The sequence below is a fragment of the Citrus clementina genome, unplaced genomic scaffold, assembly GCF_000493195.1.
Source record: "Citrus clementina cultivar Clemenules unplaced genomic scaffold, Citrus_clementina_v1.0 scaffold_9, whole genome shotgun sequence".
Classification (NCBI taxonomy): Eukaryota; Viridiplantae; Streptophyta; class Magnoliopsida; order Sapindales; family Rutaceae; genus Citrus; species Citrus x clementina.
The window spans coordinates 19361110-19432920 of record NW_006261964.1 but is presented as its reverse complement, the minus strand read 5'-3'; the positions used below and the strand labels follow the sequence as shown (position 1 = coordinate 19432920).

Below are 71811 nucleotides of genomic sequence, written 5' to 3'. Positions count from 1 at the left end.
CATTAGGAATGTCACCCTATCGGTTAGTTTATGGTAAACCTTGTCATTTACCTGTTGAACTTGAACATAAATCACTTTGGGCTATTAAAGCTTTTAATTCAATTTTAGATGATGCTGGTAATTTCGAAAATTGCAATTAAATGAACTTGAGGAATTAAGGAATGATACATATGAAAATTTAAGAATTATTAAGGCAAGAACAAAAACATTTCATGATAAAAGAATTTTTCGAAAAACATTTGAGATTGGTCAAAAAGTGTTGTTTTATAATTCTCGTCTTCATTTATTTATAGGGAAGTTAAAGTCAAAATGGAGTGGCCCATTTGTTGTAAAAAATGTATATTCATATGGGGCCATAGAAATTGAGAATCCAAATAATGGTGTCACATTTAAAATTAATGGTCAAAGATTAAAACCATATCTGGAACATCACCCACGTGACAAGAACACAGAAATTAATTTGGGTGACCCACCAGTTCTTGACACAATCTTTAATGATTGATTTTTTTGTGTTTTATTATTATTTTGCTGTTTCATTGTTTGATTTTTTTTTCTAGATAGATGCACTGTACATATTTTTTTTAACATTATTTTTCTTGTGCAAGCGTGTTTATTTGACAGTTGTACATTCTCTCATCAATTTTCATTTTACATCATGAGCACCTCAATGAGAAAATTCCTGTTCACACATCTTAAAAGATTTATGCATGTGAAATTTCACTTAAGAGGCCTGATACAAAGTTGTAAATCACATCCACTTTGGGATCTGCAACCACCAAAATTTTTGTCCTATGTTAAGGATCTAGAAATACAACTCAAAGAAATAGAGCGTGGTATATATGAATTTAAATTGGAGCTTGAGGTTAACTCAATGAGAGGACGAATGTAAGTTCATTTTCCTTTTATATTGTGTGTTTCTTTTTGCTCGCCTTCAAGTTTGATTTGATTTTGCAGATTTGATTTTGGTGTGTTTTGATTTATTTTCCCGTATAAATAGCGGATAATGGTACTCCGTGACTTCTTAAGTCGGTATCTTCAGTTTTCCACAATAACTGAAACCCCAAAATCAAACATGAAAGAAATACAACATAAACTGCATAAGCATTTTCCCTCTCTCTCTCAAAATGCCCTCAGGAAAATTTACAAAGCTCGTTGTAAACGACTGCGTTTGTTAATGATCAATGGCATTCCTTCTTACATTCGTTGGTTAATTAAAGCAAAGGTCCGATTAGCAAGTGAGTTTTCTGATCCATTTGTTTCTTACATGCCTGCTTTTGGTAAAAGTACGTTTGCTAAGAAAAGGAGAGCTAAAGTGTAAAACTTGGTTGCAAACGACCGGATTATAAATCTTTAGGAATGGTTTCTGATACTCGTGAAGATAAAATTAAATTCGTTAAAGATGGCATGAGTAAAGAATTGTTGGATAATATCTTACGATCTCTTGAGACGCATCGAAGCGGATTTGTGCAACGTGAGATTTATAATTTGTGGATACTATTCCAAAAAGAAAGTGCACAGTTTAGTCTTGGGAATCTGACTCAAAAAGACCTTGTTTGCCAGTTTATAAGAAAACTGGATGGGAAGCCAATCCTCGACCCATAGAGGGCGTTCAAGCCATTACTGGACGTAAAACCAGAGGAAGATGTGAACCACAATCACAACTACCAGTAAATATCTTTTTACTTCAATGTTATTTTACTTTACTGTTATTTTATCATTTGCATTATTGCATTTAGCGGTGTGATTTTGTATTTAATAAATATTTATTTTCTTTTACTGTTTGCTTTTTCTAATCATTATTTTCTTTTTACTGTTTGGTATTAAATTATTGAGCCACGAGCGTTACTCGTCATTTGACAAATATGCCAACCCATTTACAGCTATTTCTCATTATTTATGTCACCAAGATCTTTAAATATGGGCTTGTTTTTCAAACACTCACAACTTGTTTTTGAAAAATTAGTCCAATGGCAGCATCTTCGAGTAAACAATTCAAAAACATTTGTGTCCTTTCTTGGTTTCACTATAGAAAGTACAAAGAGTTTGTTCAGGCAGCAGTAGATCTTGGTCGTGTCATAGCAGAGAGGAAACTGAATCTTGTATATGGAGGAGGTGAACGAGGGTTATCAAGACTTGTCTCAGAAGCTATTTTTACTAGAGGAAGCCAAGTACTAGGCATTATCCCAAAAGCCATGAAACCACTGGTGTGCATGTCTGGCCCACCAATTGGAGAAGAATTAGTGGTATCAAGTATGCAAGAGCGAATATCTGAAATGATGAATCATGCTGATGCTTTTATTTTCTTGCCAGGAGATCTTACAATTTTTGAGGCACAGATTACATTTGTATCTTGGGCCCACTTGAACATTCATAAAAAACTCATTGGTTTGTTAAATGTTAATAATTTTTATGGTGGCTTTCTAACTTTTATTAACCATGCAATAAAGAATTATTTTGTTTCATATTCTATAAAAAAAAACTTTTTATCTTTGCTTCTACTGCTAATGAGTTACTTAATCTTTTACAAGCTTATACACTAGAGCCAGATCCAAAAATGTTTGCATTGAATTGGTCGACTGATGATGGTAGCAGTCACAGTAGTAGTAATAAGAAGTGCGAAGACTAATAATTATGGAATGTCTTAGTCCTAGTGATGTTTTTACAAAAAAAAAAAATTCTGTAAAGACTAACTTTGGACTAAAATTAAGTCGAAGATAGCTGGAAATGGAGAGTGCAGTACCTCTAGAAACGCATCTTTTTAAATTAGGGTTGACTAAATTAGGAGAAATTTGAGTCAAAGATGGCAGGATATAGAGAATGTAGTACCTCTAGAAATACATCTTCTTAATCTTAAGAGTGTTGTTTAAAAAAAAAATATGCGTTTTAAAATTGACTTTTTCTTGTTCTTTGTTATCTGTTTTTAAGCTTCTGCATCAAGTTCAGGTGAGATCTCCTCATCTTCTTCTTTTATTATTATTATTTTTTTTTTTTTTTGCATATTTGTAAAATTATAATATGTTAAGATAATGTTTAGATTAGGTTGGGGGGTGGGGATAATTGTCATATGTTTTTAAATATGTGTGTTTATTTGTCCCTTCTCTCTTTTCTTTTCTTTGTTAAAAAAAAAAACATTTTTGCTTTTGTCTAGGATGGCCGTGTAAAGAGTCACGACTTTTGAGACGCATCCTACTAGTCTTGTTGTATTATATTTTGATTTTGAGATTCATAGTAAATTGTTTTTGTTCCATTTTCTTTGAATTACTCAAATTTGTGAACTCTCTACTTGGTTATTAAGTTATTTAATTGTTTACTCATTTAACAGGTATTATTAAATCATTCTTCACACACACACTATGACACATACTAGTGGGTTGTAAGTTAAAATTTTACAGCATTTAGTTCTTTTGATTTATTAGGAATACTATCTAAGGTAGTAGAAAGTGTATATTTCCCAAAAAAAATGTTTTTAATTTTGCTATATCTAGAACTCAAGTAATTAAGTCCGTAGGGGTGTTTCAACACCTAGTGCCCTAAGGTCAAATGGTCTGAGAGTCACTGACCTAAAACTTACTACATGAGTAATAGATATAGTGTTTGTTTATTAGAAACCCGAGTAATTAAGTCCATAGGGGTGTTTCAACACCTAGTGCCCTAAGGTCAAATGGTCTGGGAGTCACTGGCCTAAAACTCACTACATGGGTAATAGATATATTGTTTGTTTATTAGAAACCCGAGTAATTAAGTCCGTAGGGGTGCTTCAACACCTAGTGCCCTAAGGCCAACTGGTCTGGGAGTCACTAACCTAAACTTCGCTATACGGGTTAGAAATGTAATATTTTAAAAATATGTGCGAATAATCTACTGCCTAAAGATATAATTTCTAATGAATTTTGGAACGAAAATGATATTTTTCTTTTAATGAAGCCCCATAAGTATTGTGTTAATTGTGGCAATCAAACATGAAGTTCATTTTCTTCTCCCATTTAAGGTACATTTTTGGGTTAGATTTTTCTTGAAAAGAGGGGATCTTCATCTTTATACCAATCAAACCATTATCCCTATTCCTAGCTCTCCTACCCCGTTCATTTCTCCTATAACTACCTACTGAATCCTCTCCTTTATCATTCTCATTCCTGTAATAGTTATCAATCTCTCCTCTAGCCAGAGCTCTCTCCCTCCTATATGCTTGAGGAACAGGTTTAGGCTGCCCGAACATGTTTCTCTACTTGATCTAAATGCTCATGTATGTGTTCTAATTTAGCCCTCATCATCCTTTTCATCTCTCCCATCAATGTTTGAATTAGCAAATTCTGAACAATTGAGGATTTATCATTTTCATTTATGTTTCGTTCTTGGTTGTAAGACATGACTGACATCTGCAAAAAAAAAAAGTTGGAAATAATGTGGAAAGGACCTTACCACACTCCCTTATGTGTTTCACTCAAATTTATTGGCTTTTCCTCTAATACGCTCACACTCTCTTGCCTTTTTCCACTCACGATAATTCTCACTCGATTCTTATCAAACTAATCAAACCAATATCAAAATTCCAGTAGCAATTCACAAATATTACACCAAGGAGTCTCAAATTTCAAAAGCAAAAATACAATGCGTACGTACGATCAAGTTGCAAAAGCTCAAATTACCAAAATTTTGGGTAAAATTTTTCACCTATGGGGTAAAATCAATTTGGACTATCCAAAATACTAATAATAGAAAATGAACAAAAAAATTTTAAGTAGAGGTTGGGGACTCTTTTTTTTTCACTATCCTCTTCCTTCTCTTATTTCTTTGTTTCCCCTTTTTTTGTCCTTTTTTTTTAATACAAATCAATATAGAAGACTAATGAAACTTAGAAATTAAAGCAAGACTCACAACTCAATGAATTAAAACAAAAAGAAGCAACAAATCGAAAAGAGTGCAAAATTCGGCCAAAAAGGTTTTAGGGATTTTAGGAACGAAATTGAGAGAATGGGAATTAAAACTTACGATTAACAAGGATCGAAAACTAAAGAAAAGGATAAGCAAAAACCAGTCAGAACCTCACTTTGATACCAAATGATACGAACCCCACCAAGAACTGATGCAACCTTAATCAATTTAGTCTCTAAGATCACTTCTAAACTTGGAATTGAATGGAACTGTGACCTGATACTCAATGACAACACCAACCTTGGTATGTGAGAACGCCAAAATCAGTTATTGATGATCTGATTGATAAGTCAAGAGTTTGAACACCACGGAAATCTAATAAGTTCAAAGAGTTTGTTTAAGAACAAAAGAGAATTAACTCTCTCACCAATTGCATCAAAATTGATCTCTCCCTATTTATTGGATACAAGTACATTATATAAAGTTGGTTACAAGAATTTTTGAAAATAAATCCTAAATCAATATCAAATTGGAATCCTAATCTAAAGTAAATAAGAAAATAATCTAAATCAAATCAGAATCTTAATCTAAAGTAAAGGGGAAAGAATCTAAATCAAATTAGAATCCTAATTGGCTTAAATACCTTACATCGATTAAAATGGAAACTAGGTAATTAAAAGAGAAATAACTAATTTGTTTGCCACTACCCTCCTCAAGAAATGGGAAAGTATCCGAAAAGGAAAGTAGTGTATTCTCCAAACGGGAAAGTATCTAAAAAGAAAAGTAATATATTTTCCATCATAATGTGCAAGCCAACTTCCTAATTTCATAGAAGTGATTATTTGGAAACTTAAAGAGCCTGAATGATGCATTTAGTGGTCTGAATATCATGTACGATTCCTTCAACGGGCCTCCACAACTTTGAATGAGCCTAAATTACTTGAATTAACCCATTAAGCACTTCTTTGAATTTCTTTGCATGAGCTCTTGTGACGGGTTCGACATGAACTTCAATAGGATCTGAATATACATCATCCTACGTATAGTTTTTTCCTTAATTTCACATTAACTAACCTCAAAAACTCACACAAAGTTTTGAGAATTGAAAATATTATTAACCTCAAATCTACAATTTATTCTAAGGAATAATAAATAACAAATAATCAAGGCCTACCTGTAAAAGCTACAAAAGACACTTATTTTACTAACTACGACTTATCTTAAATTGACTAGAAAACTTATTTTAGTAAGATATATATCTAAACTAAGAATACAACTTAAATAAGCTGGGAGTAAGCATTGAAACTCTCAGTGGGAAACCAAATTAAATTAAAATACAAATTAATTAAAATATTTCTAAATATTATAAATTTAAATCTAGTTAGGATTTATTCAATTTCTTACTCTGCATCATTCCCGCCAGGATGGAGAAAATTCATCCTCGAATTTTGTTTGTTGCAGTCTCTAAGAACATCTTCACATGTATACGAATTAACTTTTACAATAGAGATTTGATGTAGATAATGAATTTTAAATTTTTCAACTTTTGCAATAATGCCCATCCAATTTCTCCAATAACGGAAAATAAATTCTTCTATCAACAATTTCTTAGCATTACCGTTTTGCATTCATATGGAATTTCCTCAACATAGTTGAGGAAAAATGATTTCTTTGCATAATCCACTAACAATTGAAGACTATCACTACCTTTTTTGTCTTTTTTTTGGCAAATAAAAAGAACGATAAGAGATTGTATCAACAACTACCTCTCTTTGCTCTACAAGATCAAAATATGTATTAACAACTACTCTCATTCCATAATATCAAGGTAGTCATCAAGTTTCGATAGTTGATCCAAATCAATGTCTATGTGTGGAGAATTTGTTTTAGAAGTGAATGGCCAATTAATATTCTCTTTAGAAGGAATAATATTCTCAAGTGAGGCAAAGTCACTATTTTCCTCATTATCCTAATAACATGCATCAACATGAACAACTTCATCAAATCTATATCTCTGCTTTATGTGTAAAGATTTGCTACTTCGAAGCTTTTGTAAATCTGGAGCAATCGAATACAAAATCCTCAACATTTTAACTAGAACATCTTCTATTAAGATGAAATCGTCACTACGATGTTGTGGCCTCGTGACTATCTTTTTCCCTTACTTTTTTAAATCACTTTTTTTTCATTTTATATTTTCACTCTCCCTCTTTTTTTTTTTTTTTGTGTGTTGTTTGGGCTTTTTGCTAAGATTGAAAAACTGAAAGGCAATATTGGAATAAATAAAAGAACTGGGTCAAAACTATAAATAAGCAAAAGATGGGGTTATTGGCGATGGTGATCGAAAAATTAGACAAGGACGAGTGGATCTAAAACTTCGGTGAGTGTGATGATGGCAGTGCTTTAACTCAAATCATTGTGGATTGGTCAGAAACTTAAATTGAAGTGGTGTTGGGAGTCTAGGTTTCGATTTTTGGTGATTGCCACGTCTATTGATGGTGGGAGGTAAGACAAGTCGTGCTAGTAGAAAAGAGTTGAGTGATAGTGGTGGTGCTAGCCAACATGCAATGAAATCCGATAGATGGACAGCAGTAATATCGCATGAGTTTTGGCTAATTCTGGCAACTTCAGTGGTAGATTGGTAGTGGTCTCGACTAGTTTTGTCTGCCTGCTCCTTTTGATCCTAGTGGAGTTTGATTTATGAAGAAAGCCTTGGCAAAGGTGGAGACACCGTTGCTAGTAGTGGTAGGTGCGATGGTTCGAGTTCTGGTTTAGTGTTTTTTTTTCAACCGAAGTAAATCAAACACAATATGGAAAAGATTGATAATGCATGCAGCAACTACAAACAATATGATCCAAGCTATTATCTCTGATACCAAATTGATGTAACAGAAGTTTAATGTTATCATATTCGTTGATTCTAGAGAATACCGAAATAAGGAACAAACTAAATTCATGTGGATTCCAAAGAATACCGCGAACCTATGAGTTAAGACTCGTTAATTCCACAAAATGCCAAGAATTAACTAAACTCAAAAACTCACACAGAGTTTTGAGAACTGAAAATATTATTAAACTCAAATCTACAGTTTATTCCAAGAAATAATGAATAACAAATAATCAAGGGATGCCTATAAAAGTTATAAAAAACATTTATTTATACTAACTATGACTTATTCTAAATTTGTTAGAAAACCTATTTTAATAAGACTTATATCTAAACTAAGAATGCAACTTAAATAAGCTATGCCTAAGTAATGAAACTCTAAATAGGAAACTAAATTAAACTAAAATACAAATTAATTAAAATATTCCTAGATATTATAAATTTTAATTTAATTAGAATTTCTTTAATTTCTTGCTCTGCATCACTAATTATGATTAGTTCTTGGTTGAATTTGGTTGAGAAGTTCTAGATCTTCTTTTTTGGGCCTTGTTTCAAAGAGAATAGGTCTGAAGTGGACTTTTGCTCCCTCTAGTTCTGGTAATATTGTGCAATGAATTTTGCACAAAGTTCCTTAAGTTGTGGTTGGAGTTCGACTGTAGACTACAAACCTAAGACAACGCTATTTTGGTTAGGCTTGTAAAAAGGCTTTGAACATCAATGCTTCATCATATGTTTCAAAGGACATCTTCCACTTGTAGTGATACAAATGATATTCTGGGTTCGTTTTTCAATCAAATTACTTCATCATCGGAATTGAGAACTTTGTGGGTTTTATAATAATGTCTTGAGAGAAAGGGCTAGTATTGATCTTTTGGGCAATCAAAATTGCACCTTCTATAGCTAACTTTGCCCGAAGGGATTTTCTATATTCCTTAAACACTTTCTTAATTCCCTCCTACAACTTTTCTTAAAATTTCCTTTCTTCTTCCTCTGCTGCCCATGTGTCAATTTCTACTGGTTGTGCTATTCGTAGGCTTGGCGCCGCATCTGGAGCAACATATTCTGGCTTTTGAGACTTTGGCACCTCTAATCAAGATTTCAATTCTCGATTATCTCTTTGGGTCTCCTCGACCTGTCTGCAGATTTGATGTAGTATTTCCATTTTACTTAGCATACTGTGTCTAAGAAGCCATTTATGTTATCTCGATCAAATAACAATTCATCTATAGCTTCCTCCATTTTAGATTGTGGAAGTCTAGCTTTTCGTGGTTTGGCTATTGTCCTTATTATTTGTCACAAGTGTCATCAATTCCAAATAACTCTATTTATGCATTTTCAACAAGTTTTTCGTAATTCGTGCTATTGACTTATAAATGAGTAGAGATCGATAATCCAGAAATCATTTGTCTTAGTGTATATCCGTACATCTTTTAGATTCTTTGATCGTCATATCTTTTGTTATGAGATTTGGTTCATTAATAGATGAATATAAACTTTGATGTTAGTAAATTGATTCCAGAATTCATCCATATGAGCTACCATGTTCGTTGGATTTCTTTCATCACTGCACCATCGTCAAAATCCGGATTCATACATCTGTTCATCTAACTTTTGAAAAGAATTCATATGATAAGCAAATTATAATCTATCACCACAATCAAATTGTATATCCGAGTTATAAAACTGCTTTGTGCGATGAGTATCTTACAGTTAATCTATGCAATTATACTGTGCAATCATGTTGTGCTAGGCATTATCTAAATCATAACTCCTTTTTTTAAAAATAAATTATTATCATATATCAAGGATTTATTCTTTTTTCACCAATTTATTTCACGATCCAATCAAATCAACAAGTGAAATTCCATCTATCATAATTCAATTTTGGTCTTTATTATATGTCACAATTCATAAAATCATCCCCATAGACGACGATTCTAAATAATTCAATGTTGAGTGAACAAATAATTTTACCTAATTACTTTGAAAACTTTTCAAAACGATATGTGATCCTCGTAGATTTCTTTTTTTTATTGAACTCGAGCATGTATCTGCAAAGGTATTCTAACACTCAAGTTATTGTTTGTTGATCAAGAATTGTTTAGATATGAAATTCTTTAAACTCTGTTATAAAAAATTGTCAAAAGATCCTTTTTAGCCCCTATTTATAAATTATGAAATATGGGATTGACGAGAAACTTTATTTTAGATCTAAATACCCACTATCCATTTCCTTTGTTTAACTTACACTATTAAATTTTATAACCATCTTTGTCTGTATCTAAGAACCTTGCGCATGATTTTATTAGTAATCTTGCGCTGCTAATCATCAATATTTCTGAGTTCAATTGTCATTAGTTTTATCTGGATCATTAATTTAATTAACTGATGAATATTGATATTCAATCCGAGTCAACGTAAGCCATATCCAATTAGAGATGGCCAATGGGCCGGGTGGCACGAGACACAGCACGAAGGGCACGTGTCCGTATAGCACGGCACGACACGAGCACGTTTCAGTAGGACATGCGGCACGGAACAACACACATGTGGGCTGTACCGGGCCTAAAATTTTAGGCACATGGGCCTTAAAAGCACGGCACGATTAGAGGTGGACCAAAGCACGGCAAGCGAAAAGGCACGTAATTAGCACGTTTCATTGGTGGGCTAAGCACGCGGCCTGTGGGCCATCAATAGCATGTGGACCAAAGTATATCAAAGTAAAATTTTTTAATGAAAAATAAATATAAAATATCATGAATTTACAAATATCTTGCAATTAAATTTTTTAATATATTTTTTTAGCATAGGCTTTTAAAATTTAATTTAAGTCCTAGTTTAAATAAATATTCTAATTTTTATGTTTATAATTTATTAAATGGATAAATAAATGTCATAATTTTATAAATGATAAATAAAAACTTTTACGACATTAATATTTCATTTATGAAATCATAACTTAGTTAATAGTTAATGGAGATATGTTTCATTTGTGATTGAAATATTTTTCATATTTATGCACAAAAAAATAAAATTATGACCAAAATATTGTTATGATAAATTAAAAATTACATTTTCATTCAAAGGAGTTCAAGGGCAATTATAATATTAGTAGTTCAAATAAAATTAGGTGTAATTGTTATTCTAAGATTGTAATTTTATTTTTCATTAATCAATACTATGATCTATAAAATTATTATTATTATTATTAGGCTGGTGGGTTTAAAAAAGCACGTCAGACACACAGGCTTGAAAAAGGCACTCCAAGTACGTAGGCTTTTTTATACACGTCGGACATGTGAGCTTAAAGGAAAAAAAAAAAGATTGGTGGACTTTTTTTGACACGACCCACGGCACGGCACGAGTGAGCTTAAAGGAAAAAAAAGATTGATGGACTTTTTTGGACACGGCCCACGACACGGCACGAGCGGGCTCGTGCCGTGGGCCGTGCCGAACTCTTATAAAAAAAAAATGAGCATAGCACAGCACAGCCCACCCATTTGGTGGGTCGATATTTGGTGGCCGTGCCATGCCCATTGGCCATCATTATATCCAATACCAATTTCTTAATCAAGAGCACATATAAACCGTATTTGCATTAATCTTTTATATGTTGTCAATGCAAAATATACCTCTTTATTTGAATTATATAGTTTTAAAGGACACGTGTGTATAAGTGATTTATAGGTTTTAGCACTTATAGTAAAAAAATAAAAGTTCATCTTAAATTATTATAGGAATTAAAAAATCTCGGTTTCTTTGAGTATTAAAATTAAGTTCCGGACATTTCGTGCGACACATTAAAAATTGCGAGTCCTTACCTAACCCTGAAGAAGTTGACTTCACTGTAGTCAAGATTTATGTTTATTTCATGCATTTAAATTTTCTAAATCTCCCTCTTAAAAAAATAGCTTAATCACATCACACAAACTATAAATACATTCTGTATTAAAATAAGTAACAAACTTGATGAGGAAATAAAAATCCAAATTAATGATAAAATAAGAATTACTAGTGAAAAAATTGAAATAAATAAATAGAGCATTTTAAAAAAAATCAAAGCGGTAAAAGGAAAGGCAAAAAGTGGTGGCTTTGAAAAATGAAGAAAAAGGTTCGAGCAGAAAAAGACTTGGGGAGGAGAGGTTAGAATTATCTGACCGTCACGCTTCTTCTCACCCTTTAAAGAAAGTGCTCAAAATTGAAGGTACCCTTCTGTTCATTCTTTTATCTTTCTTTTTGCATTTTGTTTTTTAATTTACGTATGAGTAAACACACAAACTCATTAAAAAAAAAAAGAAAAAGAAAAACACACATACACCGAATACAAATTCATTTTTTTAAAATAAAAATACAATATTATATAATTTGATTACAAAAACCAACCAACTCATAATAAATTAATAATAATACAAACTATACTAGTCTTTTAGTCGGCCTACAATCAGAAAAAGTCAAAAGAGAATTTTGAGTATTTATCGTGAAACAAAAGCCTCTAATATTCAGCTTAGGTTTTTCCTTCTTAGTTTGAGCTCGATTCATTCAGTGTTATTTTCCTTCATAATGATTTTACTGTCAGCTTAAGAGGTTGGTCTTGAGGTTTATTTGTTACTTTCTTGCTACCAAAACGGCTTCGTTTTTTCTGTTCAGATTATATATAGTGATATTTGATTCCTGTTATGTTTTCGTAATTCCTCTTCAATTCTACAGAAGTGGGTTATAAGATATAAGAAGATATATATATATATATATATATTTTCCCGTTTTGTTAGTTTCTAGAGTTTCAAGTCTCAGGGAATTAGGTTTTAGTTAAGTTTGACTGCAGGATTTTTTAAGGGTTTTGATTTAATATAACTCTGTGTGTGTGTGTGTGTGTGTGTGTAGATATATCTATATGTTTTAGTTTCCTTAGTGTGAGGATGATGGTCAGGTGCCTTTCAATTCGAAGCTTATGTAAATTCTCACTTTGCTGAAGTTTTTAATGACCTTACTAGTTGGTATATAGTTAAGGTAGTTTTAGTTAATCAAGTATGCAGTTGAAATCAAATTCTGCCTTCTGTTTTTTTTTTTTTTTTTTTTTTTAGAGAGAATTTATCAAAAATGGAATTTAGATATTAAAGTTTTATATTCATTTGAAGGGAGCTTAATGAAATTACTTGATTTCTAATTTGTCTACAATTGAATGAGCTAACTGCGTGGATCAGATGGTAACAGCCAAGAAATGATTGTGTAATGAATTTACTAGGCTTTCATAGTCATAGTTAGGAAAGAGAAGACTACAGCTCTATTTTGTCATTCATAAGGTCCATGTAGTAACATATATGATTAAGCCGTAAGGGCCTTTCAGATCAATGCCCACATCTGAATGTTTCTTCAAATTTGCCTATCTAGGTGCTTAAATGAAGCAAAATACTTGAAATGATTGTGTTTGGTTTTACAATGATGACTCTATATCTTGCCATCTTATTATTTACCATTTTTTCTGCTTGTTTTTTCTATTGATGTTGGTGGTTGTCAGCAATTAAACATTGGCTTTACATTGTTTTGTTCTTCCTATAAATTGTTGATAAAACTTGACCATAATGCAGTCATTGATAGGCTAGATTGGCCATTGTTTATTTAAAATGACTGTGCTCTGTAGGAGTTTAGTAACAGCTCAAATCTTGAAGTGGAATGGTATTGACACATTGTTAACGTAAACTGATATGGTTGGGATGACTCCATCTCCAATCAAGAAGTTAAAGCCGCCTTAGTACCTAATTTTTGTAAATGAGCTGTTGTACCAGGGAATTTCTGTTTTGCTTTCTGAATTGAATTTTGTTTTGGTGCTTGTGGATCTTATAACTTTTGGTATTCAGTGACCCAGAAGGAAACACTATTTACTCTTCTCGAATTCTGGAACTCAGAGCACAAGATCAATCTTTTGGAATTCACATGGAGAATGCTGTTGACCTTAGCAGAAGTATGCTGTAATTATTTTTGTTTCTGTTTGCCATATGCTAGAATTTTACTCTTGTTGATTTTTCAAGAACTACCTCATCAATGTTTTTTCAGTTACCCAGTTAGAAAGAAAATCGCATTGCTCAATTATCAGTAGCTACAGACCCATAATTAGAAGAAACAATTGATTTGTTTTATGGATTTAATGTGATCTTTTATCTCCATTTACCAGCCAATCTCTTCAATTTTCCTAAATGTTATTTCCTTGGTTATTTTTTTCCTGATTCATTGTTCATAAATATCTAGTTCCAACTGACTACCAGAGGCTCTAGAGAAAATACTACTAATAACTCAATTGTAGGGCATATCTCTCCCTAGCACACTAGCAGGAAGGGCAAAAAACATTAATGTTTAGTTTATGAATATGTTTTTTTAACTTCTTGTTCACGTTTTAGCTTGTTCTGAGGGCACTTATATGTGGTAGCTAAGTTCTTCTCTGGTTTATTGGCTCTAGATGCTGACCTATATTCTTTTCATGTTTTTGGTGTGTCCTAGATAGTGTATTTTATCAAATGAAGACAGGTAACCAGGCAGTAGGAACTGATGTCCAATTTGGCACCTTGAGTAAGGTGAATCTTTGGCCTTCACTTCATTTTATTATCCTGAGATTAATGAAATTTGAAGTTACTAAGTTCTCTTTCTCTCTGTGTCACTTTGGGATTAGACACTTGCCTCCTCAGATATAAACCTTTCGTCACATATTGTGGGGTCCCAGTCAATGCCACTACAAAAAGAACCTCAATCGAATTTGATTTCTGTATCTAGTGGTCATCGAGAGAACTGGGGGGAGTCCAACATGGCAGAAGCCAGTCCAATAACTGATACGTCAACAGATGATACAGAAGATAAAAATCAAAGGGTAATGACTCTTACTTTCAGCTTTGAGCATGTGCTGCTTCTTGGAAACAATTGAGTAGCGTGTTTCTTCCATCCCTGCAGCTTGCTCTTTTTTTTTTTTAATTCTTTGTGATCCTACTTGAAAACAAAAGTTCCTGCTTTTGCTATTGATAACTGTATTTATTATACTTATTTCAAATAAAAGGTCATCTTCCGTAGTGAATTTAACTACTACGAAATGGTGGATTCTAATTGTCTGATTCTCTTGTGCAGTTTGAAAGAGGTCAATTGACAGCTGTTGCAGCTTCTGATTCTAGTGACAAATCAAAAGAAAAATCAGGGGATCAGAAGGTTACATAGTTAAGCTAATTTTATTTATATAGCCACTTATCAGCGTAATTTTATACTTATAAATTAATTATTGTTCCCCTAATATTTATTTGCAGACGTTACGCCGGCTTGCTCAGAATCGTGAGGCTGCCAGGAAAAGCCGGTTACGGAAAAAGGTATTTCCTCCTGGGATAGAGTTTGGTCCTTGTTGTGCAAGCTGTTAATGTAAAATGGAAGTGTGGCTGTATGGTGCTCTTATTATTAGTTCTATTTTCTGTACAAAGACAGTGGTTGTATTGCATCTGCATATTCTACCAAGCTTCTAATAATCCTTCCCTTCCTCCCAACTTTTACTCCAGGCATATGTCCAACAACTGGAGAGCAGTCGGCTTAAACTTACTCAACTAGAGCAAGAGCTCCAGCGTGCTCGCCAGCAGGTTTGGATAATGTTGTTCCATTTATATAGTATGGCCTAAATATAGGCAGACTCCTGTAGTTTGCGAAACATCAATAACCTCCTCTGATAGGAGGTTTGTTACAGATTAAAGGTTACATTCTTGAAACAAATTTAAGATCATGTGGAAGTTCTCAGACAAACTATAGCTTTTCATGAGGAAGCTTCTGATGAATTTTAGAACTTTCAGGGCACACTTATATTTAGACCATACTATAGGAGATGTCCACAATATTTGCCTTTTTGTTTGCATCGGATACTATTATGTCTAATTAAGTTTCTTAATTGCAGGGTATATTCATTTCCAGTTCAGGAGATCAATCCCATTCAATGAGCGGCAATGGTATTTAAACTTCACTTACCTTTACTATTGTTTATAATTTGTTTAACAGTCTGGAAACTGATCAAGGCGATGATCTGTGACTTTTTAATGGTCTGCCGATATGTTCTGTGAGATCTGTGAGATCCAAGGAAAGCATTTAAAGTCTTGCTGCAACATCAAAGTTGCTTGTTCATAATTATATTGGATCAAAATCTCTGCTGCATGAGCTTAATATACTGTATGTCTTCTGAGATGTAATCTTTTGTCCATACTGATACGTTTTTAGTACTGCACAATGGTTTCTTAAAGATGTTGTTAGTTCTCTTTTTTGATGAAAATGAATTAGGGGAAATTGAGAAATACAAAAACATCAGAAACTATCAAAACTTACCATTTTGAAAAAGAGCCCCTCTCCCCTGCAACAGAAACCCTCCTCTAAACCTTCAAATTATCTCAGGACCGCCTCCCAACTTAAATTAACAACGTTTTTGTCACTTTATTATCTGTTTTGGATTGTTTCATGCGTAAACAATATTAGGAGGAATGGTGTCATAGATTGTAGTTGTAATTTAGTTAATAACAACATATCTCTTGTTTGGTGGATGACTTTGTCCCCTATTTTTATAAACTTTCTTTGATCTAGGAAATAAATTTAAATTTCAGTGCTATCAAACTGAGATGGTTTTAGAATTTTTTCTATGCTAGGAGTGCTATGAGTGTATCAATAGATCTACCCCTGTACGTCAGTTGAAGTATTCATTTATAGGCTAGGATATGTTCTCTAGATTTTTTTAGCAAAAATAGTGAAATTTGATCTTATATGTTGGTTGATGGCGGATGTACACCTGTCCAGTATCTTTATATTTATCAGTGATTATTGTTGTGGTGAGTAGAATAAATTTAGCGTTAATGGTTTTTTCTGAGTTTGTGATCTTGGTCAGCTTGATAATTATAAGCCAAGATCACTACTGCACTAACACATCTCCAAAGCGGTATTGTGATTATATTGCTGACACCTGGATGATCTGCAGGTGCAGCAGCATTTGATGTAGAATATTCTCGCTGGCTTGAAGAGCACAACAGGCATATAGTTGAGCTAAGGGCTGCAGTCAATTCACATGCAGGGGACACTGAACTCCGTACTATCGTTGACAACGTTACATCACACTTTGATGAAATTTTCAGGCTTAAAGGCATTGCTTCAAAGGCTGATGTCTTCCACATCTTGTCAGGAATGTGGAAGACACCAGCAGAAAGGTGTTTTATGTGGATTGGTGGGTTTCGGTCATCTGAGCTCCTTAAGGTGAGTAGACTGCTCATCGCTATTGTTCCTACGGGCATCTGGCTTCTCTTTTTCTTTTATTTTTTATTTTTTTGGGTAGTTGTGGATTTGGTTGCTAAGTTGGGCAGAGGTGGTGTGAGGGGTTCATCTATATCTTCACTAGTGGAATTAAGACACAAGTACTTTTCAAATTTGGATATGTAACAAAGGCAAATAAATTATTGTTGTGAAATTTTATTTTTGATTGACATGAAGTTTATGCAAGAGAGAATTGTAGGAGAAAGCACTGGTTTTGAAAGATTGATATTTAACCGTTAAGTGTGTTGTGTTTCTTTAATTTTATAGGCTTTTTCTGTATTTTCTTTAGAACCATCATCGTTGGTTTTTTGCTTAAAGCCTCGTCCCTAACTTTTTTCTGTTGAATCACTGCAGCAAAGGCAATTTCAATTGGCCATTCTGTTTTCAGCTGAATTTATGTTATTTCAAGTTTTATTATGCGTCACATTTGCATTTCTACCAATCAATTTTTGTGCTCTGCTTTTGAGCTGAATCAATGCTCTTGCAGCTTCTTGTGAATCAGTTGGAGCCTTTAACCGAGCAGCAGTTGGTAGGCATCTATAATTTGCAGCAGTCATCCCAACAGGCAGAAGATGCTCTGTCACAAGGGATGGATGCATTGCAGCAATCTCTGGCTGAGACATTGGCCAATGGGTCACCCAGCCCATCGGGAACATCTGGGAATGTTGCAAACTACATGGGTCAAATGGCCATGGCAATGGGAAAGCTAGGAACTCTTGAAGGGTTTCTTCGTCAGGTAATTTCTTTTAAATTAATTAAGCTTGCTTGTTTTATGATGCCAGTACCAGTTTGAAGAATAATTAACATTTCCAAAGAAAATAAATAAAAGTAAAGATGTGAAATGAAAGGTCGGTGCCTCAAGGTGGGTTTTCAAGTAGCTTTTGTCAGAATCTTCTTTTCATTTTCTTTTTGACTTATTGGCAAAAGCTTGGTACTCTGAAGGTGAGATAGTTGTGGTATTTTAACCTTGTATAGACTTTCTCTTGTCAAACAAAAGCAATAAATGTAAAAGTCATATACAAAGTAAACAGATCATACATATGTGGGCTTACCACAAATAGTCACACTTCGCTTTTGACATAGGCTAACCACCAGACTGCTCTGGAATTTGGTAACCGCTGGAGACAAGAACGATTAAGTACCATAAGGCATAGAGTTGGTTGGTGTGTGCACATTTACATTATTGGATTCCCCCCCCCCCAAAAAAAGAAAAAAAACAAAAAAGAGTTATTGCTGATCCTAAATAATGTATTTGAACAGCTAGTATTCTTTTTTGTTCTTAATTATAATTGTATGACACAATTCATCAATCTGATTTTGGTGATATAGACAAATATATATTCTTTGGTCCCAATCATTCGCAATATTTTTGGATTCACCTTTTCTTTTTCCTGACTTTTCAAATTGATTTCTTTTGGAGGAAAAGTTCAATTTGGTTGTTACATGGCAAATTGTTTTACACTTTAGTCTGTTCCTTTTCCTTACATGATTTGCTGTGATGAAATTGTTTAATTCTCATGTTTTGCAAGTTCATGGGGTTATAGTGTGGCATGTTTTATACGAGTTATTATTAGATGCCAGAGTTATTTATTTCTTTCTGTCATTTAGGGTTAATAATAAATGGTCTTGAGCTGCATGCTCAATCCCTTCTGCCTGTCTTCCTTCCCATATGACAACTGTCATTTCTAATTATTGTTTATCTCTTGCAATCACCAGGCTGATAATCTACGTCAGCAAACTCTACAACAGATGCATCGTATATTGACCACCCGACAATCAGCTCGTGCGTTGCTCGCAATAAATGATTACTTCTCTAGGCTTAGAGCCCTCAGTTCTCTCTGGCTGGCCCGGCCACGGGAGTGAGAGACAGTTCCCCTTCAAAAAGTTATTCTGAAGGGTATATGACTTGGTAGATGATTAAATTATAACCACAAGTTTCTGCAGTGACAATACAAATTAATACTGGTTAGAGCTCCTCTGTTCTATATCGTTAAGGAGCAATGGAATGGCTCACATTTGCTGTATTTATAGGTTCCATCTATATCTGTAGCTTTAGATATGTTCATTTAGGTTTTGTATGCTTATTGTGTTGTAAAATAGTGCTAATAATCTGGTAATGCTTGATGTTTGTTAGAATTGAGAAATGAATATAGGTTTGTATGTAACATAGGGTATAGTTTTCAACTTCTTTATCGGAATTCAGATGATAAAATCAGGTTGAAAGAGTATTCATTTGGAAGTGTTCATTTTCTTCTGGCATTTGGTCATTTCATACTCTGAATGTAAATTGCCCAGACCCTTGCACATTTTTCAGTTAACTGCAGTGTAGAAAACTCTTTCCTCTATTTGTGTGTCTTATTATTTTCAAATGTATGGAAAACATTTAAGTGATTCTGTATCTGATCTTTTTCTTCTCTTTAGTTCAGTATATTGTTAAGATTGTTTTATGATTGCTACTCTTTTAAACGAAATGAAAACGTTGTACTAGCATATTATGAATCAGTTTCTTATTTTATCTCATTTAATTTCTTCTTGGTTTTGTTTCGTTGGTTTGGATTATTTGCACCCTAAAATTTATTATAATCATTTTTCTTCTACGTTCATCTGTTATATTTGAAAAGTTAATTTTTAGTTTGTACATTCTTTGAAATGTTAGAAAAGAAAATCCTTAGTAATTAAACTCTTTACATTAATAATTTTTATTTACTCTGCACTTTTATGAGAATTCTTAAAGAAAGATTTGAAGAATTTTTTTCTTCTTTTACAACAATGAAATTGTAAAACAAATTTATTTAGAACATTTTATTTTATTTTATTTTTGGCACCTCGAAATGGGAATGGAGCTTGTGGGATTTGTTTATTCGTGGGATTGGAAATGGGAGTAAAGAATGAGAATTATTGATATTATTTATCTTTTTTTTTTGGCACCTCGAAATGGGAATGGAGCTTGTAGGATTTGCTAAATTTGGGAATGAGAAATAAGAATTTCATTCCCACGAGATCATTGCCCATTCCTTGGTTTGACATTTTTGCCTTCATATAATTTTTAAAATTTCAATTTTATTCCCTTTACAAAATGAAAAATGATAATAATTTTATCAAATTATTATTATTATTATTATTATTATTATTATTATTATTATTAAAATAAAAATATTAATATAGTTAGAATACAATTGTTAATGCAATTGTAAGCTAAGCAATAATGAATTAGAAGTTTCTTGATCCAAAAATGTCTATTTTATGGCATGATCGCCCCGTGGCCCAAGATCTATGATGATCTATAAAACTATTAAGAAATGGACACTCATTATACAACCAGAAGATTCTATTGTCCAACGAGATTAGTTGTACAACTTGCTCATAGTATATTTGTTGTTAGACCATCCCCTTTTAAGATTGAATTTCTCCAAATTTTCTTTAAAGAATTCATGAGGATATATGTGGCCAATCCATCATCAACTTGACTGCTTTGTTTTTTTATGGTTTTGATTAATGCATCTACAGGTGGTCACATGTTTGTTTGTTGTCCTATGTAATATTGCATTTACTAGATTGCTCGCTCAAATTATAATATTAAGGGCATAGTTTCTAGATTATCTAATCAAAGCCATATGTTTTGATAATACAGGTGAGTTCATTTTTAAAACATTTGATGACTGTTATACATCTGTTGGAATTGATGTAGAATATCTAATTTTACATGTAGATACACAAAATGGATTGGTAGAATCATTGATTAAATGATTTCAAGTAGTTATACGAACTTTACTGTTACGTACATTATTATCAATATCCATATAAGGTCATGTTATTTTACATACTGCAACATTAATTCGTCTTAGACCCTATTCTTATCATTAATATTCTCAATTACAACTTGTGTTCGGTTATCTCTATATTTCCTATCGATGCACATTTGGTTATGTTGTGTAATTCCTACCTCACCCCTACAATGCACAAATATGGGACCTCTAAGTAATCTAGGGATCTATATTAGGTAGGGATCTATATTAAGGTTAATTCTCCTTCGATTATCAGATATTTGGATTCTATGACAGGTGATCCTTTTACCATACAACTTTGTGGATTATCACTTCGATGACACATTTTTCTTGCCATTAGGGGAATAAAATGTGCCTTCTAAAGTAAGAAATGAATTTTTTTTAGAAAATTTTCACCATGTCTCATTTAAATTTTTACGCCAGCCAATGTCAAACTAAAGTGCGAAGGATAATTCATTTGTAGCAAATGTAAAACAATTGCAACATGCATTTATAGATCCATCAAAAGTAATTAAGTCAACATATTTTAGTTGTTAATACATTAGTCTGGATGATTGTTCCTATTGAACAATCACGTGTAAAGGCAGCTAATGAATTATATGTTGCACGTCCTAAAGCGTGGTAAACAATTTGGTTCTAAAGATACTATTCCTCAAAAAAGGAGAATAAAAATCTGGATTCAAAAGAAAATAATACTTAAGTAATAAATGTTCCCACATTACTTGAATCACTAGATTTAGATAAACGGATTTTCCTAAAAGAGATATTGAATCAAAGGAGACTTATATCCTAGAACAGACATAAATCTCTAGAGTGATAAAAGTCCTTAGAGAGACATGAGCCTTGAAAGAGACACAAAATTCCAAAAATAAAGAAAAAGCCGTCAAATTATACTTTTACAAAAGAAATGTGGGTCGTAATAAAATTATCATCGATAGTGTATTTTCATTTAGAGTAGTTACTAAAATTACAAATGATTTTGAGCCTAACTATTGATGAATGTAGACAAATGCATAATTAAAGCATAATTGACTTCTCCAGCCAAATTTGAAGTATTTAAATTTATAGTCAAGATATTCGAAGATGTTAAACTTGTTGGATACAAATAGATATTTGTGAGAAAGTATAATAAATATAATAAAATCACAAAATGAAAGTGCGACTAGTAGTACAAAATTTCTCCCAGAGACTTAGCATTAATTATGAAGATACACATTTTCCAGTAATATATAGCATTATGATTATGGATTCACGTGGATGTGGTTAGAAATTAATCTTTTCATTTAGTTGCCTCCACCATTTGTCCTTTTTATTCCATTAATTTCAATCCATTTGATTTCAAATAACATATGAACGAGCATGTTTGGTTTTGTCTTGTCATTTTGACAAGTTACGTTTGTTTGTTTTGGCAGTTCTTTTCTTTTGCTTTTGTGGCCTCCACCTTGTGTAGTGGCCACTTGATTCAACATAATGGCTAATACTACTACTGTTGCAGAGACTAAAGTGATGGATGCGTGTGCTCAGTTGTTGATTGATGAGGAAGAGGAGGTTGGTCTGGTTTTCAAGGAGGATGAGATTCAGGCTGAGAGTGAGGGAAGACTTGATCTTCGATTCTGTTTGGTGGGGCGTTTTCTTACCGATAAGGCTATCAAATTTCCAGCGATGAAGAATACAATGACAGCTTTATGGAGGCCTGGAAAGGGTATTTGCATCAAAGATCTATCACCTACTTTGTTTATATTCCAATTTTTCCATGAGGTGGATATCCAAAGAGTGATGGATTCTGGTCCTTGGACATTTGACCAACATTTGTTTATTACGAAACGTTTGGGAATGGATGAACAGCCACAGAGTGTGCCTCTATTTCACACTTCTTTTTGGGTCCAAGTTTATAACCTTCCAATTGGTTTCCTCACGGAAAAAGTATTACAAATTTATTTTTGGCTTAGAAATTGATCAATTTTAAAAATCATTTAACTTTTCAATAAGCCAATTAGTGCATGAAACATATATGCATACAAGACCAAACATATGAAATCGTATCAAACAATGATGTCAATTTTATAAATGAACGATGATATAACACAATTAATAGCACAAGAATTCACACATATAATTCATTCATCATGTGTATATTTTACACAATCATGAAACATATAAGCATTCAAAGATTAATAATTCAAGCATATCACTCATTTATCAAGCATAGGCATTACATAATCATCAAAATCAAACAAAGCTATCATGATGAGTTGACAAGCTATCATCTTATATATATAACCATGCATCATGATAAAGCACTCAATGTTAAACACAATTCAATCATGTAAACATACAAGTAAACTTTCACAAATTCAAGTTATTATCCATTTATCATGATCTATTCAACAAAATTAATATGGCAAGAATTATTACCAAAACAATTAAATCATCTTGCCTCATCTTTTTCTCCTAGATCATGCTCAAGTGATTATCCTCATAAGCTTCATCAAGGAACTCTCCACCATTCCTTAATTGTGGTACCTACAAAGAAAACATTCACGTTGTGCCATTTGGTACCCAAATACTCTTGGGTCCTTGAGTGTTAGCAATGATTCCTTTTGGAACCCAAATACATTTTGCTCCATAATACACATTTCTTTTAATTGGACATCTATTCTTCATATGACCATTTTGATTGCAATAATGACATACAATTTGATCATTAATGGAGGTAGTTTTAACAAAATAACTCTTATAATATTTTTGTTTCAAATTTGGCTTATAACCAATACCTCCTTTATCAAACACACATTTTTGTGAATTAAGCAAATTATCCAACATCTTTTGCTCATTTGTGAATTTTAACACAATTTGATTTAGTTCATTGCTTTTCTTCTTAAGCACTTCATTTTCTTTCATTAATTTATCAACATGTGGTTTTTCATGCTCATACAAAATACTTTGTTTACTTTTAAATGATGCAATCCTATCATGTAACAATTCATTATCTAATTTGAATTCTTTGATCTTTTCATTTAATGAATCATTGCATTTTTGTAAAGCATCATTTTCATTTTTCAAGTCATCTACATATGATTCTAGATGCTTGTGTGAAGTGCTAAATTTCTCATTTGATAATGCAACTTCATCATGTAATGTTTTATTCTCTAATTCTAATTCCTTTATCTTCTCATTCAATGAATCAATGCATTTTTGCATGGTATCCTTTTCATTTGTAAGTTCTAGCATTTTCTTCTTAAGGCATGCATTCTTTTTATCAAGTTTCATCCACTCATCATGCAATTCTTTAAAAGCATCATGTAATTCATCATAAGTAGAAAGATCATTTACCTCATCAAGTTCATCATCTGATTCATCTTTAATTGCCATAAGTGCCAAATTCGACACTTCATGAAATTCCTCCTCGCTTGTAGTCTCCTCGTACACAATTTCAAGTTTTCTCCAAATTTCATAAGCATTAGAACAATTTGAAACTCTATGAAATTCCTTTTTATCTAAGGCACAAAATAAAGCATTCATAGCCTTGGAATTTAAAGACATATTTTTCTTATCCAACTCATTTAAAACATTCTCCCTAGGAATGAATGAACCATCACAAACTATTTTTCATATTTCACAATCTAAGGCTTGTAAAAACACTCTCATCCTAGTTTTCCAATAAGGATAGTCATTACCATCAAAGAATGGAGGTCTAGTGGTGGATTGGCCTTCCATGAAAGTTGAACTAATTTGGGTTGCTATTGATCTTTAACTCTAGACGATTAAGTCTACGCAAGAGCACCTCGCTCTGATACCAAATGAAATACTAACTCGGCAACCCAAGAGGGGGGTGAATTGGGATTTTAAAAATTATCCTAGGCAAACCACACAACAATTTAATCTAATGCCTTAATAAATTCGAAAACAATAAATTCAATAAAAGCACAATAATAAATGAATAAGGGAAGAGAAAGCAAACTCAAGGATTTTTACGTGGTTCGGCAATCCCCGCCTACGTCCACGCCTCCAAGCACACCGGGCTTGAGGATTTCACTATCCAGCCTTTCCAAGGCTTCAAACGTTTACAATTGACTTCAAGGTGTCAATGAACCTTTACAACAAGAGATTATATCTCCAATCTCTTCACCCCAAGTTTTTCTCACACTTGTACTCTCACAATTTGATGAGAAATGAAAAATACAACAATGAATCTCTCTTTAAGAGTGGATATACAAATTGAAGAACAAAGATGATTTAAGGAATGATGATTCACGAAGTTGAAGCTCAATATATATTGTGTGTACTTGTTCTTGCTTGCTTGGATTTTCCAAAAATGAATTGGTTTTGAGTTTATATAGTTTGAGCTCACAAACTAGCCGTTACTCAAATTCTAGGCGTATCCGGTTTGCCGGTTATGGAATCCGGTAAGCCGGATTTATGTTAACGTTAAGGCAAAATTCAAAATTCTGTCTATCCGGCTTGCCGGTTTCGGAATCCGGTAAGCCGTTTGCGTTCTGGATGCATTTTGCCCCGAATCCGGTTTTCCAATTTTTATAACCAGTAAGCCGCTTGCTACAGTAACCTGCACAGTGCACTATTTTTTGAAATTATACTTTGACCCTAAAACTTTACAAAACTGTACTACGGCCCAAAACGTTGTGAAACTTTACAAATAAGTCCAATTTCAGAATTTCTAAATAATGCTTTGTTAATCACAAAACTTTTTGAAATTATAATATAGCCAAAAAATACTATGACACTTTTCAAATAAGTCATTTACCAAAATTTCAAGCAATACTTGTTTATTTCAAAGTTTTCAAAATTCTTTCAATTAAACCATAAACTTTGAAAAACAACCAATTTCATAAAATCATTTTTCCATTAAATATGAAACATTTATAATGTGAAAATAATGATTTATTTAAAAAGAATAAAAACAATCAATTTCATAAAATAATTTTTCCATTAAATATAAAACTTTTATAATGTAAAAATAATGATTTATTTAAAAAGAATATTAAATAATTTGGGCTTTAAAGATTAATCATTCTTAATCTTGTTTGTTATCATCAAAATCAATATTATGGAAACATATATGTTAACAATCTCCCCTTTTTTTATGATGACAAACATTTCATGTATTTAAACAATTATTTTTCATAAAATCATTTTTCCATTAAATATAAAACATTTATAATGTGAAAATAATGGTTTATTTAAAATATATAAAAAATAATTTGAGCTTAAAAGATTAATCATTCTTAATCTTGTTTGTCATCATCAAAATCAATATTATAAAAACATATATGTTAACAATGCCAACCACAACTGCCATTTGAGTCTCCTTATTCCCATTGACTTCCACTCCATAATCACCTCTATGTTTGGAACTATCCGATATTATGGGATATCGGATAGTAATGAAATACTAACTAGGCACCTCGCTCTGATACCAAATGAAATACTAACTAGGCAACCCAAGAGGGGGTGGATTGGGATTTTAAAAATTATCCTAGGCAAACCACACAACAATTTAATCTAATGCCTTAATAAATTCGAAAACAATAAATTCAATAAAAGCACAATAATAAATGAGTAAGGGAAGAGAAAACAAACTCAAGGATTTTTACGTGGTTCGGCAATCCCCGCCTACGTCTACGCCTCCAAGCACACCGGGCTTGAGGATTTCACTATCCAGCCTTTCCAAGGCTTCAAACGTTTACAATTGACTTCAAGGTGTCAATGAACCTTTACAACAAGAGATTATATCTCCAATCTCTTCACCCCAAGTGTTTCTCACACTTGTACTCTCACAATTTGATGAGAAATGAAAAATACAACAATGAATCTCTCTTTAAGAGTGGATATACAAATTGAAGAACAAAGATAATTTAATGAATGATGATTCACGAAGTTGCAGCTCAATATATGTTGTGTGCACTTGTTATTGCTTACTTGGATTTTCCAAAAATGAATTGATTTTGAATTTATATAGTTTGAGCTCACAAACTAGCCGTTACTCACATTCTAGGCGTATCTGGTTTGCCTGTTATGGAATCCGGTAAGCTGGATTTATGTTACCGTTAAGGCAAAATTCAAAATTCTGTCTATCCGGCTTGCCGGTTTCGGAATCTGGTAAGCCGTTTGCGTTCTGGATGTATTTTGCCCCGAATTCGGTTTTCCAGTTTTTATAACCGGTAAGCCTCTTGCTACAGTAACCTGCACAATGCACTATTTTTTGAAATTACAGTTTGACCCTAAAACTTTATAAAACTGTACTACGGCCCAAAACGTTATGAAACTTTGCAAATAAGTCCAATTTCAGAATTTCTAAATAATGCTTTGTTAATCACAAAACTTTTTGAAATTATGATATAGCCAAAAATGCTATGACACTTTTCAAATAAGTCCTTTACCAAAATTTCAAGCAATACTTGTTTATTTCAAAGTTTTCAAAATTCTTTCAATTAAACCATAAACTTTGAAAAACAACCAATTTCATAAAATCATTTTTCCATTAAATATGAAACATTTATAATGTGAAAATAATGATTTATTTAAAAAGAATAAAAACAATCAATTTCATAAAATAATTTTTCCATTAAATATAAAACCTTTATAATGTAAAAATAATAATTTATTTAAAAAGAATATTAAATAATTTGGGCTTTAAAGATTAATCATTCTTAATCTTGTTTGTTATCATCAAAATCAATATTATGGAAACATATATGTTAACAGGCACGCCAACTCATAGTCAACTGAACAAGAAAGGTAAGAATGTAGCCCATGCTCATCATGCTAGGAGCTTACCTAAAAGAGGTGTTGTTGAAGTGGAACAAGGTATGATTGTTAAGGACACTAAAAAGAGGAGGGCTCAAATTGGGCTGGAATTTACAGAGGGGCCAGACATGAATGATTCTTCTAGTTTAATGAACATAGATGTGGATCCAAAAAACGGGCTAGCAGTGGGACATGTATTTCAGACCCACCGACAACAATGAGTACCCTTAGTTGGAACTATCGTGGGCTGGGCCACCTACTCACAGTTCAAGTACTGACTGAGATGGTCCAGTATAAAAAGCCTTCTTTTATTTTTCTTATGGAAACGTTAAGTTGTAAAGCTTCTCTAAAAGGGTTAAAGCATAAGTTGGGGTATGATGGTTTATTTGTAGTGGATCGAGTGGGTCGTAGTGGGGGGCCTGCTTTGTTCTGGCAATCTAAGTTCAAGGTGAGGCTTCTGAAGTTTGGGCGTACGTTTATTGATGTTGAAGTTTCTAATTTTGATATGGTGGTTTGGAGGGTCATGGGTTATTACGGGTACCCGAAGGCAAGAGTCATGGAATCTGTTGCAGCATCTTGCTTCTTTCTCTACATTGCCATGGGTTTATTTAGGAGACTTCAATGACTTGCTTGATTCTAGTGAAAAAAAGGGTTCTCGTCCTCATGCTTCTTAGAAAATTCAAGGGTTCAGAAGTGCAGTTGTTGATGCTAGGCTTTCGGATTTGGGAATGGTTGGGTATCAATTTACTTGGGAATGGGGTAGAGGCACTAGCAAATGGGTTGAGGAACGTCTTGATCGTGTTCTCACTTCTTCCTCTTGGTGTGATAAATTTCCCAATACACGAGTTCAGAGTTTGGAGGCTGATAGCTCTGACCACTTACCAATATTCTTGGATTTAGCTCACAACCTCTCTCATGCTTCTAGGAATAATCGTTTTCGCTTTGAGAACCTGTGGCTTCGTGAAGCCGATTGTGAACAGATTGTCCGAGGTAGTTGGGAAGACACAACCGATTTCTCAATTCAACAAAAACTCTCAGCTTGTAGTGTGCAGTTAATGAATTGGGGTGGTCATATGATTCACGATTTTCGTAATCGTCTAAATGATTATAAGACTCGTATGAGACTCTTAAGAGGCAGACGCGATATTGAGGGGCTTGTGGAATTCACTGAAATTCGTAAGCGCTATAATGAGCTTCTTCACAGTCATAGATATTTGGAAGCAGCACGCAAAGACCCTTTAGTTGAAGGAAGGGGATATGAACTCCCGTTATTTTCATTCAATGGCATCTGCGAGGAAGAAGAAGAACACCATTATTAGATTACGCAATGCTTAGGGGCTATGGTGTGTTGATTCGGATGAGATTGATACCCTCATCAAGTCCTACTTTATTGATCTTTTTTCTTCTAGTGGCAGTAACAATGAAGCTGTAAATTCTGCTGTGGTTCCTTCTATTTCGTCTTAGCAAAACCAGATTCTGTTGGCTCCATTTATGGCTGTTGATGTCAAGGATGCTCTGTTCAGTATGCACCCCGATAAAGCGCCAGGACCTGACGGTATGAATCCAGCTTTCTACCAGAAATTTTGGCATATTGTGGGGAGGGATATTTCATATGCTTGTCTTCAATTTATAGCAAACAAAGAATTACCTATGGCTTTAAATAAAACATTGATTGTGTTGATCCCTAAGAAAGCTCATCCTGAGGTTTTACTAGACATGCGGCCAATTGCTTTGTCCAATGTTCTTTATAAAATTATTGCCAAGATGTTAGCTAATCGGTTGAAGCTTGTCCTCGACACTGTCATCTCTAATCCTCAAAGCGCTTTTGATCCCGGTAGAGCCATAACGGACAATATTTTAATCTCAGCCGAAATTATGCATTTTTTAAAAAGGAAACGGCAAGGAAATGAGGGGGTAGCAGCACTGAAAATTGACATGGCTAAGGCCTACGATCGTGTTGAATGGGATTTTCTCCGAGCTATAATGTTGAAGATAGGGTTTGCTGCTGAATGGGTCCAGCTGATTATGCTCTGTATTACCACAATAAGCTATAATGTGCTGAGGGATGGTAATAAAGTGGGTCCTATCAATCCGAGCAGGGGACTTCGATAAGGTGACCCTTTATCACCTTATCTTTTTCTACTTTGTGCTGAGGGGCTTGGTTCTTTAATTACTAAGTATGAGAAAGTGGGTTTGATTCATGGTGTTCGAGTTGCAAGGAAGGCTCCTGTCATATCCCACCTTCTATTTGCAGATGATTGTTTCTTATTTTTTCGTTCAAATCAAGTGAGGCTAATTTAATGAAACATGTGTTGTCTGTTTGGGCAGTGTGTTAACTATGCCAAATCTTCTATCTCGTTTAGTATGAATGTAAAAGAAGATATTGTTCAACAAATCTGCAGTATTCTTGGGGTTACGGCAACTAGCAATCATGGGCCATATTTGGGGCTACCCTCACATATTGGTAGAAAGCGCAGTGATGTTTTTCACTTTGTTAAGGAGACAGTCTGGAAGAAGCTTCAAGGGTGGAGTATGAAGTATTTATCTAGAGCGGGAAAGGAGATTCTATTGAAGACTGTTGCTCAAGCCGTGCCAAATTTTTTGATAAACATCTACTTGCTACCTCTTGAGCTTTGTAAGGAGCTAGAAATCATGATGAACTCCTTTTGGTGGGGTAATTGACGCAATACTGGGGGGGGGGGGTATCACCTGGATGCGATGCTATATGTCAACCAAAATTAGCTGGGGGAATTGGTTTTAAAAAGCTCCGTGCATTTAATCTTGCTATGTTGGGGAAGCAGGGCTGGAGATTGCTGACTAAACCAAATTCTTTAGTTGCCCAAATCTTCAAAGCAAGATATTACTCTCGCACTACTTTTGCCGAAGCTACTTTGGGGCATAATCCTAGTTATGCATGGAGGTTAATTATGGCAGCAAAGCAGGTTGTTATTAATGGTAGCCGTATTCAAATAGGGGATGGTAAGCAAACATTTATCGGAACGGATCCTTGGCTTCCTGACAGTGAGTGTGGATTTACTAGTACAGTGTTGAGTGAGCATGTTCAATCTGCTCCAGTTAGTTCATTAATAGTCCCTAGCACTAGAACTTGGGATCATGATATCCTTAACGACATCTTTGATGACCGGGATAAGAATTTGATACTAAAGATTCCCCTGAGTGAGAGAAGAACTGCGGACCTATGGTATTGGATGCGTGAGCCTAAAGGAGCTTACACTGTACGCAGTAGTTATAAGGTACTGCGTCCCTGTCTCGATATCCCTTCTAATAGCATTTGAAATCGACTATGGAGTCTGAGTGTGCCGAGTAAAGTGAAGCATTTCATGTGGAGAGCATTGACAAATGTCCTTCCTACAACTGAAAATCTTCTTCAGCGACATGTCGAGGTACCCACTACTTGTCCTATTTGTCATGCTAGCTCTGAAAATGTTTACCATATCTTGCTGGTTTTCCCCTTTGCGAGAACTTGCTGGATGACTTCTTCTATTGGCTTCTTTGGGGATGAGTCTAGTCTCCTACATTGGTTGGAATGAGTGTTCAATCGTTGCAGCATTGACAACACTTAACTCGCTGTCATGATCTGTTGGGGCCTTTGGCAGAATCGGAATGCTATGGTTTGGAGAGGAAAATCTATTGGTGTGCAACAACTTCTCAACTCTGCTGGACATTTCCTTTATCAATGGCATACTACTAGGAAGCATCAGTTTATGGTTTCGTAGCCATCTAATGCAGGTCATGATGCAGTTTGTTGGGAAACTCCTCTAGGTGGCAGATTAAAGTGCAATGTTGATGCAGCCGTGTTTGATTCTAGAGGGCAGATTGGGCTGGGCAGCGTTATTCGAGATTCAACGGGTGCTTTTGTGGCAGCTAGGTGTCGTTGTATTTGTGGATGATTTAGTTCGCGTGATGCTGAAGCCCTTGGTGTTCGAGAGGCCCTTAGTTGGATTAAGCAATTACAACTGTCCAATATTATCATTGAGATGGATTGTCTAAGTGTGTACAATGCATTAGTTGATAACCTCTCAGGTCCTAGTAGTTTTAGTCTTATTATTGAAGACTGTTGTGCTTTGTCTAATTCTATTCTAGATGTTTCTTTCTCATTTGTTAGATGATCTGCGAATTCCGCTACCCACTCTGTAGCTCAAGCGGGGAATTCTTTGTCAGGTCATGAAGAGTGGAGATCTGTTCCACCTTCATTCTTATTTGCTGATTTGTTTGGTTCTTCTTCTTAATGAATACCAGTTTCATCTATAAAAAAAAATAACATATGAACGAATGATACCAGCCGACCATAAAGTAACCGAAAACTGTAACTTAGCTAGTTAGCTGTGGCCTTTCAAGAGAACTGGAAAAAAAAGAAATAAATACAGGGGTAATTTTTAAAAACCTCCCCTGAGGTTTGAGCTTGTTGCAAGTAGATAGCGAGAATCTGTTTATTTGTAAAAAAACCCCCTACCGTCAGTTTATTTTAACATTGACCGTTAGTTGACTGTGCAAAGACAATATTGCCCTTAACAATAGTTTGTAGACTGACATAACTAAAAAAAAACTAAAATTGTTGGTGCGAAAAGCACAAACCCTATTTTTTGACAATTTTATCCTTATCAATTCCAAAGATTTACAATATCATAGGTAAAGATTATGACTATTTTATTTTCAAGTTTTTAATTTTATCTTTCTTGTAGGAACTTTAAGGAAATATTAATAATTTAAAAAGGATTTTTTACGTTTTAAATTTTATCTTTTTTGTAGGAACTTTAAGAAAATATCAATAATTTAAAGAGGGTAAAATAACCAACAATTTTGGTTTTTTTTTTAGTTATTTCCGTCTACAAACTATTGTTAAGGGTAATATTATCTTTGCACAGTCAACTAATGGTCAATGTTAAAATTAATTGACGGTAGGAGATTTTTTACAAATAAATAAATTCTCGCTATCTACTTGCAACAAGCCCAAACCTCAGGGGAGGTTTTTAAAAATTACCCAATAAATACATGTAACTAAAGTAGATATTGAAGGCTAATTCTGAAACTATATTGGTATTGATAGGTAATTGCAAATATTGGGGAAATTTTCAATATTAGAGCAAAATTTTAGGGGTACCATAAAATTATCCCTTGACGTTAATTAATTAATTATTTTAGGATTGTGAGTTTAGCTTTTATGTAAGAGTGACATTATTGGCACCTTTCTAAATATTTTTTAAAAATTTTTTAATTATTTTATAATTTTAATTTTTATTAAAATTACATATTAAGATAATTTTTAATTAAACTTCCATTAAAGTCAAATAATTTTTTATTTTAGAAATTAAAAAAGTTATTTTTTCCTCTAATTTTTTGTTGATAAATTTACTATCGATAGTTATAATGGAGAAAATAAGAATTTATTATTATTTTTAAATGAAAAAGACCCAATTGTTGAAATGAGATTTAATAATAAAAATTAGATAATAAAGTTTACACAATAAATTTTTTAAAGTATATTTTTATTATTGTTGAAAAGATTTTATAATATTTTAAAATATTTTAATGAAATTAATTAAAAAAGGGTGTTAAAAGATATTAAGAGGGATGTCAATAGTCCCACTCTTTGTGTACGAGTGTACGAGTGGAGGGAAACCGAAGGCGTATATTGTCAAACGGGAAAACCAAAACCCTTTGCTTCTCAGTTTATAATAAAAGTTTCTGATGGCGCGTCTTCTTCTGAAAGCTCCTTATCTTCATATTCGCGTGCTCATGGCCTCTCGTTGTTTCTGCTCTTTTAGCTCCTCTCTCTTTTTTAAACCTAGGTTTGTTTTTCCTTTTTCACTTCCACTTCATTCTATTTATTTGTTTATTTTAAAATGAAATGATTTTTACTATTATTTTTCTCTAAATTTTGAAATACTTGAAGAAAGCAATGATAAAATAACAACAAATAATCTCTTACAAATTCTTTTTTTTTGGGGTCATTTTTAGGACAAATTTTGCGATAAGAGGAGTTTCGAGTCAAGTTTTAACTCGGAGCAATGTGGTTTTACCGAGGGCATTCTTGTCGTCTAGCATTGCGACAGAAGCTTTTAAAGAAAATCCCGTCTCTAAGACCTATGGCTCCGAACAAATTCAGGTTAGTTTTAAAAATTACACAAAAGCCTATTATGCTTCAATTATCCATGCTTTTTTATTTTTATTTTTTGGTTTATGTATTTAGGTGCTTGAAGGTTTAGAAGCTGTTAGAAAACGGCCAGCAATGTACATTGGAAGCACAGGCCCTCGTGGTTTGCATCATTTGGTATCTTTTGTTGTCTTTTTATTTACAGTATTAATACTATGATTTGTATAGGCCATAGGAAACGTTTTAAATTGCTTTTTTTTTTTTTGGGTCAATCTCTTTATCTTAGGTGTATGAAATATTGGATAATGCTGTCGATGAGGCCCAAGCAGGATATGCTTCAAACATAGAAGTTGCTTTGCTTGCAGATAATTCTGTGAGTGTTGCTGACAATGGTCGTGGGGTATGCTACATCTTGCTTTTATTTCTTAAGTTGAGAAATCATTGCTGTCTTTCATAAGCCTTGGAAAGAGTGATATAATTCGTTCACATCCGTGCTTGATGATTTCAATCTAGGTCTTTTGTCGTGGTAGTTTGGGTTTTTAATCTACTGTTGATTTATTTATTTGTTTATTTGTCATATGTTCCGTATCTAGAAATTGCTTATTGCATTTTTACACAGTGTACAAAGTTATGGATATTTGTTAGACTACAAGTGAATGGAAAATTATGTTTGGTGAACATTGTTATAATCTGCTTTGGTATGCAGTAACATGTCGCATTCCGCTTGCAATAGGATTACCATCCATCATAGTTGTACGCTTAGGTTCTCTGTACTTTTGGTTTCACAAGCTAGGTAAATCAAATAACTGCTATTTCATTTTTGCTTTCTTGTTCATTAAATTTTTTAACATTGTTTGCCAAGATCTGTGGTGAAGCTTGCAACAGTTTTTTGGGTGGACTGAATTTCTTTTACTCTAATTGAATGCTTTTATATTGTATGAGAGAGCTTTATTTTATAAAAAAATTAAAGATACACCTAACAAGGACAGACATAATGAGCCTTGCCCCTCAAAATATTTGTTTAATACATCATATGAGATTATTTAGATAACATATTTACCTCTCACATGATGAATTTGAACAAGAATTAGATGATAGTTGAAGAGGTGACATATAAAAATTCTTATATGGGTTTCAATAAGGGTAATTTTGTAATTAAATAAAAAAACTTTTGAGAGAGCTAGCCCGGCCTAGCCCTTTTTGAGCTTTGCCACCAGCCAAGAAGTTACTCTTATCAGTGTCCTGGCTTTTATGCCAATTTGTTTTTCCACATTTATAGAAAATGTTCCATCTGTCTAACATATAGTTGTAGTCCTAATTATTTTATATTTATGTGCGTTTCTCATCGCGTTTTGCTTCTGTTTCACTTGCTTCCTTGTTTGTTAACTTGTAATATTGCAGATTCCTATTGACTTGCATCCAGCCACAAACAAATCTGCCTTGGAGACTGTATTAACGGTATTGTTTCTAAATGATCTTTTTAATACTTAGTTCTGTATCCGAGGCTAGAATGTCATCCCATGAATAGTTTCACTCTTTTAGAATCATTTATTCTTTTACAATTGTATATATGCTTGGTTTATTATTTACCTGTTCGTTCCAGAACCGAGCTTCTCATCTGTAAAGAACTTTCTGCTGTTATTTTGGTTCATAGTGTATCCCAAAACAAGCTTTCCCTGAGCTCTTTTTAAGGAATCTATTTCTGCCTCTTACTATAAGTTATCGGAGACCTTTGCATTACGTTGAATGGGAAAAAAGAGAACACCTCTTTCATAAGTAATAAGGAAAGCATCTGGTAGATGAAGTGTCCTAGATTGCTGTAGGTGCTTTTTTCACTTGGAAAATTGTGAAAATTGTACACTATCATGTTTAATGGCTCTGAAGGAGTTTATAAATTATCTGCATACAGTAAAAGTTGCAGGAATGGTAGTTCTATGATAGTTACGGTACTGATAAATTTCAAATTTAAGACACTTGAAAGTTTGGGATGAAACTTAAAACTTAGATTAAACTAATCTATTTTGTCCATTCTAACATAATATAGTACTTACTCTTTTTCCCATAATTGTTCAATTATGTTGAAATGGCCTATGCTATCATTTGTGCAGGTCTTACATGCAGGTGGCAAATTTGGTGGTTCTAGTAGTGGTTACAGTGTATCTGGCGGATTACATGGTGTGGGTTTATCCGTCGTTAATGCCTTGTCTGAGGTGTCCACCATACACTTAGCTTTTAATTTTCTACTTTTGTAGTGATTATGAAATAGAGTAACTATATTTTTGCTTTTGTTTAGTACTTTATCAGTGTTCTGGACTTCCTATGTGTATGCTAACTTTACAATGTTTCCAACAGTTTTCCAGTCTGTTTGGTGTTACTTTACTGGTAGGGTATCAATGCTGGACCCTTTGTCTCCCAAATGTGGTTTTTAAGATATGGATGAAAAATAATACTCAAGTGTATGAATTTTTGTGGGTTTTTCAGTCATTGATGAATAATCATAAATCTCCATGTTTGTGTATGCACATGCATAACAATGTTTTTCAGTTGTTGAAATCTCCCTCTGTTTGTGGGTGACAATGTTTTTGACCAAGGGGGATGTCCTCGGGCAGTCACACTGTTGCAAGTCGATTTTCAGTAGTAGTAATGATGATGTGTAGTTTTTACCAATTAAGCTCACTTCCTATGTCTTGCTTTGTCTCTGTTTTCTGACTATTGGTTATTAGCATGTGTAATGTAAATTTTGATAGTTTATAATGTCATTCATACAGTCATTAGAAGTTACAGTTTGGCGCGATGGAATGGAATACCACCAGAAATATTCTCGCGGGAAGCCTGTGACAACTCTGACATGTCATGTCCTTCCAGTTGATTCAAAGGATCGCCAAGGGACACGCATAAGATTTTGGCCTGATAAACAAGGTCTCCTTGACTCTTAAAGCCCTTATCTTTATTTTAAAACACTGGATGATACTTTTCCACCAGTGATTAACATTTTGTTTTTCCCCTTCTAACTTCTCCCCTAGTATTCACTACTGCTATTCAGTTTGACCATAATACAATAGCTGGAAGAATTAGGGAGCTTGCTTTCCTAAACCCTAAGGTAGTGCTATTATTTTAGTTATGACAACTATGTTCTTTTCACTTTCTGCAAATAAATTTGTTAGAAATTAGATTGTTCTTACCTTTCACTTCTTTGTTTGAAGAATTAATTGTGGCTATAAATTTTCCATTATTGTGATGGACTGGTGGCATTAAGAAGTTATACTATTTCATTGATTTTGAATTTTCTATGTTTCCTTCTCCTTTGACCTCTACAGCTTACTATCGCTCTTAGGAAAGAGGACAGTGATCCAGAGAAAAACCAGTATAATGAATATTTCTTTGCCGGAGGTTTGGAGGAATATGTACAATGGCTCAATACCGATAAGGTATAATTGGTTTATTTATTTATTTTTTGTCCTTTCCTTTTTATCTTTGCTGTTTTTGTTTTGCCAGCTTAGATTTTCTTTATTCTAAGGGTCCTTTAAGTGAGTTTACCCCTTTCTGGCATAAATATGGGGGTTGTTGCCACTTAAGGCTGTGTGAATGGTTTTTATGAGACAGATGAATGTTTGGAGAGAAAAGAGCGAAATTAAGACTAAAGATGTAGTTGTTGCTTGTTATAATGGATTATATACAGATATTTATGGGGATAGTAGCTGAGAGATGATTCTTGAAAGAGATTAGAGGTAGATGAGAACATGGCATGATGTTTTAATTACTAATTGACTTGTTTTGGTTTGCAAGGAAGCATGAGGTGAAATTTATTTACAAGCTTTTAACAAAATGATGTTGCTCAAAAGCGCATTTCTTAAAATCATGCCTTAAATATTATCATTATGGTGTATATAGGCAAGTAAGATCATTCCCACAGAAGATTGTGCCCAATTAACAAGATATTAACACAAAATTCACAAACTGACCAGCAACAAAGATTGAATTAAAGACCTTATCTATACTTAATGAAATTAACTTAAACTTTCTAGATCTACTACGGACACATTAATGAACACTCACACAAAATTATGGGGGGATTTGTAGTTGATTTGCTATGTAAAATAAAAGAATTTAAAGTAGAAAATATGAAATTGCAGAAAACAGTTTTCAAGAGGCTGATATATGATGCGAAATATGATTAAGTAATCATTCTCTATTACTAAACATTGGATTTTAGATCAATTATCTGAATCATCATCCACTTTCTTTTGAAAACAACAACCCTAAGATAATTACAAGCTCAATTATCTTTATTTTTCCTTAGCTATCAAGTAAAACAAGCTCTTTACTAATTATTTTCTATGCTGGGGCTTGTTTCTACGGGTGTTTATATAGATCTTTAGCCGTAATTCTTCTAAGACTTATAAAATTTAATTTGTGTAAGCTCTCCTTTTTCTAGTAAGAATAGAACTTGGAACCTAGAAAGGTCTATGTATCAAAATAGTATCTGCAATGCATTTTCATGTGGATCCAAATAGGAATCTGACCAGCCCTTCAAAAATCAATCTTTATGGGCAAATTTGGTCCTCAACTTTAACACATGTCTAATATAGCACAACAAAGTGAATAAAGCCCAAAAATTCGTCCAAGGAAGCAATTAGAATCTATGAAGTCGCAGTTTGACTGTTCTTCACACTAATTTGTAGCTTTTCTACTAACTTTTGTTCATGCCTCAAAAACTCCTGCAAAACATAAAAGACTAATAAAGATTCAAGAAGTTCATGAAAATATCAAATAACTGCAAAGAAAATAATAAAAGCTGATGTGAAATTAAGCACTTATCGCAAAGAAATGGAGAAAGCATAGATATTTTTGTTCGATTGTTCAGTACTATCGTTTTGGGCCCTATCTACTAGCTTAAGCTTTAAAGTCAAATGGTAACTTCATATGGTATCAAAACCAGTTGCCAAGAGGTCTTATGTTGAAATCCTCCGCGTAATTGTTTTTATATTTGTTCCAGTCTCGTCTTTGTTTCTATCTTTAGTCTCTATTTAAGCTTGGATCACATGTGAAGCATATTATTGCACAAGAAAGGGCTGATACATAATACTATTGTTTGACCTTTTTCTTAGCTGGTTAAGCTTTTAGGTCAAGTGGGTAACTTGGTAATTTTAATGCCATTGTGGACCTTTGGTTCCTTGCTGTACCTACTGCACCTCGTTTATAAAATTCTCAGTTTCCTATGCTAAATGTAGAAAAATGGAAAAAGAAAGACCTCAGACCTGGCATTACTTGCTTCTGACCAGAATGCAGTATGGGGACTTGATGGAGTTCATTCCTGGATGACCCAATATCATTTCTTAATGTAGTCTCAGATGATTGAAAAAGAAATTTGGAGAGCTTGAATAATGACTAATATTGTGAAATGGATTGGTGGCTGTCCAGTGTCTCAATGGTTAACGCACAGAAACAAAGCATACTTTGCATACAATGTTCCCTGTTGAGTGGAAATTCATGTTTTGGGCTAGCGATGATAAATTTTCTAATAAAATCTGTTGAAGAAAGGATATATCTTGCAAAATTGAAATAAAATCTTCCATTTGGGCATCAACTTCCAAGGATTTTCAAGATTCCTCATTCTTTTTCATTCAGCTTGATTGGGATGCAGTTTTGGTTAATTTTGTTGGTTTGGATTCTTATTCCTGTGTCTCAGGTTTGAAGGGTTTCTTTTCTCATTGTTTGTATAGATTTTGGTGTTCTACACTGCAGGGAAGATTTTAGTCTGGTTTACTTTTGTAATATATATGTTCTTCTAATATTCTATAGAAGTATCTCTGTTTCCTATCAAAAAAGAAAAAGATTTTAAGGACTGTAATCTGAATGATAGACTAAGTTTAGTAAGGGGGAAAAGAGGGAGAAAAAAGTAAAAAAAGATTGCAAAAAGCTACCAATGTATGGTATGTAGAACTTTCTTTACAAATTTTCTTTCAATATTCTGTTCTGGCGTATGGTAGTATCTTTGTGTCAAATATAATAACCCAGTCAAGACATTCTTACTTTCGTCTTTCTACCTGAAAGTGATTTCTTAGAAATTATTATCTTTGGATTAGGAAATTGTGTTTCATTTATGGAATCCTGAGTGATACTTTTCTATTGGTCCAGAAACCACTTCATGATGTTGTGGGCTTCAGAAAAGATGTAGATGGAATCACAATCGATTTAGCTCTCCAATGGTAAATGACTTATCTACTACTATATTGCTTTTTCTCAACCTAGCTGCTGTTTTAAAATCTAAAAATACCTTTTTCATGACACTTTTTGGTAGACAGCTAATTAATAAGTTCTCTGGGCATATGTAATTGATATTTGTTGTTACATCTTGCGTAATGAGATACTAATAATGTCTTTATCATAATGAGATAGGCATTCGTCCTTGAGTAGTCCAAGTGATTTGTTTTAGGTTTTTCATTCTATGCCAGGTGTTCGGATGCATATTCAGATACTATGTTGGGATATGCGAATAGCATACGTACCATTGATGGTGGCACCCATATAGAAGGGGTGAAGGCTTCATTGACAAGAACTCTCAACAGTCTTGGAAAGAAGTCAAAAACTGTCAAGGTGTGACCATAACGACTTTCAAATTGCATTAATTTCTTATAATTTTATTTGATATCTTTAGTCATTTTCTTTTTTCTTCTTCTTGGTATAGTTTTTTAAATCTTGGTTGGGCCTTAGGATAGCTTGGTTTTAGGTTAACAGTTTGTTCCCTTCTCTTTTATTATTTCATCTTGTGATTAATACAATTATTAAATTAATTACCAGACATATGTGTGCTTGTTGGGGGGTTAGTGCCGTATATCCTTTCTGAAAGAAAGTTCCATTTTTATGTTTCCAACTCCCTTCCCAAGAGGTGCCCACACTAACAGGTCAAAAATATAAATTATAATATAATTCAAATAAAAGATATACCATTTTGCATTGGGCTGTTGGACCAGCAGTTTAATTCATGGGTCTGTTAGTATCAGTTGTAATTTTTTGGACCGTTACATCTGCAAAAAGGAAGAATTGCATGGAATTGCAACTACAAGAGAAGGAAAAACTGTAGGAATCATCAATTAAGTGAAACATTAATTTGGCAAGCCCATTTATCCAGTTCAAGATTACAAAGAATCTGTTGAAGGAAAGATAAAAACCTAAGGCACATCAGCTGAATTTTGCACTTTTAAAGGTTTCAGTATTCTTTAACTTCAAGCAAGCTTTCTTTCTCCTTAAATCTCTCTTTGCCATAAGATCAAAAAACTTTAAAATTTCTGTTAAATTTTCAAATTATAGTCAGGGACTAAACCATCAAATTCATGTATTTGTCATGGTGCAAAGTGCTTCGTAGAAGATTGATTATGTCATACAAGAAGGAAATTTGATTGGCTTATGTTTGATGCATACAAATATTGACTGATGTGAAGACAACAAGGATAGTTGTAACTGTCGCTTGATTATGATAATGGATCTTTTCCAGGATAAGGATATTAGTTTAAGCGGTGAACATGTTAGAGAGGGACTGACATGCATTATCTCAGTGAGAGTTCCGAATCCAGAATTTGAAGGACAAACAAAGGTATTGTCTATTCGCAAAAAAATCCATGAGTTACCATGCAACCGGCATTTGCTTATCCTTTTATTGCTGACATTTAACCTTCTTGGCTTTCTGTCTATCACTGGAAGACAAGGTTAGGAAATCCAGAGGTGCGGAAAGTGGTTGATCAATCTGTTCAGGAATATCTTACTGAATACTTAGAGTTGCATCCAGATGTACTTGATTCAATCCTTTCCAAGTCTCTGAGTGCGCTTAAGGTAATTTTCATTTTAGTTGAGCAATAAATTATGGTTAATATTCATTATAATGAATGAAGCTAATGCTGTTTCAAGGACTCTATTAAGTCCACTTGCAACTTGGTTTAAACATTGGAAATATAACTTGTGTCCTTGTGTCTTTCGATTATTCAGGCAGCTCTGGCAGCAAAGAGGGCAAGGGACTTAGTGAGACAAAAGAGTGTGCTGAGATCTTCATCGCTTCCAGGAAAATTGGCAGATTGCTCGTCTACAACTCCTGAAGAATCTGGTATGTATTGTGCTTTTTTTGTCTTCATGGGTTACATTGATTTGAAATGTATGATTATGAAATTGTCAATGGGAATTCATAAATAAACTTGTTATTATTTTTTCTACAAAAGCTGACTCAGTAAACCTTATAGATTTAGATACCACTGCTATAGGCGGAGGTTAGAGTAAAGGTTATAGTTTGTGGAGATATTTGGGAAGGATGGGAATTTGACTGGTGGAATATTACTGTACTTTACAATAGTTGAGAGTTTAGTTAAGCTTGGTTGACTTTGGTGAAAAGTTAAGAAAGAGAACGTATGGTTCAGTTCAGGTATTTTGAATTTGTTTCTTAAAAATCAGAAATGCGAGGAATATGATAAAGTAAACTATAGAAGAAGAAGAAGAGAAAATAGAAAATATAGACTATTATGTTCTTGCCTTTGAGCAACATTTCAAGTTGGAATTCTCAATAGTATGCCATTCAGCCTCAACAACATGCTTATTGCTTGAATGGACACCAAACTCTGGAAGATATTGAAATCTCATCTCAAAAGTACTAAATCATAAGTATTGACTAAAAGCCAAGTTAAAAGAAGCCGAAAAGGAACTATCCCAACTTGTTCCCAGTTTCTGTACCGCGACTAGTGCTTAACGGGATGGTACCCTACAAATACAAGGTACAACATAAAATAACTGAATTCAACCGACTATGACCAACATGTCAAAAGTGTTAATGCAGACATTTCACATAAAGAATAGCATATATATTAATTTACACATTTCATATGTGCGAGTACATCAATTTATTAATGGTGTTTGTGAATTTCCTTTTGTAAAAAAAATTTATAATTGTTTTCAGGTAATTTGACATCTATTCAGAAAAGCTCACTATTTGTGGCAATCTATTATTGTTTATGTAACTATGCATTTATTAGATGGCAAACTCTCAACAGGGATGACATAGGTTATGGAAATTTTAGTGATTGTTTAGTCTTTTGAAACATATAGAACCTTCTGTGATGCCTCTGCTGTAGCCTTCCAGCGGTTTGGCATGTTTACATGCTGAAATTTTATGAACAGTAGGTCTGGAGGCACTTGTTTTATTGTTTTGTTGCATTTATAGGTGTATGTTTTAAATTCTTTTCTACTTGATCTTTGCAGAAATTTTTATTGTTGAAGGCGATTCTGCTGGTGGAAGTGCAAAACAAGGACGTGATAGACGTTTTCAGGTAATAATTAATCCACTTCAAGAGTCAATATTTGCATTTGCAAGTGCTTGAGGTTGCCTATTCCAAAACCCTTCTGAGAACCATGCCCAGCAAGACCAACTGTTCTTATGAGCGTATAAGAAAGTTATCACTGTTGATAGCACACAGTTCATTTGCAGTCTGAAAACTACATTTTGGAAGCATGAGAAGGATACTAATGGGAAAAAGTACTATTATTTTGGTTTGCAAACATTTCTCGTTTTCCTCATGCGCCTAACAGAAGTGCCCAGTTCCATGACTGTGCGGAATTTAACTGAGTACAGATACCATCACACCAGATCTACAGTTATGCTGCCTTTAACATCTAGAAAAGTGTTCTTCTACTGTTGCTATTAGATATTACGACTAATTAACAAAACCAACAAATGCCCAAATCAATTTGATGAGGAAATGGAACTTAATTCTAGTGCAAGGGAATATTTGTGCTTGAAAGTAACAATATCATAGCAAATGAGAACTTTATAAAATTGCATTGTGCTATTGTAAAACAAACCATCCTGCAGGTATTCCAGAATAAATACTTCCTGTCACAATGACAAGGGCTCATTGATTTTCCATTGTGTCTGAAAACTTGACAGAGAAGGACATGAAATGGGTAGGCTCTGAATTAGCTAACTTTCTATGAAATGGAACATTGCAGGCTCTGAAATTATCATTCTATATTTATGGTGCTTTATGGAATAAGCCATTGTGTCATAACTTTTAGGATCCTATGAAAATTCCCCTCGTCCACGCCGCTTGGTTGTCACATGCTCTAGCTCAAGTTTGTAATATTGGTGGTACCTTGGGTAGCTTGTCCAACAAGAGTTGGTCTTGCTGCAGACTCGCATTCATAATGGATTAAGCTGAACTTTGTTTTTGTTCAACATGCTGACCTTGTTGATCACATTATTGCTGAAGAGTAGTATAGGATACAAAAAATGGATGACGGCAGAAACATGTTTATGCAGGCTATTCTTCCGCTGAGAGGTAAAATTTTAAATGTTGAAAGAAAGGATGAGGCAGCAATGTACAAGAATGAAGAAATTCAGAATCTAATTCGTGCTCTTGGACTTGGAGTAAAGGTTAAATCATACTGTTTTTATTTAATTAATTAATTTATTTTTGGCTTTAGCTTCCTGACTTATTTCACAAACTTAAAATTTTCTTTGTTTCAGGGAGAGGATTTTAAAAAAGAGGCTCTGCGTTATCATAAGATCATCATATTAACAGATGCTGACGTCGATGGTGCTCACATCCGAACACTGTTATTGACATTTTTCTACAGATATCAGGTATATAAAAGTGAAGATTGAATGCTTTTGTAGAGGAAAGAAAGAAAGTCTTTCGAATATAGAATTTGAGAAAAGTCAAACTGATAAAATTGTTGCTTGCAGAAAACCTTATTTGATGAAGGTTGCATTTATGTCGGTGTTCCACCCCTCTACAAGGTTTGTTTTTGGCTGTGACAAATCTGCCAAGCAAAAGCATATAATTGAAACAATAAACATATGTCATCTTTTCTGAATTGCCTAGGTTGAGAGGGGAAAGCAAGTACAGTACTGCTATGATGATGCAGAGCTAAAGAAGGTCAAGAGCTCCTTCCCTTCAAATGCTTTGTATAGCATTCAGAGGTTCAAAGGTATGATAAACAAGACAACTCTTCTGGTTCCTTTATGTTTGTATTCATGCTTGAAGCCTGTGTTTAGTGTTCATGATGCATTGTTCGCTTATGACTTGACACTTGCTCAAAACAAAGTCAAGTGATAGCATCTTTAAGAAAAATCTCTGAACTTTGATGTCATTAATGCCCTAAAAGCACCCCAAAATTTCACTCTGTTCCTTGAGGAGGAGAGTGCCTTGCATAATCATGAGGAGGAGAGTACCTTGCATAATCATCTAAAATTCTTTTTGTACACAGTAAGATGACAATCGCAGGCCTTTATTCCCTTAGGTTGCGTTTAGGATTGAGGTTGGACAGTTGTAGTTTAAAAGTTACAGCACTAAAGTGTTTGGTAAATACTAGCTGCTATAGTTTGGAAACTATATTAATCTAATTTTTCACTTGTATGGTGGAAAATCTATTATATCTTTAAAAATTTTGTCAAAATTATTATTTAAAATTTATATTTACTATATATTATTAACTTTTGTTTCATAGTTACAGTTTTTTTTCCACAGCAGACAGGACCTTAGAGAACACTTTTTATGGTAGTTCATCTCATTCAGTTTAATCATTTTTAAGAAAACACCGTGGTTTTTTTTTTAATATAACTAGCTGATGCAAGATATTTGTTCAGTTATAATGAGTATCCTTTGAACCACAAAAGAGATTGCTTAATGCTTATTCACTTTTGTGTGCAATCGGCATTTTTATGCATTTTGCTCTCTGCCTTCCTTAATAATGGTCCATATTTATATAGAAGACGTGTCTTTTGAATTCATGATGATGATGAAGAGCCAACCTGAAGACTGACTGCTGGCCATTCTCAGGGACCAAACTGCTAAAATTTGTTGTCCTAAGAAAATTTCTTTGTAGTTTTACTTACTATTTGCATGGGTACAATGCAGGCCTGGGAGAGATGATGCCTGTGCAGTTGTGGGAGACAACATTGAACCCAGAGCAAAGAATGCTTAAGCAACTGGTGATTGAGGATGCAGCAGAAGCAAATGTTGTTTTCTCCTCCCTCATGGGGGCCAGGGTAAGTAGATAAGTTTTGAAAACTTTTGAGATTTTAGTTCTTTTTGAGAAAAAATTTAACATCTGCTGATATTGTTCTACCCCCATTTGTTTCTCTTTGGGATGAGGGGTTGGGTGGATTTGGAATCTGCAAATAACAAATGCAAAACCTGATGTGGACCAATTTATTTGTACGGAAGACAGTGAGCTTCCTTACTATAATGCCCAAGTTAATCCTTCAGGACATCCATGAAAACCTTTTTCTTTAGTTTCCGTTGTAATAATCATATGTCCATATGATGTTCTAGCTAATTTTAGATAAGCTCTTATATTTGCTCTAAGCTGTAGGTTGGGAGATGTATGCTAGTGACATGGTTCTTACTTGTGCTTCTTTTTTTTAATAGGTGGACACTCGGAAGGAACTCATCCAGAATGCTGCAAACCTCGTAAACCTGGATCATCTTGATATTTAGGGCATCACTTAGTATGAGAGCATAAGTTTTTGGATGTAAAACGCAGGAAAACAAATAGAAAAGTTCAGAGATCACATTGAAGATGATTCTATTTTTGTAAAAGGTTATTTGGACAGTTGTACAGGTTTTAATACGTAAGATTTATGTTTTTTCTTCAGTGTTCTTAGGGCTTGTTGGTTATTGAGATTGGATAGTTGTATTTTAAAAATTACTGTCCCTGATGTAGCGTAAAAACTAAGTTAATTTTATCTCAAATTTATATGATGAAAAATTTATAATATCTTTATTATTTTTGTCAAAATTTTTATATAAAAATCATGTTTATTGCACATTATTAATTTTTATTTTATAATTATAATTTATTTTCTATCATAGCAAAAAGTTAGAGCATTTTAATACCAAATAGAGTTACATTAATTTGCATTAGAGCGGAACATTTGCATTGTCTTACCTATCCCTTGTGTATTGATTCTCTAAACATGTAAACTAATTGGTGGAGCATTTGTTATGATGGCCAAGTGGCTTCCTCGTCTTTTAATATTGGCATTGTCTAGAGTTTAGATTAGGGGTGGGCAAAATATACGATTCGACCTGACCAGACTTGAAAAATTTCGGGTTCGGATCATATCGGGTTGTAAATGAAAGTCGATCGGATGAAATTTTCTGAACCCAATTGGATTGTGATAGGATCGGGTAGAACTCGATTTGATCTGAAAAATTGATCGGGTTGCTTAAAAAAAAAACTAAATAAACACACGCACGCCACACATACAAATCATAGATTCACAGTACATACACAAACACAAGTCACAACCCTCATTACACAAAACACATACACAGTCACACCCAACGCCAACAGGGGCCAATGCTCATGGCCTCACAAGTGAACCTCATCCTCAAGAAGTAAGAACACTCTCCAGTCTCCACACTCAATCTACTGCGCGTCCGCAATCTATAGTTATCATGCTGCGGTCCGCGATCTACTACCATGATGTGTGTCCATGGTCACCATTCTGCTGCCAAGTGCCACCGATTTACTACTCCAAGCCTCTAACACGATAGCAGCTGCAGCCTACAAGTGTAACCCGACCCGAGTTTCTCCCCTTTAAGTTTTGACTTTTGAAGCTTTGATGGTATATATAGTTACTAATTTACTATATAGCAAATTAACGTTTAGTATTTGATTGTTGTAATCCGAACCCAATCATATCTGAATTCAATCTGATTTTTTGACCTGATCTGATCCGATTTGAATATATATCGGATCGGATCGGGTCGGGTTGTAAGTTCGAGTTGCATCAGATTAATTTTTACCCAACTCGAACAATCTGAAATCTGATCGAATTGATCCGAACTCAACCCGAACCCGATTTTGCCCACCCCTAGTCTAAATAGTGTTACTTTGCTTACACTCTTATTCTTCTAAATTTTCGGTTCAGCTGAAGAAGTAAATCCATGGTCGAAAATTAGGGGAGGGCACTATTTAGTTTGGTTCGATTCAGCCCTCAAACCGAACCAAACTGAAACCAAATGGTTCATGAATTTATGAACCAAATGCGAACCAAATTATAGAACTGAACCGTTCATTATTTAATAAAAAAATATAATACAATAATACACTATTAATACAACAATAATCTTGAGTCTATAAATTAGCACACAATAAACAACATAATAAAATCTAACAATAGTAAATTAGCATAATAAATTCCAAAAATAATCTAGAAATCCATAAATAATAACCAATATAATAAAATCTAACAATAATAAATTAAAATAATAAAGTTCAACAATAAAATAAAGTGTATGCTATGACATATATAATATCATGTATTAACTAACAAACAGAAATTAAAAAAAGATAAATTCTGAACTATGTTTTAATTTTATTTTGAATTTTTTCTTGAACCATTTGGTTCGGTTTGGAAGCGAACCAATTTAGTTTTCTGCTCCGAACTAAACCAAACCAAATTGTCATAATACGGTTCGGTTCAGTCTGAACCGAACCAAATACCCACCCCTATATAAAATATGCAAATTAGTGATATATGTTTTTCCTTTTTGGATATTTTCTGTTTAACCTCACATCGAAGCTTGTGGAATGTCATCGAGATAGAAAATTAGAAATCAATTATAATCAAATAAGTCAAGTTAAACCCAGGTGAATAAATATTAATAAAAGCAAACAAAAAAAAATCCTAATGGAAGATAAAACACAATTAGTGAATAGAAAATACATAAAAGAGATTAAAAAATATACATATAAAAAAGAATTAACGGTTTAACGGTTAACATTTGAGATTTTATGTGATTTAACTTTGTTAGACTTTTCATGAGAAAAATTCTATTGTAATATCACACATGTATTCTATGTGCGTATTGAATTATGACTATAGTCTAAATCATCAATCTAAAAGTAAATACGTATATCGAATTATGACTATAGTCCAAATCATCAATCTAAAAGCAAAAATAAGAACACTGAAATGAACATATATATATATACATAACTTTTTTACGTTAAATTTTTTACTTAAATTTCGATATAACTTTTCGTCACTCTAATAATAGTTATACAAACATTAAAGTAATTTTTTTTTTCTATTTTGAATATTTACTATTGAATTATACAATTCAATGGATAAGATTTACAGGATTGGGCATGTTCGGTTCAATTAATTTTTTACCCAACTGAATTAAACCGAATAGTTATTTTTAAAATTATGAACCGAGCATTTGATTTCAAGTTTTTCAAATTTTTAATCTTTAAAATATTTTATTTTACCGGTTTGAGTTGATTTTTTATTTATTTAAATAAATCGATCGATTTTTTCTTATTTTTCAAACGAACCAAACAATAAGAGGGGTTTGATTTTTTCGGAACAAGGGATTTTTACCCACCCTGAGGATTTATGTACGCCAAAAATTTGAAGTGAAAAGTTGTGTAGACATATGTAAATTCTGACTTTGAGGTGCATTCAACGCCAACTTTTTTTATGTTTAAGGAAGAAATTTGTGGGATATACCTCATTCACCTCAAAATACCTAAAGTATGCCTTAAATTACTACACACTTACACCTATATACTAAAAAAAATTAGGAAAAATACGAAAATATTCTTAATTAAATCTGCACAAAATTGAACTGAAATCTTGAAGTCAAGGAAAGTTGCATAATAAGTTGAGAATACTCAACTTCTAACCACAAAGATTAAGTTTTCTGACAACTTCTTGACTTCTTCAATTAAACCAAGTGACGAGCCGAGTATACTCGACCTCAATTGAATCACCACTAATTAAATCCCTTGAAAAATTCTCAACTTCTTTAATGAAGTCATCGAGTTGAGCATATTTGACATTAGTTGAACCACGACCAATTAAGTTTCCTGAAAAATTCTTGATTTTTTTTCATGGAAGTCAGGTAATAAGTTGAGTATACTCAACTTTAATTGAATCACTACTGATTAAGTCTGCTAAAAAATTTGAAACCTTTTTATAGAAGTCGGATAAAGCATTGAGTCTACTCGCCTTCAACTGTATTAGTAAGTAATCATCTTCCAAGATATGCAATAATCATTAAAAAATAATAATATCTACAACATCCGTAAATTATCCAACAAACATTAAATATAATGTCATCTCATAACAACTAGCAAAGTTATCATTATATAATTTCAATAAGAAAATCCTATACAATGACTAAGGATAGTCTTTCACTTGCTCCAAGCGCTCAAGCCATGACCCAAAATCTCCAAGACCCCACCCTTTAAAGACAACACACCATCTACGATCCTCCATCAAACTTTGTATAGACAAATAATTTTGAATTTAATATATGTTTAAATAAATAAAGAAAATAAGTAAAGTATAGTTTATCAATTATCTCATGCATTAGTTTATGGATAGGTAACAATCATTTAGATTTTAAAATCATACTCGACGTGTTCAAAAGACTCACTTCACTTGTTCAAATAACTTAACATAACATAATTAATACTCGATTTGTTTAAAAGACTACTCGGTTTTTACTCGACTTGTTTAAAAGACTTAGGTGGCGTTTGTTTTTTAACTTAATGACTTAAAGTGACTTAACTTAATTAATTAAGTTAATTAGAGGTGTTTGTTTTTATAACTTAATAAGACTTTTTAGATAATTTTGACTTAATAAAATAAGCTAATTTTTTTGGCTTTTTACTTAATGGAGAAATCTGAATTAAGTCAATTACTTGCTAATGTCAAAAATATCCATGTTTTATAATTTGTTTTTCATGTCTATCCCAAAACTCACCCATAGATATTTACCCCACATAAAAATATCCATGTTGTTTCTTTTTTATATTATATACGATAAAATTTGAAATTTATGGTATTTTATTTATTAAAATTTTAAAATAATTATGTATTCACTTGAATATAGTTTTACTTATAAATGTTAAAATATTGTGGTATTTAATATATTTTTTTATTTAACATTCAAATTTAATAAGGATACAAATATAAAAGTACATATTTTCAGCTTTTTAAGTTTAAAAAAACAAACAACTTAATACTTATTTTCTGAGATTCAGTCGAAAAAAACAAACATATTATTCAGATTCAGACATTCAGACATATTCAGAATTCAGACTAATTCAGGTCTATTCAGATTTCAGACAAAAAAACAAACGCCACCTTACTCATCTTAATACTTGAAGTATTCAAAAGATTTACTCGAGCCCTACTCGACATGGTCAAAACACTTACTTGACTTCATCAAACAACTTAAAATAATTAATATTCGAAATGGTTCAAAAAATTATTTGGGTCCCACTCAACGTTTTTAAAAGACTTAAATTAACATTCGACTTATTCAATAGATTTACTCGACTAATACTTGGCTTATTTATAAACTTACTTGACTTCTGCCTGAATTGTTCAGAGATTTGTTCCACTAATTACTCGAATTATTCTATATTACTTTACTACTTGGTTTACTATTGCTCGACATATTTCTAGAATTCCCACCCAACTTACATCATAACTTATTTTACTCCAATTTTTATTACACTAGATACTTGACTTACTTGACTAGATACTCAAATTAATCAACTCTCTTACATCACTTCTTACTAGACTAAATACTTGACTTACCAAACTTCATACTCGACTTGTTCCTGAAATCATTTTTCAACTAACCCAAATTTAAATTGAATATTTTGATGTTAAATCTCTGCATTTAATGCAATAATGTATGTGTGCAAGTACTTAAATGAATAATATATTATTACAAACTCATAAATCATTAGTAAATACATTTGTAATAAAATCATATCAAACCCTAAGTACACAATTATACAAAATGTTTATATTTTCTAAACATATGTTATCTATCACTTGACAATGCACCAGTAAGGCTGTTTTTGAATAGTTTGTATTTATAAAAAATCTTTAATATCAGAGGTAAGAGATAAAATGGTGAGAGATGAGAAAATCGTGAGAGAGGAAGAAATAAATTATGAGGTGCAAAAGAATGTGAAATGGTAAATGAGGAAATAGATAGATGAATTTTTAAGGATAATTTTGACTTTTTAATCGCTTTCTCGGGGCTTCGGCCTGCAAATGTAATGAGATATAAGTTTGCTGGGCAAATGGGGTACATTCAAATAAAAAACCCGTTTGTTTGACGGGTTTAGGAGAGAATATGCTAATAAGCGTTCGAATCTGTTAGGAAATAGATGACTTGAAACCGAACTAAACCAAACTGACAACAAAACCAAATAGCTTTCATCTCCAGTGTGTCTTCGAGCTCATACATCTCAAAGTCTCAAACTATGACTGCAAAAACCTTTCAAGTAAGTTACTTCCCAACAACCCACAACACATCCCCCCCCCCCCCCCCCCCCCCGCGGCGCCGGGAATTTAGTCTGATTGTTGAAGCTGCAGTCGAGTTAACAATTTTTATGCAACTGGATATTATGCAAAAATCAAGTTATGCTTGTGTTAGGTTTGGTTTTGTTTTCTGTTGCAATTGAGCTTATTCTGCATGACATCTGTTTGTTCCGGTGGTGAGGGATAAATGGATAGTGTTATTGGTGTTGCAGTAGTTGTGTTGTGTAGTTTTGTAGGAAGCTGCTTGCTAGTTGCTATTGAGTTTTGAAAAATTAGGAAACCCTCATTTTTTATGATTACAGGATCCTTCACTAAATTTGGATTTGGTTAATTGATTATTTGCTGCTTGCTAGTTGCTACTGAGTGTTATTAACATATTATTTCACAACCATTTATCAAATCTGTTTTTGTCAGATTATGTCACAACCATTTATCAAACCTATGTTTCCCTTATAGCAATGAAGATGAATATAAAGATTGAGCCCCAGTAGGGGCCTTTTAACCCCCTTCCCACGAAATGTAGCAGTAGAAATCTCCCTAATATTAGTGAGATTATATTTATGAGCTAGCCTCGGTAGATTTATGTGCTAGTTGTACTATAAGTGTATATATCTAGATTCTCAATGGATTGTAATATACTTTTTGTTTGTAAACATTTCAAAGATGGCTTTCCTTTTCACTTAAAAGATTATATATACATATATATACATATATGTATATATATGAGTGTGTGTGTGTGCGCGCGCGTGTGTGTAGCAATTCATGGATGAATTTTCCATAACATTATCATTCCTAAAGTATTAAGAACTGAGGGCAAATGTGATGAAGAAAAATGTTGCATATTTATGTTGTTCGTGTTCAGTTAGTATTAAATCATTCTAAAATTGTTAATATTGATTTAAGTTTAAATCATATGTGGGTCCACTTTTTGGAATCTGGTTCAAGTTAATTCCCTTCTGGTAGAGTTCAAAGTATTGATCTCTTATAGAGATGTGTTCTAGCAGCTTCTAGCAAGTTAAATGTTCATCGCTTAATGGTCCAAGATTATTGTGTTGTGAAGTCTAATGAGCTGCCAAGTAGCATGTTGAGCAATTAGTAAGAGGGGAATGTTAAAATGAGTACTAATGATTAATTAAGTAGCCAAAAAGAGGGTGACTACTACTTGATCATGGACTAGAATATATACCTTTTCGAATAACATGGGAAGTGTTTGTTACTATTCTAAGTTAAATGTTATTGCAGAAATCAGTCTACTCATTGAAACAGAATTAAGAAACCAGCCCTCCCTTTTTGAGCTGCTTTCTTAAAGAATGTCTGAATTTCTTAGGTTTTTCCTAAAAGTTTCTCCAACAATGGAATCAGCCTTAACAAATACAGCAGGATAGCCAATTGGAGCTTCCACCCAAGCTTCAGAACCTTTCCCTGTAAATATCTTTTCCGTCCAAATATGTTGCCAAGTGCTGGTTTCCCCAACTGGAAAATAAACTCTGACTTTCTTCTTTCCTTTGTCTAGGATTGGCACAACTAAGATCTCAGTACCCACCAAAAACTGCTGGTAACTCAATCTCTGCACCTTGTCATCATCTGGGTAGTGGAGAAATAGGTGACGGCATACAGGAAGACCTTTCTGAGAAGCCTCCTGTTAGAAGGCGAGAAAGAGGTTTGTTAGAATTTACACTGAAAATGCTGAGTTGAATTGAATGGATCACCTGTGTGCATATATCACCTTTACAAGTTTGATTCTGTAGAATTTCCATGCTCTATATACTTTAGCAAATCGTGCAAAATGGGATAACGTTTGTTGGTTTGAGTAGAACTGGCTGTTGAAGGATGGTTTGTTTCCCTGCATGTAAATGGGTTAGCTGACTTGGTTATTTAGAAAGAGAGTAATGACTTATCTACTTATTTCATTTTCACTCACAAAAGATGCTAATAATGATAATGCCATTGTTAATGCAGGTATATGAATTTCTGGAAAGAAATTTTTAACTTACTTCATGGGTCCGGAAAACGGTGGTGAAAGCATTTAGCTCCATCCATCGCAACAGCAACTCTTCACTTCTTCTGTATTTGATTAGAGGTAAGTTTACTGCACAGTAACCTCCAATATCACTGTGGTTAAAAGCATAACCAGAAAGTCCACTGCTCAGTAAGCCAACAACAGCACTCTTTATCCCATCATTAGCTTGCCAACTTACCATTTGGTCTCCTTCCCAAAACAGCATCCCCCATTTGGGACTATCTCTAAAACCTGCTCTCATGAAAAAAACCAAATCCTCTTTTGTGTCTTCCCTCTTTGTACCTGTACATTTATCTTTCCATTCTTCCACAAACTCTCGGTTAATTTGGGCCCATAGTTCTGGGTATCTGTTATGGGCTGAAATAGGATCTTCACCTAATAGAGTAACATTAAACTAGATAAATAATCATGCGAATAAAAAGTATTATCACAAAATATTAAACAGTTTTTAAATCATGTAGAACCAGCCGGTTCCCACTTTTCATTCAGTTAGCACTTGCTTAGTAGGGCAATCAACTGGGATCTCTGATGCCTACAAAATCTCTTTTTTTAATCCTCCACTTCTTTTTGCCTGTTGAGATGATTATGGGCTGCGTAAGTGTTGGTGAGTTTATTCAGCAAGAAAGTAGTTTGCCAAAAAGGCAACAGTTTGCATGCTTGCCAAAAAGGGTAATTAATAGGCAACAGTTAATTAGAGAAACTCGTTTCATGACTAGGATCCATCTTTCCTACAATATCACTAGTAAGCATTGTTAACAGTTGCAAAAGGTATAAGCTTTAGAGGAAAGGTATAGCTTGAGAGGTAGAGTTCTTTCATCATTCATCATTTTTTATAAGTTGAGCTTTAGACTAGTGATGGTTTAAACTAATTGTTTAACATAAAGCACGTCAGAAATGCTAATCAAATGACCATCAAACTTTTAGTCATTTGTTTCACTTAGTTTCAAACAGCCTCACATGGGAGTGAAGGTCAATCAAGAAAGAAATTAGAATTCAAACCTGAATAAAGGATGGCATCCACAGGCAAGCCTTCACCAAAATCGGCCATCCATCCTCTAACTCCATCTTCCACCATTTCTTGTAAAACCTGCTTGAACCAACTTGCTGTATCTGGGTGTGTCAAATCCAACATTCCCACATCAAAAGCTGTGTTTGGAACTAGGTATTGTTCACCATTCTTATCTTTTACCAGTATGTCCAACTTCTTGGCCTCCTCAAAAAGATTTCTCCTTCTATTTGGCTTCTCATGAGACTGTGAAAGCAGGTAGAATATTCAGAAGAAAATGTGGCAGATTTTCAGTATATTGCCAAATATCACAATATAAGGCTGTACAAATGTCATAGCCTTTATTATATGTTAAATTGGAGAACATACGTACTGGTGCCAAACAAGGATTGCAGTATGTCATCACTTTAACATGATGAGCGTTGAGATCTTTAAGAAGTTGTTTCCATCCCTTATATCTTGTTGTATCCACTTCCCAATTCCACCACAGTTGTGATCCAATCAATGTCTCCCGTTGACCCACCCAATCCTAATCAAAAGTTGTTCGACAATCAAATATGATGCATTCTATGGTATGAAATATGAATGTGAGTTGTGTTTATTCTATCAGATATTGCTCAAGGGACTGGATTTGGAATTTGAAGTTGTTCAGTTGTGGTCTAAATTAGAAATTATAAAATATCAATATTTTGAAAGGTGTCTATCAGACTGCTAAAAGTTTGGTACCGATGCACCAGTTGAAATCTTGTGGAATATGGTGCCACCTTGAAATTGACATTTTGTAAGAATATATTGGTAAGTTTGTGGAGTTGAACCTGCAACCAAAATGCTGAAACTGGAACTTGATAACTCCTAAGTGCATCCCAGACACGACGTACAGCATCTGTACCACCCTGCATTCCAGCTACAGCTCCAGATACGATCCAATCGGGAAGCTCAGGAGGCCTCCCAATAGTTTCTGTGAAGTGTTCAATGAGCTCACAAGGTGAGTTTCCATGCAATATCCTTCCCTGAACTGAATTTCCATGTATCTGCAAACTCCAGTATACAGAAAATGGGAAACTGCAAGTTTAAAATCTGAATGAGCCTCAATATGTCTCAGGCTTTTAATTAATCCTTTTCAAATTGCAGTTGTAAATTTTATTGTGCAGAGAACACAGTGGAATTACAAAATATCAGTCACAATTTTCAATCATCAATTTTTCACCGTGCTCTCAGATTCAGATAATTATAAATTGAACAATTTACCTGTATCTGAACTCTATCAACTCTTGTGAGATCAAACACCGAATAATCATATCCTTGAAGGTAAACAGACCTCATTTTGGAAGTCATATAAAATGGAGATGGAGCATAAGTGGTACTCCAATCACCCCCGGCCCTATAAGAAGAAAATATGTTACTATGACTTATGAGCAAGTGTTTAAGAAGGAAACACGAGTGATTTTAAGTGGGGTACCATGTAGTATGTACCTGTAGCTAACCAAATTGGCAGCAAAAGTAATAGGTTGGTCTCCTCTTCCAATGCCTTGTTCTTGAACAAAAATGGGAACCCTTTTGCCTTTGAAATCCATATGAGAAAACTGCTCTCCGAAACCATAGAATCTCTCATTTCCTTCACTTGAATATGTCAAAAACACCCTGTTGAATTCTCTATGCTGTGGAATTGGAATCTTCAACTCCGCCGCTGGCTGGTTCTCAGTCTCTGTTGAGGAAATTCTTACAAACCCTTTTGGCCTTGTAAGCGACCAACACCATCCAAGATTTCTCTTCCGGATCCGAATCCGACCCATTCTCCTCTGCCTGATCGCAAAGTTGGGTTGACCAAGCTTCAATTCAAATCCGATTTGGTGACTAGTCTTTTGATCAAACAGTAACCAATATCCTGCCTTTGTTTCAAATTGTATATCCTTCTTGTTATAAATCACATAACTTTGATTTGTCTTCTTAATCTTTTTACTGAAAATCCATCCTGTTATAAGCACAAGGGGGAACTGGACATTCTGATGTAAAGTAAAAGGACCGTCAAAGTGGAACTGATCATTGATCACTCTTATGTCATCAATAGTTTGATCCTGACAAAGCAAATGAATATGTCTGTCTTTGATAACGAAAGAGCCTCTGCTTTCTTCCACCAGAGTCTCAGCCAGTGCTGCAGAGACAAAGGCTTTTCCTGGGATGCTAGACCATAGGGGTCTTGCTGGCTTAGATTGATGAGAAATTGAGAGACACCCACCATTGTTTGAACTCCAAAGAATCTCAAAATCGTTACCGATTGTGAATATTTGGTGAGAAGACAGTTTTTCACAATTGAAGGCAAGAGATCCTTGGATTAATGGCAGAGATTTTGGGGTTGATGGAAATGGATTGTTAAGGTGTTTATGGTGCTTTTTGGTGATTTTGATAGTTTCCATTTTGGACAATGCCGATGTTGCATGAAATCTCTTATTTATAGATTAGATGAATGTGACTAAGTCAATGGCCTTTTTACGGATTTACCCTACCAACCAAAAAGTTTTTCTAACCATAAAGATAAAAGATTTTGTGGTTGGCCACTGAATTAATAGTTGTTAAATAATAAAAATAAAAATTTAAAATAAATCTTAACAATTAATTCTTGCTTAATAAAAAACAAGTTCAGCACTAAATCATAATCTTGTGAACAAATCCTTATGATAAAACACCTCATCACCTCTTCCATAAGGTTGAAGGTTATACTTGCTTATATATATATATATATATATATATATATATGCATGCTGAATTTATTCATATTTAGATTATATTATATTGTATTATCTCAAGTAAAATTAGAACATATTGTTTATGTCACAATTGATATGATTAAGAATTAAAAAAAAAAAAATGAAAAGTGGGGCAGGGAGGATATGCATTAGAGATGTCCAATGGGTTGGGTGGCATATGGCATGACACTGTACGAGTACGTTTTGATAGGTCATGTTGTACGACACGCACGTGGACTGGGCTGGATTGAGAATTTTAGGCACATAGAACTTAAAAACATGTCACGATTAGAGATAAGCTAAAACACAGTAATGAGAAGGCTTGCAATAAATATGTTTTATTTTTGAATGAAAGTAAATTTAAAATTTTATGATTTTACAAATAATTTGAAATTGAATCTTTTAATATATTTTATTAGTGTAAGTTTTTAAATTCATTTAATCCTTAGTTTAAAAAAAATTCTAATCATTTTAGATTTACAATTTATTAAATGAATAAATGATATCATAAATTTATAAAATGCATGTAATAATATTATTATGAACTATGATCTATGACTCTATATAAGTTCAAGTTAATAATTAAGTTAACCCTTAAGAAAATTTATTATTGTTGTTGTTGTTAAGTATAAAAAAGAATTCTAATACCGTAGGGTCTAACTTAATAGTTATTTGTACATTCTCTTATTACTATTGATTTATGATTATTGAATATGGACTTGGGTTTTAAACTTTTAATTTTATTGAATTTGACTAAAGGTAGGTGGACCCGAGAAAAAAAAATATGGGCTTGAAAAATGTATGCCAACACCTTAGCATGCCCTCTTAGAAAAAATGAAAAAGTGGAAAAAAGCTTCTTGTGCTTTTTTCTTAAGCGCGATTCATGGCACGTGTGGGTTCAGCATGTGTGCCAAACCAAACCTAAGCAGCAAAAAAAAAAAATAAATAAATACAGTACGATACGACACAAGATACATGGCACGGCTCCTGAGCCCTCATGGGCCTTCCCCCCCGTTAGCCTGCTAATGTAAAGATATGCCAGGCGGTGCCACATTGGATGTAGTCCAATTAGAGGTCGCCAATGGGCCATGCCGTGTCGGCCCAGGTCCATCAAAGGAAGCCCACCCGTGCTCTTGCCGTGCTGTGCCCACTATGCGTTTCGTGCCGTGCCGTGCTGTTCTTAATTTTTTTTCTTAGGCCCGGCCCGGCACACGTGTAACTTATAAGAGAATGTAATATTAATTACTAAGTTTGACTCTATATTAGAATTCTTTTTTAATACTTAACAACAACAACAATAATAATTTTTTTTAAGGGTTAACTTAATTGTTAACTTGGAATTACGTAGAGTCATATATCATAGTTTATAATAATATTAATACATATTTATAAAATCATGATATCAATTATTTATTTAATAAATTATAAACATAAATCAATTTTATTTTTTTAAACTAAGAATTAAATAAATTAAAAAAACTTGAGATAACAAAATGTATTAAAAGATTCAATTTCAAGTTATTTATAAAATCATAAAATTTTAAGTTTACTTTTATTAAAAAATGAAACGTGCTTATTGCGTATTTTTTCACGTGCTGTACTTTGACCCATCTCTAATCGTGCCGTGCTTTTAAAGCCCATATGCCTAAAATCTAAGTCCAGCCCAGCCCATGTGCGTGCTGTGTCGTGTCGTGCCGCGTGCTTTACCGAAATGTGCTCGTGTTGTGCCGTGCTGTACGGACACGTGCCGTACCCATGCCGTGCCTCGTGCCGTCCGACCCATTAGCCACCTTTAAGTCCAATTGCGCACATTATTTTAAAATTTTCATTAATTTATTGAATTTTCTTTATATATACACTAAAGACCTTGAATATTTCTTCCAAGAAAAAGTGATAATGTGGTCACAGGACACTATTGAGGCAAATATATTGGCGTGGTCTACTCGGAACATTGATATGTAGTTTGTTTGATCATACTTGCTGAAATTCAGGTAATTGTGTGCGATTTACATTTAATTATTTTATATTTTTATACATTAACCACTCATGAAAATTTTATTTGATAGAAATTTAAATGAAGAGAAAATCCTAATCGATAATTTCCGTTCATTTTTCATAAATAAATTACGGCTTTCTAATTCAAATAACCTTTCGATTTCATACTATAATCTTGTAAGTAATTGTCAATTATTTTAGGTACCTTTTTATCCAAGACAAAATGTTGTTCAATAACACTTCATCATTTGATTAAAGAGTATACGTCATTGTATAAACATCATTATCAAGACAGCTTTTAAGAAAATAAATTTCTTTTCGATACTCAAGTATTGCCGTAAAGCATATATAATATCCAATTTCAGATTCGACACTCGATTTTGAATTGTAAAAACGAAAAACCACATAGCAGGTTCTCAAGTTATTCTTTTTAAAAATTAATTATTATCTAGAATTAAGGATAAATTAGTAAGGATTGTAGGGGACATATTGATGAATTTTTAGTCACCGTTCACACACACAAGCGCGCGTGCACACAAACACACAAATATCTTGGAAGAGGGATATTCCTTGCTTTAGGTGCATGGATTTATGGTCAATTTGATAATATTGTAATTCTTAAAAATTATTATTAGTTATACTATAGAAATAATCAACTATAAAGAGAATCAGTTAAAATATTTGATAAAATTTATTTTTCAAAGTACTATATAAATTTTAAAAGTAGTTGTATATATTTGACAAATCTTAGTATTGAATAGTTGTAAAAATATAAATAAATAAGATACACACAAAGTTGAATAAAAATTATTTAAACATTTGTAAACACACACACACATATATATAATATTTTTATTGTGTATATAGAATATTTAATAACTAAAATAAAATTTTTAATTCTATTTTTTTATTTTGTTATCTTAATATAATTAATAATAATAATAATAATAATAATAATCTCTTTAAATCTAATTGAATGAGGATAATTTTAGATTTTTATAATATATTGCATTAAATAGAACAATGATTCTAAAATTAGATTTTAAAAATTTATTCATTCCATTATTTTCAAAATCTTCTGTAGAATTAAGTGATTTTCCAAAATTAATTCAAAAAAAATTATCAAACATTATACTAAATTTAACTTTTTTTCTTTTTAAAATCATTTTTAAACTTCTGAAAAATAATCTTAAATGGCCCCTTACGCCAATAAATTCTATTTTTGTCATCTGTTGTCAAATGCAAAACAACCTAAAACGAGCTACTTTAGAAATTAAAAAAGGAAGAACGCACAATTAATATAAGTGTTCTTTAATTCGATACATGTTCAGAATTAGGCGCAATGCTTAAGTTGAATCTAAGATACATGTAATATAATTTAGGAAAATGCTAAGTAGCGAGAGGGACGAGAGAAGGACGACAGAAACGGCAATCTTTCCTGTCGTTTCTCCTCTCGTTTCCTCTCACTCTTTAAACATAAAAGAAATAAAAGAAATGATCAAATGAATAAATAAATGGCGTTGGAATGCTTTGCTCCCTCTTTCACTTTTTCACTTCCCCCGCGATTTCACTTTCCTCTCTCCTTGATTTTTTTCACTTTCCTCCACATGAAACTTTCTTCTCTCTTTCACTTTCATTTTTCTCCATTTTCGTCAGTTCTCACGCAGCTTCACTTTCAGGCTTCTTCTCACGCAGCTTCACGACCTCCTCCCTCTTCCCCTCTCTCGGCTCTCTCGGCAAAGATTAAGTGAGCAGTGGCTTTTTTCAGCTTGTTCTTTTTGTTTTAATTTTTGTTATGTGAAAGATCTGGCGTAAAATTTAAGTGTATTGTGGAAGTTAAGTTCTTTTTGTTTTAATTTTTTGTTATGTGAAAGATCTGGCGTGGAATTTAAGTGTATTGTGGAACTAAAGTTTGTTTTTTTTTTTGGTGTTGTTGCTGGATCTTGTTGTAATTTAAGCTTCTGGCATTTAAACAATGTAAATTTTGTTACGGGTTATGAAGACAACAATCGCCGCAATTGATGTTTGATTTATATTTATTTCGATTATTTTCATTATTATTTCAGTTAGGGGTCCGCTTATAATACAGCCGCTGTATCTCATACAGCCGCTTTTTATTATTTGTTTATTTGTGCATACAACCGGCCACCTAAGGTAACTGTTATACAAGGAAATATAAAAGAAAATACTAAAGGTAATTATCATCTACCTACCCTTATTTCAAGCAAATATCAAACTAATCAAATCAAACTAAAAAGCTACCGAAGACCCCCTCAACTTTGCATGAAAATATACTTTTCTATTTTTTTAATAACATGAAAATATACTTAAAATATGAGACTCCTATACTACTGGGAAAAAGATTTAAGTATCAGTTAATAAAATTGATTGTAACTAATTAAATTATTTTAATATTACATTATAAATTTAACTATATTTTACATAAAAAATTATCATAATATTTTATTAATTTTTTATAGTATAGTGTAGTTTGAATATCTAGATCCATAATTAATCATATTTATTTTCAAATAATTGGAACAATCAATCCTATAATACACAAAATGACTCAAATATCTACCTACCAATCTAATGATAGTTTTTATCCAACTATCGGATAATAATGAAACAATTATCTTGGTGATAGTCCATTATAATTAAATGTAAAATATTTTTTTCATTATTTTTTATTAATGATAGTTGCTAATATTAATATGTTACTCTATACCCTATAACAAAATATTTGTATATTAGACAAATATAATGTTTCTAATATTCTATAAGTTTAAATAATGCTCACAAATAACCTCTTGTGCAAATTAATTCATGTGAATATATTTATGAAATTAATTACTTTATTTATTCGTTTATCTTTTATAGTTATATTTATTCACTATTTTCAAGTCACAACAATTTCTATAAATACTTAAAATGGACAATTACATATGTACTGTTAATTTTTGATCTATTGCTATTAGTGGTATTGTGATTAATGATCTTATAACATTAAGCTTTATTATGTTGTTACTAGCCATAATTGTTAGCCAATTTAAATTTGATTAAACTAAACTTAGTTACGATATTTATTATCAGAATATGTATACATAAATGACATTGTTCTTATAATAATAATAATAATAATAATAATAATAATAATAAAAAGGAGATGTTTAGAGTCATACATGAGTTTAACTCACCCATTAGGGTTTAGTAATATTATTAGTAATAATTACAATTCATATTCCCATTGTATAGTAAATGTTAGGGAAAACGTCAACAACAAGCCATGGTTTAGCAAAATGATCATAAAAAGTCCATCTTAATCTCATAATGATCGCATACACATCTTTTTGGACAATTATGCCCTTTGAATATAGTGACTAAAATATATTTCATTTGGATATAATTGTTCAAAAAAAGATCTAAATGGTAAAAAGTAATTGAGTGACATATGTATTTAGAATACAAATTAGGTTATAAATATTGGGATCCTATCATTATTATAAAGTATTAATATAATAATATCAAATTAGTTTAGGACCCATGGGTGTAGCTAAGTAATTTTAAATTGCTTTATTTTAATTGGCTACCTAAATTTGAATTTTCGGGAGGTAAGGGATTAAAAATAAATATAAATTTTTTTAAAAAGTCATATTTTTTTCTAATAATATAAGTGAATGAATTATTTTTCACCTAGGCGGGCAAAATTAGCGCCTAAATGAAATATTTAACAAATTTTATTCTATTTTTAATATGTATCAAATTGAATTTTTATGATTTTTCACCTAAAGTATAAATACTTCATATTCTACTATTTCTTTAGAAACCCTAGCCGCTCTCACAATATCTCAGTCCTCACACACTCAAAACCTCACCGGCCACCAGCCGAGCTGCCATCGCTATTCCAACATGACTAAACTGCTGTCGTATTGACCATCGCAAGCATATCTACTAAGTTGATTAGAGCCAAAAATAGAGACCGCTGGAGCAGGAGGACCCGATAATCATCAAAATGTAGAAGCAGTTATGAGTCGTCAAAAGAAAGGGCTCAAAAAGCATGCATTCATTTGTGTTCTTTTGGCCTTGGTTAATTCAATTCTATTGGGTTACGGTGAGTCTTCATTCAACACCCTTTTCCTGTTTGCTTTTAATTTTTACTCTAAATGTTAATATATAAATATTTGGCATGTAATTGTAATCGGATGGTGGCATGGTGACGTGAAATGAAGCTTTTGGGGTGTAGACATTTGAGTGATGAGTGGTACAGTTCTTTTCACAAAAGAAGATCTTGACAACCGGTAGTCCAAGTAGAGCTTTTGACAAATTCTTGCAGCAGATTCACAGTAAATCCTCTCTCTTCGTTCCTTATTTTCACAAATACTTGCATGTTTATATAAGTTTTTAAATTTCTTTTTATCTAATTGGATAAATTTGAGATGAAATTTCAGTTAAATGTCACTGATTTTTTTAAATTGAAAGTGTTTTACACAGCTGGTTTCTTTGATTGATTCCTTCGGTTACTTGTTTACACCACCAAGTTGAGCTAGTTTATATGCCTTTAGATCACAAACTAGCATACCACATGATTTGGTCTTTGATCCTAAAACCTTGGATGGGGTCTGGATTTTGTTTAATTGTCAATGTTTCTTGAATTGTGATTTCCTAGAGTCTGGCTTTTCAAACTGCGAGACTGAAAAGTTATTTTAGTTCTTAAAAAATTAAAAAAATAATAATAATCTAAGCCCTAATCTTTCCTTCCATATTCTTTCGTTGCTTAGGGTCTGTGAGTCATCAGAATATGAGGGGAGGCTTTTCAGGGAGATCTTCGTGCCCTGACGGTCATTATTCTCATTGTAACAGACAGGTGACCTTATCCTGTTACCTACTTGTTTTACTTTTGATTTTTGTTTTTTGATCGAGCAGCAGTGAATATTTTTTGTGTTTATTTTCCAATTTTTTTCTTTATATAACTCTTGGTTTTATGTTAAAATGAGTGGTGAGGGGATATTGTTGTCATTGTAGTTGACTCTGTCTTTAGAAATGTTTTATTAAGATTTACTTTTGCTAATATCACTTGGGTAATTCCCTGGAAATGTTTATCAAATGTCATTACTGCCAGTTTTATGCTCATTGGCCATAGTTCTTAGTCTCTAATTAGTTTGGAATATTAGGAATCTCTTTTTATGGCATATTTGTCTTTTTTTTTCGTATATCCTTGCTCTGTATTCAGAGCTGGTTGACTTCTCCTAATGTTATTTCAAATTCTCTCAAGGTTGAAGGGAGTAATGTCAAACAACCCAAGTACTTTGAAGCTCCATATTCTTTCTATAGAGATTATGATCTCCATTCATCATCTACTCAGTCTGATTGTAAGAACATACATTCGAATGTGAGTAGAATTTGAATTGGAATTATTTTTTAATTTTTTTTAAATGATGAATATGTTAGTATCTATGTGTCATTCAAATAACAGATAAAATAATATGATTAGTCACTGAAAGCACATTTTATATCTTCTCTTTCTTGCTCATCAGTTGCCTCGTTGTTTTTATTTATTTATAAGCTTACTGCAGCTTCAACTTTTGCCGTTACTTTCTATGGATTGCAACTCTTAATTTAATCAAATTGCACATTTCAGATGTTAAAAGCTCCAATGCTTCTAATATTGGTCCTTAATTCGACCATGCTATTGAATTCTATTTTTTTGCAAGAGTTTTTATGATGCTGAGTTTGATTGTATTCTGATTTCATATTGAATCTTACAACTATTCCAACTTGAAAAGAAAAAGTAAACTATTGTACGAATATGCTAAGTCTTGCCTTTTTGTCTTTTCTCTCAATTCAATTAGGGATTTACTTAATTATTGATTGACATGAATTCAATTATGATTGAATTGAGTAAAATGAAGGTGATAAGGACATTATTTGATCAATTTTTCTGCACAAAATACTGTGGATGTTAACATTGTTTATGGGGAAGGGATTGTAAAATTGGATATTGAGGTTCTATAATGTTTGTTGATTTTGCAGTGAGATTGGATATGAAGAAGAGGATAAAGGCTGATTGAATTGAACAATGACATTATACAAGGTGCGAATTCAGAGCTGGTTGACATAGTTATGTCTCTGATTGTACTAAATTTTATCATTTAGCTATGAAAAAAGAGTTTTATCTTCATGTTATATTTATTGTCTTAGAATGGAAACATGACAACTTGCTCAAGCTGTGAAAGCTTGGTAAGGCTTCTCAAAAACCAGAAAAGTGGGGATGGCTACATGCACATATTGAGAATGGCTACATGGGTAAAGGGAACTTGTATGCAAAGTGAAAGTTAAAAGTCTGTAATAGTCTCATTGCTTCTAGAATGATAAGTTCGTAATGGTGAAATGTTTAGGTTATATTGATGGGAGTAAGCCCATGAATTGATGTAGTGATGGATACTGAATTGGAAAATGGTGTTTCTGGTTCATGGAATATCTTGGAGGAAGTACAAAAAGTGATACAAGACAACAAAGCATACATCTTCTTAAAATATTGAATGGCTTTGTTTGCTTTCTAGGCGTGGTTTATTTTTCTACTTTAACTAGATGGCTTATTGATTCTGGTAATAGATTGGTTTGTTACCAATTCCTTGATTTGAGTTGCCTTTTTTTTGTTTTGGTTTTTTCAACTATTGTGGTATTGATATTCCTACATTTCAAATGCTTTGGTAATTAGTAATCCAGTCATTTTTAAGTATTTTGGCTACTTGAACAGTGTCTGGGTATGCTGATAAATTATAAGAATTGTCGAAACCTATAATAAACAAATAAACAAGGCTTTGTTTGGGATGCATTTTACTCATGAATGAATCTATATGCTTACAAATTTTTGCCAGTTATTTTTAGGTGTTTAGTTTCTATTGCGTTTTGTGAGTTTTTTCATACCAATGCTATTTCATAATTTATATTATTCATGCAATCATGAATCAGTACTGCTGAAATTTTATTCTTGTTTATTAGGATGTATTCTCCTCTATCTTTATCGCCGTGATCAATTTGTCATTAAATGAAAGTAAACATAAAAGAGTATGCCATTTGAGAATATTTTTTATATTCTGAATATTGCTGTTAAAAAATTCATCAAAAAATATGTTGTTAAAATTAGAATGTAGTTATGTGTTTATTTTATTTTTAAGTTTCAATTTTTCTATTAATACAATATATGACTGATCCTGACTAAGAATTTAGATCATGCATTTGAAATTTTAATATTGTTTATTTTTTTGCAGCCCTTTTTTCTAATATGATTTTTTTTTTTAATGCAGAGACCCATGAAATCTAAATCTCAAATTAGCAGCAGCATCTGAAGTTTAATTTTGTGTGATCAAAATTATTGATGTTAAAAGTTATAAATTGATTTAATTTTGTATTAGTTTATTGATGTTAAAAGTTTTTAAAGAGTTATTTTCTTGCGAGTTTGTAAAATAATTTCTCAATAGAAGGGGTTTTTGGCTCTTCTTCCTCTGCAATTCTAACTTTTTAGTAGTCCACATATCGGTTCACTATAGTCATTAACTGCTTAAGTGAAAGTCTTGTATTGGATTTTTTTTTCCATTAATTTTCAACTACATTGGATAAAATTATAGGACATTATAATTTTATTTGTAAATAAGGACCATTTGAAAAAGATAAGTTGATTAAACATGCAAAAGCATGTTAAAAAATGTTGGTTACTGTAGTGTTAGATTTTCATAATGTCGTAGTGGCTAAAATAAACTTTTAAAAATTATTTTAGCTAAGTCTTGAAAATTAAAGAACTTATTTTATAAATTAAAAATGATATGCATACTTAAAAACGAAAAAGAAAGATACTCATTTTAAAAATAAAATGTTAACAAATCTCATGAGCTAGGATCGCAATAATGATCATAGTAAGAGTAAAAAAGTAAATAATAATAGTGATAATAATTTAAGTATAATATAATATTTATAATTAATGACATAAGTTTTTGGTTACAGTAATAAGAAATTAAGAAAACTAATTTGAAAAGAAAATAGAGAGGTAAAAATTTAATTTGAATTGAAACAATCTTAATTCTTGATTTATTTTAGTTCAAAGATAAATAAAAATAATTAATTGAATGATAAAATGGGCAAAATGTTTTTAAAGATCAAAAGTTAACTAAAATAAATTCAAGTTCAAAAAATCTAATGAAGTCAACTGAGGCCAGAAAAGAAAAGGAAAAAGATAATTCAACATAAATAGATTAAGAAAGTTTTAATTTTTTGTTAAAAAATTATAATTATTTAAATGATAAATGAGTATAAATGTGAATAAAGGCCAAAATCTCTAATATAGGTGATCAAATTCACGATCAGATCTCCTAGAGTAATGAATAATGGTTTCAACTAAAAAAAGTATTTCAACGCGTTAGGTATTGTAACTTGTAGAAATCAATTGTATAATCAAAATGTTTTAAGAATATCTCAGTAATCTAAAAGGGTATAAAAATAGTGCTGGACATAAACATATACGTTCTTATTATATTCTACTATAAATCTCATGAGACATGATAGTAATAATAATAATTTTAGTAACATTATAAATAAATAATAATAGTAGACGAAATACAAATAAAATAATAATAATAATAATACTTATAATAACATAATTTTTTTTGAAGTCATGAGAAACTAAAAAAACTATTTTGAAAAGAAAATAGAGTGGTAAAAGTTTTATATGAATTAAATTTTTTTGATGAAGTTTTTTTAAAATATAAATGACTAGGTTAATTGAAATGATAAAATAAGCTATCCTAAAAATAAAATAAATAAGTTTCAACACAAATAGACTAAGTAAGCTTCAATTTTGTAAGTTAAAATAAACAAATATAATTAATTGAATGTTAAAATGGGCATAAAGTTTATAAAGATTAGAAGTTAGGTATAAATAAATTTAAGTTTAAGAAATCTCATGAAGTCAATTGATTGCAAAATGAAAAAGTAAAAAGAAATTTCAACACAAATAGATTAATAAAGTTTTAATTTTAGTAAGTTTAAATATTACTTTTTATTTACCGTCAAAGTTTTTAAAAATTAAAGAAATTATTTTAAAAAGTAAAGAGAAAGAGGAAAATAAATGCATTAATTCATTTTAAGGATAACTAAAAATAATCAATTAAAATAATTAAATGGGACTAAATTTGTATAAAAACTAAAAGCTCAATTATATATACAATAAGCTCAATAGATCTCACAAAATAATGAAAATAGAAAAAAAAAAGAGAGACTTAGATTATGGATCCAAAATATTGGAAAAAAATAAGGGTTGCAATAAAGATTTTTCAATATTATATGGTAAGTTGATATTTACTAAAATAGTAAGGGGTCATACATAGTTCACCTTATTAATATTATTGTTTTTCATAACACACAAAAATTTGGTATTTAACCCCAATAAATGAAATTTTACCAGGTTAATTGGAATACTAAACGCAAAACTAGTGGAATAATAATTGAAATAAATAAACCCACAAGAGAGAAAGTATAACTAAAATTAGAGATTTATTTAACCAAAAATAAAATTATGAAAAATAAATTTGGTACTTAACCCAAATAATTGGAATCAGTCCAAGTCAATGGGAATATTCAATACAAAACTAGAGGAATAATTAGATGAAACATTTGAACCAATAAGCGAGAAAATCTAACGAAAATTAGGAACTCATCCAACGAGAAATTAAAATTACTCGAAATCTAACAAAAAATATTGATATTGAACGAACTTAGTAGGAATACATAACATAAAACTAATGGACTAATAATTTGAAACATGTGAACCTAAATATGAAAAAGCTTAACCAAAATCAAGAACAAATTTAACCAAAAAAAGTTTTTTTCGGTATTTAACCCAAATAACTGAAATCTTATCAAGTTAGTTGGAATATTAAACGCAAAATGAGTGGAATAATAATTGAAACAATAAACCCACAAGGGAGAAAGTGTAACCACATTTAGGGACTTATTCAACCAAAAATAAAAATTACGAAAAATAAATTTGATACTTAACCCAAATAATTGGAATCTATCCAGGTTAATAGGAATATTTAATACAAAACTAGAGGAATAGTTAGATGAAACATTTGAACCAATAAGCGAGAAAATCTAACGAAAATTAGGAACTAATCCAACGGGAAATGAATATTACTTGGAATCTAACCCAAAATATTGGTATTGTACGAACTTAGTAGGAATACCTAACACAAAACTAGTTGACTAATAATTTGAAACATGTGAACCTAAATATGAAAAAGTTTAATCAAAATCAGGAACTAATCTAACAAAAAAAATTATTTCGGTATTTAACCCAAATAACTGAAATCTTACCAAGTTAATTGTAATATTGAACACAAAACTAGTAAAATAATAATTGTAGCATATAAACCCACAATAGAGAAAATATAACCAAAATTAGGGACTTATTTAACCAAAAATAAATTTGGTACTTAACCCAAATAATTGGAATCTGTCCAAGTTAATGGGAATATTCAACACAAAACTAGAGGAATAATTAGATGAAACATTTGAAACAATAAACGAGAAAATCTAACGAAAATTAGGAACTCATCCAATGAGAAATTAAAATTACTTGGAATCTAACCCAAAATATTAATTTTTTTTATTTTCCTAATGTTATATTGGCCATAATAAACTTTTAAAAATTATTTAGCTAAGTCTTGAAAAATTCAAGAACTTATTTTATATATTGAAAATTATATACATAATTGTAGTAACAGAAAAAATCTCATGAGGCTACAAATCTCATGAGGCTTGAGAGTAATAAAAACAATTGTAGTAACAGAAAAAATAAATAATCGTAATAGTAGTAATACAAGTATAATATTATAATATTTGTAATTAATAAAATAAATTTTTGGTTGAAGTAATAAGAAATTAAGAAAACTATTTTGAAAAGAAACTAGACTGGTAAAATTTTATACGAATTCAAAAAAAATCAATTCTTGATTTATTTTAGTCTAAGGTATATAAATACAATTATTTTAGATCAAAAGCTAAGTATAAATAAATTTAACTTAAAGAAATCTCATACTGTCAATTGATCCCAAGGAAAAGAAAAAAAAAGATAAAATATTTTTATAACATATACTGTCGTAACTTTTAAAAAATATTTTTTTGAAAAATAAAGTTTTTGAGAAGCATAACAATTGCAAGCACTCTTACATATTATTTTTTATTTATTGTTGAAGTTTTGAAAAATTAAAGAAATTATTTTAAAAAGTAAAGAGAAAGATGGAAATAAATACATTAATTTATTTCAAGGAAAACTAAAAATAATCAATTAAAATGATAAAATGAGAATAATATGTATAAAGACTAAAAGCTCAAGTATATATACAATCAAGTTTAAGAGATCTCAAGAACAAAAAAAAAAGACTTACATTATGGACCCAAAGTGTTCAAAATGATAAAGGGTTGCAATTAAAAATGACTTGAAAATTTTATTGATGGCATGTAAAATTTTTTCAGCAAGATTGAGGACTTTACACTTGTATCAAGGAGTGCGTTTGTAGAAATTAAAGGAATGTAGGCTGGGCAATTATTGTTACATATTCTGGTCTTGTGTATTTTTAAGTGCATCCAATAAATTAGTACAACATTATAATTTATTTGTAAATAAATGCCAAAAAATTTATGAATAAAAAAGACCATTTGAAAAAGATAAATTAATTAAACATGCAAAATCATATTACAAAGTGTTCTTACTATGATGTTAGATTTTCATCGTACCTATTGGCCATAATAAATTTCTGAAAATTATTTTCACTAAGTCTTGAAAATTGAAGAACATATTTTATAAATTGAAAATTATATACATATTTAAAAATGAAAAGGAAGAATGCTCATTATAAGAAAAAAAGTTGTGAAAAAAATCTCATGATTGTAGTAAAGGTCTGGCTATATTGGAACCGCTCT

General features: G+C 32.4%; 4 protein-coding genes and 2 long non-coding RNA genes across 14 annotated transcripts; 5 read left to right on the top strand and 1 right to left on the bottom strand.

Annotated features, from left to right (window-relative positions):
• The first annotated feature begins 11849 nt into the window (after positions 1–11849).
• On the top strand, positions 11850–19450 carry LOC18033444 (transcription factor HBP-1b(c38)). 2 transcript variants are annotated; one of them, XM_006421034.2, is made up of 11 exons: positions 11850–11963; positions 13615–13718; positions 14252–14325; positions 14421–14615; positions 14867–14944; positions 15040–15099; positions 15283–15360; positions 15669–15720; positions 16731–17002; positions 17547–17795; positions 18776–19450. In XM_006421034.2, the coding sequence occupies exons 2-11, from the start codon at positions 13691–13693 to the stop codon at positions 18920–18922; spliced, it is 1233 nt and encodes a 410-aa protein (XP_006421097.1). In that variant the 5' UTR covers positions 11850–11963; positions 13615–13690; the 3' UTR covers positions 18923–19450. The 2 variants fall into 2 exon arrangements, with proteins under 2 accessions (XP_006421097.1, XP_006421096.1); XM_006421033.2 differs by lacking the exon at positions 11850–11963 and adding an exon at positions 12174–12343.
• A 9650-nt stretch (positions 19451–29100) lies between these two features.
• On the top strand, positions 29101–31520 carry LOC112099556. Its single transcript, XM_024186969.1, has 5 exons — positions 29101–29685; positions 29938–30283; positions 30352–30863; positions 31227–31263; positions 31360–31520. The coding sequence occupies exons 1-5, from the start codon at positions 29101–29103 to the stop codon at positions 31518–31520; spliced, it is 1641 nt and encodes a 546-aa protein (XP_024042737.1).
• Positions 31521–33243: 1723 nt separating this feature from the next.
• Positions 33244–46360, top strand: LOC18032937 (DNA gyrase subunit B, chloroplastic/mitochondrial). Of its 6 annotated transcripts, none has more exons than XM_024182482.1 (21): positions 33244–33419; positions 33589–33736; positions 33821–33901; positions 34011–34097; positions 35126–35182; positions 35833–35934; positions 36493–36643; positions 36748–36824; positions 37042–37152; positions 39863–39933; positions 40180–40321; positions 41220–41318; positions 41426–41554; positions 41708–41822; positions 42965–43032; positions 44022–44135; positions 44229–44345; positions 44448–44501; positions 44587–44692; positions 45622–45752; positions 46135–46360. In XM_024182482.1, the coding sequence occupies exons 1-21, from the start codon at positions 33319–33321 to the stop codon at positions 46201–46203; spliced, it is 2130 nt and encodes a 709-aa protein (XP_024038250.1). In that variant the 5' UTR covers positions 33244–33318; the 3' UTR covers positions 46204–46360. The 6 variants fall into 6 exon arrangements, with proteins under 6 accessions (XP_024038250.1, XP_006421094.1, XP_024038255.1 ...); XM_006421031.2 differs by having other exon boundaries at positions 34011–34124; XM_024182487.1 differs by lacking the exon at positions 35833–35934 and having other exon boundaries at positions 34011–34124.
• Positions 46361–51843: 5483 nt separating this feature from the next.
• On the top strand, positions 51844–54097 carry LOC112097250. 2 transcript variants are annotated; one of them, XR_002904911.1, is made up of 4 exons: positions 51844–52033; positions 53351–53494; positions 53584–53730; positions 54030–54097. It is a non-coding gene; the product is annotated as an uncharacterized LOC112097250 (long non-coding RNA). The 2 variants fall into 2 exon arrangements; XR_002904910.1 differs by having other exon boundaries at positions 51847–52033; positions 53398–53494.
• On the bottom strand, positions 53205–57510 carry LOC18033121 (sulfoquinovosidase). The gene is made up of 8 exons (XM_006421029.2): positions 56570–57510; positions 56345–56477; positions 55912–56127; positions 55470–55625; positions 55090–55342; positions 54065–54465; positions 53797–53913; positions 53205–53709 (listed from the first exon to the last, which is right to left on the bottom strand). Exons 1-8 carry the CDS (start codon positions 57508–57510, stop codon positions 53374–53376), a joined length of 2553 nt encoding a protein of 850 aa, XP_006421092.1. The 3' UTR covers positions 53205–53373.
• A 6121-nt stretch (positions 57511–63631) lies between these two features.
• Positions 63632–67388, top strand: LOC112097332. 2 transcript variants are annotated; one of them, XR_002904949.1, is made up of 4 exons: positions 63632–63946; positions 64065–64178; positions 65866–65926; positions 67143–67388. It is a non-coding gene; the product is annotated as an uncharacterized LOC112097332 (long non-coding RNA). The 2 variants fall into 2 exon arrangements; XR_002904948.1 differs by lacking the exon at positions 63632–63946 and having other exon boundaries at positions 63964–64178.
• The last annotated feature ends 4423 nt before the right edge of the window (positions 67389–71811 follow it).

Excerpts from the sequence above, each read along its gene's own strand:
- LOC18033444 (XM_006421034.2), top strand. The coding sequence starts at position 13,691 with ATGGAGAATGCTGTTGACCTTAGCAGAA. Across the intron at positions 14,326-14,420 it reads AATTTGGCACCTTGAGTAAG|ACACTTGCCTCCTCAGATAT; the intron begins GTGAATCTTTGG and ends CTTTGGGATTAG. Across the intron at positions 15,361-15,668 it reads TCCAGCGTGCTCGCCAGCAG|GGTATATTCATTTCCAGTTC; the intron begins GTTTGGATAATG and ends TCTTAATTGCAG.
- LOC112099556 (XM_024186969.1), top strand. The coding sequence starts at position 29,101 with ATGGCTGTTGATGTCAAGGATGCTCTGTTCAGTATGCACCCCGATAAA. Across the intron at positions 30,284-30,351 it reads GATGAACTCCTTTTGGTGGG|CTGGGGGAATTGGTTTTAAA; the intron begins GTAATTGACGCA and ends AACCAAAATTAG. Across the intron at positions 30,864-31,226 it reads CTGTACGCAGTAGTTATAAG|AATCGGAATGCTATGGTTTG; the intron begins GTACTGCGTCCC and ends GGCCTTTGGCAG.
- LOC18032937 (XM_006421031.2), top strand. The coding sequence starts at position 33,319 with ATGGCGCGTCTTCTTCTGAAAGCTCCTTATCTTCATATTCGCGTGCTC. Across the intron at positions 33,420-33,588 it reads TCTCTCTTTTTTAAACCTAG|GACAAATTTTGCGATAAGAG; the intron begins GTTTGTTTTTCC and ends GGTCATTTTTAG. Across the intron at positions 40,322-41,219 it reads AGAAGTCAAAAACTGTCAAG|GATAAGGATATTAGTTTAAG; the intron begins GTGTGACCATAA and ends GATCTTTTCCAG.
- LOC18033121 (XM_006421029.2), bottom strand. The coding sequence starts at position 57,510 with ATGGAAACTATCAAAATCACCAAAAAGCACCATAAACACCTTAACAAT. Across the intron at positions 56,478-56,569 it reads GCCAATTTGGTTAGCTACAG|GGCCGGGGGTGATTGGAGTA; the intron begins GTACATACTACA and ends TTCTTCTTATAG. Across the intron at positions 55,626-55,911 it reads TTTCAGCATTTTGGTTGCAG|GATTGGGTGGGTCAACGGGA; the intron begins GTTCAACTCCAC and ends ACTTTTGATTAG.